The sequence below is a fragment of the Vitis vinifera genome, chromosome 12 (assembly GCF_030704535.1).
Source record: "Vitis vinifera cultivar Pinot Noir 40024 chromosome 12, ASM3070453v1".
NCBI lineage: Eukaryota > Viridiplantae > Streptophyta > Magnoliopsida > Vitales > Vitaceae > Vitis > Vitis vinifera.
This window is the reverse complement of record NC_081816.1, coordinates 15,130,932-15,203,020: the sequence shown is the minus strand read 5'-3', so window position 1 is coordinate 15,203,020 and position 72,089 is coordinate 15,130,932. Positions and strand designations below refer to the sequence as shown.

Below are 72,089 nucleotides of genomic sequence, written 5' to 3'. Positions count from 1 at the left end.
AATAGCTCACCATTGTTGAGAGCTTGTTGATGCGTCTTTGGAGTGTTTCATTGTCGGAATAGCTCATCATTGTTGAAAGCTTGCTAGCTTGCCAATGGAGTTCATCATTGCCAGAATGGTTGACCACTATTGAGAGCTTGCTAGTACGTTTATTGAGTTCACTTCGGTAATTTTCATCACGGCCATTGCAGTTCACCGATATTGAGAAAGGACCATCGAGCATTCATTTATGGAGTTTCAAGATCTTCATATTCAAATATGGAACCACCATTTTCTCTTGAATATTCTTTTTTCTGAGGGAACAAGATATTGCACCTACATCACCATTCTTTTCAATGTCACAAGAGATTTGTTTTTATCATTCTAAATCTTTGCTCACCATTTCATCATCTTCATCTTGTTTGCAACTGGAAAGATCGACGATCATAGATCTCCATTGGCAAACTTGGATCAGACTAGCAGAGTGTCATTGGTCATTTTGAGACTTTTCCAAAATTTTTCATTACCATTGTCTTCATCTCCGCATCGATTTCATATGCATCAGTTTTTCTACATCTCCATAATTCGCATACAGGTTAGTTATCCTTAATTCTTTTAGTTTGAAATCAATATGTGAATGTCTTATAGCATGCAACCAGACTTGCTATAAGATTCTTTAAAGATTTAAGTTCCAAATGAAAGAATTGAAAATCAGTGTAGTGGATCATGCATATACTCATCTAGTTTTGGAGAATCATTAGTAATGGTCTTTGGTTGAAAATTTTCTTCAATGAGACATATATGGATTAAATCAATATAACTAGTTGTGATCATGATAACAACTTGTGTTTTTTTTGTTTATTTATTTAAAGTAGATAGAGATTTAATGTGGCTATGCATGAATGTTGAAATTCAATGAAAACTAAAATGTAGTGGCTATTTATTTCAAGATAGAGATTTAATGTGGCTATGTATGGACATTGAAATTCAATGTAAACTAAAATGCAGTGGATGTTCATTTTATTTTTTTTATATGAAAATGCATGTTAGAGTGTGATGGAAATTGAGATATAGAGATTGATTTTTTTTTATTTTTTATTTTTTTTATGGAACTAAGTGATGGAAATCCAATAGAAAATGAGATATCGTGATTTTTTTTATGTATAAATATTGGAATTCAATAGAAAATAGAATAAAGAGATTGAATTTCTTTAATAAAAAAGCATGCTAAAGGTAATGAAGTGTGATCCGTTGAATGAAAATAAAAATAAAAATCAGTGATCTTACTATTAGCTCTTACATGAAATTTGAATTCATAATATGAAGATTATTGAGAGAATTAGTGTTTTGTTCATGTAATGGTAGAATGGATATTTTTTGTTTGGTTTGTACTTTAATTTGATGCAAGTAAATTATTTTATATCATAAACTTATACTTTATGTTTTCTTCTTTATTTAGATCCTTTCTCATATTATAATTTTTTTTAATACATTTGAAATTTGAATTCATAATATGAAGATTATTGAGAGAATTAGTGTTTTGTTCATGTAATGGTAGAATGGATATTTTTTGTTTGGTTTGTACTTTAATTTGATGCAAGTAAATTATTTTATATCATAAACTTATACTTTATGTTTTCTTCTTTATTTAGATCCTTTCTCATATTATAATTTTTTTTAATACATGATAGGTTAGGTTGGGTGTGGACAATTTGGGTCACACATAAGTGTTGTTAGAATTTGATACTTGGGAAATTAAGCGAATGAATGTGAAGTGCTTGATGAATTATGATTGAGAATGTGTTAATTTTTTAAATTTTCTTTTCATCCAAGTAAGCCATTAGATAATTACATGACAATTGGCTTTAAATAAACTCTTTTGATTTTGATTGATGAAAATTTTATTTATCTTTTTTTTTTTCAAATAATTCACACATATATACTCACATTTTTGGCAATCCAAGTTTAAAAATACAGATGAGTTGTTTTTCTTTCTAAAATCTATTTTTATACCTCATTCTCAACAAAAACAATCCTTGAAATTATATTTAAAATCCATCTTAGTCTCTTTTAAATATGAAATTTTGACTTCTTAAAAGAAAATAATAATGTTACCCATTTAATTCGGTATGCAACTTTGAAAAGTTTAAAAATGAATTTTGGTTTTAAATACACATGAGTTAAAATTCATGATTCCAACCAGTGGATTCTCTATGAATGGATTCATGTAAATTAAAATGGGATTTAATAAATCCCTACCTACATTTTTTTTTTAAATAAGGTTTTCTATTGACACTATTGACAACTCATTGCATATTTGAACTTGTAAATTATAATTTGACCATTTAGAAATTCTTTAAAAAATTTATAATTATTCAATGATATTCTAGATTCTTTAAACTTAATTTTAGAATTTTATTTTATTCAAAAGTAATTTCCTAATTAGAAGATGTAAATCAATCTTTTAAAAGGTTCAACTTTCACTTTGTTTTTAACACTCGGTGTTGTTTTGCAAAATTAAATTACTAAATGATTTCTTTAAATTATTTTTCTCTTAATCTAGATTTGCTAAATTTGATTTTTGGCACATAAAATATTAAAAAAATGATTTCTAAAATGAGAGATGATTTTTTCTTCTTGAACCTACTGCACTAATGCCCTCTTGGAGATGAAAGATGTTTACTTATTTTTAAATATGTTATGAATGTAATATTAGGTTGTGATTATTTTTCATTCAAAGTGATTCGTGAGCCATTCAAAGTACTTTAGTCTAATTTTTTCAAATTCAGATGAGTCTTTTGTGTTGTCTTCTCAATTTCAGAATGACACATACATCAATGGCAACTTGTGACAATACTTTCTGTTGTCATTTCAAATTAACACTCATGTGCATCGATTTCCATTACAATTGTAACGTTTCAAAATTTTAATGCCATTGGGAAATGGAGAACATCATTATCTTGTCATTAAAATATATATGTGTAGTCACATCTAATAGAGTACTATCAAAACCCATCCTCTTTTGCTATTTTTCTTTTCTTCATTAAACTGAAGATTCAATGAAATGAATGCTTCTTACTACATTTGTTATATATATAGACATATATCCATGACATTTATAATATTGCCTTATAACAAGGGTTTCCTGTGTTATACCAATTTCCTTTGCCATTATTCGATTTATTCATTCATGAGAAGATGGATTCAAGAAGGAATTGGATCCTAGTTGACGACATCTTAAGTGTCCCACACGGCGTTAGCTTCAATGATCAATTGTGAATAATGCGTAGAGAGTGAGCTTATAGGGTGTGGGAACAAACCGATTTAGTCATGGAATTACAACAACTACATGTCAAGGTTCCCCCATTAATTACAATTCAAATGCATCATGAAAGAATGTTTGCATTTAAAGATGCATTAGTTGAGATACACATAGAAAATAATCAAATGATACATTGTAGAGCTTGTGAATCATTATTACGCATTTGCATCCAATTTGCACAAGACAATAGTTGGGATTTGTCAATGGTGGAGTATGAAAACATTTTGCGCATACACGAATACATGTCCAATTAGATTTGAGCTATATTATTTATGTCCTTCCATGTAACCGGTTATATGTTATGTGGAACTACAATTGGATGGTAATTCTTGCCCTACCAAATTAAGTATTTTAATCGTATTAATTGGAACGAATATGATCCAATATCTATATGTAATGCATCTTGAATTTTGAATTATTATGTTAGATGATTACAACTTGAGAACTATAATCCTCGATTATTTTCTTCATTATAACTTGGAAACTACATTTTTACAACTTGGATTGTAATTTCCATTCAATAACGTGTTACCTTTTTTCACTTTTCATTTGGAATGTATATCATAATTAAGCGGTTGATGCATTCAAAGCAATGGAAATATTTACTCTACAAATGTAGATGGGTTGGAGCAAAGCATAAGTCTTAACTAACATGTAATTCCATTTTTTAATCTTTATCCAACTTTATGCACTCACACATCTCATTAAGAGATTAATATTTTTTTTTTTGGATAGGTAAAGAAAAGTGTATAAATTAATAATAGGAAAAAGTACACCAGTGATTCGACTCATGGTAGCTTAGCTTTAAAGGCGTATCAACAAAATTTATACCTTAAATACTATTACTAAAGTAGTCAAGCTACTATAGCATAGTGGTTCTAGGATCGTTCACTGGGAAGGGTTTTCGCAAACACTAGTGATATTCAAATTAGGAAAATAGGTGATTTTCTTATGGATGTTAGCTTTAAAAGAAGATGTAAATGTTTTAGAAAGATTTAAACTAATCTAAGCTAACATTAAAGACTAAAATGAAAGGGTGTAAAAACAAGTTTCTCAAAGATAGGATAGCTATGCTCTGGCTCTTATGCAAATTGGAAATCTCAGGATAGGCTCCTCGCGTTGGGGTTGCAACTATGGTGATGCTTGCTTCCCGAACCGGTATGGATTTAGCAAATCAAGTTTTAATCCTTTAAAATGGCAAAACAGATGGTAGTGAATTTCATCAATGGTTATTCACCTTAGACTTCCTTTGAATGGCTCGTAAGAGATAACTAACGGTCTAAAGCCAAAAGCTTACCAAATATTGGCAACTCAAAGTCATTCCAGGTGATAAACTCACCTTTCAATGGCCATTGAAATTGGTTCTAACGGATTAATCCAAAACTTGGAATTGAAAACCTCACCTTCCAATAGCTCGTAGGAGATAACTAATGGATAGAAATCCAAAAGCTTATCAAGTATTGGCCGTTGGAAGTTGTCCAAAGGAAATAAAAACCAAACTTTGCATTAATGAACCTTTAATGAAAAATGACTACCTTACCTTCCAGGTGCAAGAAATTTCCATGGGATTGCATCCAAGTCATCACATAAAATCCATACTTTGAGAAACTAAAAGTTTTAGCCAATCATCCTCTGAGGAAAAGCCCTCAGAGGCTGTTTGGCTTCCAAGAAAATAAAATAGTAAAGAGAAAAGAGAGACGAGAGAGCTTTGTATATCACTAAGTGTAAAACGTAACACGCATGTTCTATATCTTCCAAGAGGTGATTTCCACCCCTTATATAGTCTTTACAAAAGCAAAAGCTTGTGATTGGTTAGTTACAAGGATAAGAAAGGAAATTATATCAAAAAATACATAGGAAAATATCTAAAGTGGAGTCGGCAAAAACAGAGCAAAATTCGCACCACGCATGGGCTGTGCGAATTTTGAAGGTGTTGTGCGAAAATTTCGCACAAGCCTGGAGCAGTTGTCTTCCGAAGGCCATATCTTCCTCATTTCAACTCCAAATCGTACACGGTTTGAAGCGTTGGATTCTTGACTTCCTGAGATTTAAAATGGTATATAGCATGTAGAAAATGGACTTCGAGAAGTACTCCAAAAGTGCGAAAGAAGACTGCAGCTGCTGTCCTCTGATTTTTTCACTTTGCTTCTCTTTGCCATTGTTCTTTCCTTGCATGCTTTGAACGACTTTGGAAAAGGGCTATGGAGCTCCAAAGCTTGGTTCTTCATGAATTTGAGCTTCCAAAAGCTTTGCCATAACTTGTCCAAGCAGCTCCTCCATCATTTGGCATGCTTGAATTGATTCATAAGCTGATAAAAACATGTAAACTTGCCACAAAATGGTTAAAACCAATTACTAAGGACCTTAATGAATTAATTGGGTTAAATGAATATGATTACTACTCAAAGGTGCTTAAAACCATTATAATTAGGTCTACAAAATAGCACTTTTTGGTAGTAATCAACCAGCGTACACATGATGTATACAAGGAGCACCTAAAGAAAGGCCTTAAAAGAGAGTACACAAAAAACCACCTTGCATTCAATATGACCCTACTCAATCTACAAACTCTCATTACAAAGGAATGAGAGTTTATTATTTGATCAGTCTGTTTCTTATTTTCAAATGTTTTTTTATGATGCTCCCGCCAAATTGTCCAAAAAGTGCAAAGGGGAAGGCTTTCCACCCTATTTTTCTTTCCTCCCCAATAAAGGAACCATGCCAACTTAGCATTGTATCTTCGCCAAAGAAGGGATCACCTAAACTACACTGAATAAGGAAAACAATAGGAAGATTAATATATTTTAAACTTTAGAGTAATTGCATTGCAACTATTGCTCTTGTGCTCTATGAGCAAATCAAACAATTCTATCAAAATGGCAAAGAAATTAACTTCCACACTAATGATGGTATCAAGTGAGAATATCCAAAAATATACTTGTATGATTCTTCTCACATCCATCACTGCATGAAATTTATAAAAAATGTGCATGATCTTGCTTGTTTATCATTTTATAAAGTTGCATCTATATACAGTTAAGATTGGGAAAAAATAAAAGCTGAAATGCAAAATTTAATGGGTGGGAATAAGAAATTTTAATGGTAAATAGTGGCAATGTTAAGTGACTTAGAATATTCTCATTTGCTATTTGATCCAATTTACTTTCTCATGGTAGACCATTCAAATTTGTTAGAAATAGAAATGGAACAACTTCCAATGTTCTACAGTCAATTTCACATATCATTTCTAGGCTTACTCAAATCTTCATCCTAATGATGATTTAATCATGGGTAGATATTGTTGTAAATGCACTACATTTAGGAAAAATGTTGGAGGCCCTGTTCAATTGAACAATACATGTGTGGGTAGCCCGTTAGCACCTAATTAGTCCCACTTGGTTAGGGCTTAATGCTAGGAATATGTACAGTTACTTAGGAAGGTGAAGCTTAACTACACTACTCTATATTGTTAGGATTTTGAATCTTTTACATCTTAAAGTTAAATTGGAGGAAGTTGGTAGGATGTATAAGCATAGCTTAAAGAATTCTAGTGTCTTGAGTGGTAGAAAGGTTTTGAGGTGTAGTGGGCTCAGTATCTCATTCTCTGGAATGGATTGAGCAACATATTGAACCCTTGGGTTGGTCTTTATACCAATGAAACTTGTATAAGGTTGCAGTCCAAGTTATTTTCTTGTTTTGTTTAACACTGCTAGAGATTCCTATATACTAGGTAGTTTTGCATTGTTTTTAGAACCTTTAAGATCTGATTATGGATCAAGGCAACCCAAAATTTTCAACCATCAGGTTGGTTATGCGATGACGTGGATGGTTTGTGTGGCTTATAGGTTTTCTTCAAGTATTTTACTATTTTTCTTAGTCAATTTTAGAGGTCCACATGGTGATATTACTTTATTTAATTTTGCAATTTGGATGAGAAACTTCATATCATTATTAATTAGACATTTTCTTTCATAAAAAATGTATTTGGTATCTTTTGGGAAACAACTTGCAAGAAATTTAAACCCTTATTGGACCATATTTATTTTTTCAGTTGTTTAAAGAAAATATGTATATTTTAATGTTGACGTCTATCTTATGAAAAAAGGGTATTTTCTATAGATGTTAGCAATACTCATCTTCTTTAATATTTTCATTGGAAAATATACAAAATGGTATCAAACATCAATATAGAACATACACTATAAATTATAGGTAATGCCAAAAGGTGTATTTTGATGTATATCACAAAATCAAAAGCTTTTTTCTTTTTTTGCTTTATTTATTTATTTTTTTTATATTATTTATTTATTTATTTATGGGACAGATGAAGGAAAAATAAGAGTAAGTGTACAAATACACACCTAAAAAATAACATGCCACAACCCGGGCATATAAGAGATACACAAAATCAAATGCAAAAACAAAAAAATATGCCATAAAAATTGTAAGGATTCATTATCATAATTTCCTAACCATCTATGCCTACAAAATGGTAGATTATAGAATCAGTGGTATAGACTTCCAGTTTCTATTTTGAGCACTTTGGAGATTTAAAACAATAAGATAATTAAAGAAACAAAGCAAATTTTACAGGATTCAGAATGTTGTAAAGACTGAGAAATAGAGAGGTAATAGGTATCTAGTTTCCAATATTTGTGTTTCACATCATCCCAAACTTCTTATTCCAAACAATCCTTAACATGCAACGGAATTAACTATGTTGAGTAGGCTAAATTCTCAAGTTCCAGAGAGAATGGATGACAATAAACAACATGAAAGAATGCATTACCTCCACAAAGGCCATTAAAGAATGAATATATCCATGTAGGCTTCAACAATGTAGGAAGATGCTAGTGAAACTCTCTAAGGTGTTCAAAGCACTCTTCGTAGGTGTTACAAAAATACCTAAACAGATTCAACCAACATATCAAAGATATATATATTACTTAATATTAATCATTGTAATCCTAAAGAATATATTTTCTACGAGATTGCTTTTATTTTATTATTATTATTAAAAATGATTTGAAGATTAATTGAACTATTCATAATAAGAATAAAACTATATTTCCTAATATGAAGAATAATTCTAATTAGAAGTTAAAATAATATGAATTAAAAATAAATAAATAGATAAATAAATTATTAAGATCAATCTTCATGTCATTAGTATGGAAATTACAAATCACTCTTACTTTCATAAACATATGCTAAGACCTAAATTAATTATTTAAGATCCCAAGAGAACTTAGATCCTCAGTTGGGTCACTTATGTCGGTTTAGGAATTGAAGGTAGTCATTTATCTTCTCTTGTAACTTTTAAGTGCATTGTTTTCCATGTGAATGTTATAAAGGAAAAGACCCTTATACAATATCCTCTATAAAAGGATTCTCATGAAATTAGTAATTAAATTAAATTAGAAATTTGACACTTTCTAATATGTATTAGTTCAATATAATGAACCATAGGGATAAGAAGAGCATAACAATATCACATTAAAATAAAGAGAAGTTTATACATTGTTAACAAATTGATTCTTTAGTGACATGCCAATCAATTACATGGTTCACTATACAATATTATACAATGGTACACTTATTTTCTAGCTTGAGTGGTGGTTTCACACAGCAAGACAATTGTTGCAATTACTTTTGTAGTTCAATAGTAAGAAAACTATGTACATATAGAGCACAATTAATTAAATTAGAAAGAGATGGTATTTGCACTTTCCTTAAAACCAATATTTCTAGGATCATGTCCAACTAAAAGTCGTTGGACTATCAGTGATGTGTTTTCCATCTGACCATTCAAAATGTGCAAAATTGGTCATACCGGATTGCACAGAACTACCTATAAATGTGACAATGTAGATCTTCTATTCATTTGGTTCACTAAAAGTTAGTGATTTTGGTCAAACAGAGATCTTCATTGATGAAATCTGTGAGGACACTTAGACCTTGTAATTCATTAAAATTGAGATCCACAACCTCATGAACCCTACTCTCTCTTAATATTCAACATAATTTTGATATCTCAAAACAGTAAATACACCATAATTAGACACCTTTATGAAATTATACAACAAGTGAAAAAATACCACATTCAAATTGCACTTTTAATTTAATTCATTAATGAAAGCAACTCTAAATCGTGAAAATGAAAATGTAGTTCATCATGCTTATAATAAGGTCAATACATAAGTACCAAAAGCAACTATCCCGCCACCATATACCATAGAATGGAATAATGAGGGATGATACAAAAGATGAAAACCTTACAAGCACAAAAAAAATACATGTCATGACAACAGATTATTAAACTTAGACTGGTTGTTTCCTATACCATTGCATTGAGAGCAATGAATAACTCTCTTATGGCAAAATTGTGACTGAATGCGCCTTTGTCAAGGTCTTTCTAGAGGACGTCTCACATGTGGGGATTGGAGAGCAGGAAATAAGTTGTTTGCTCCATCTTGCAAACTCCCATCCTTACAAACTTTGGGCATGTTGTGAATTGGTAATGATTGAAACTGACTCAAGTAAATCAGCTATTGAATGGAGACATGAAAACATGGGTCGATATACTGATACACATCGTGTCTCATTGTGCGGATGATAGCATATACATGTGCACATGGCAATCCGGACATTTGCCATGTGATACAAGTACATGTACATTGTTGCATATCCACAACCAAATAAAACTCCCCAGTAAACACCTTAAACGTCATCTCCCCACTCCCTTCCCATAATAGGGCATCACACTAATTGAATCAACCTCATGAAATTTGACATTAGTTTATCTTCTATTTTCAGTCCAACCAGGCTCTTCCACTTTTCTATACCATGCATATGGGTGTACAACATGGTTACAAGCTTATCCATGTGCATCAACAACAACGTATAAATTGTTTGGTGGCTCTCCTCTTTTAATCACACATTGAAGAATACTGCAATATTAGTTGTTATTTTATCCCAATATTTTTTAAGAAAGAAACTTTGACGTTGCCTAATGCTCTCAGGATTTTTTTCCACAATCCACCTTGCTAGGGTGTCATTCAAGCACACAAGTTTTTCAAATGTCCCGTTGTAGTGACCTAGCATACGCAATGTTGTCTAAAAGCAACAAAGCATCTTCTTTCTCTTTCCTTCCTCTAATGTTTTGGTTCACAATATGAATGATTTTCTGTCCTAAACAACTTGTAAACACTACGCAATATCCCCTAATGCCTATCTAATATAATAACAACTTCTTTACCATCTAAAACCCCCTTTAGTTTCTCCAAGAACCAATACTAGTCCTCATAATTTTTAAAATTGACCACTCTAAGGGCTAGAGGGAACATTCTATTGTTTGCATCATATGCAATGGCGAACAAAAGAGCTCACTTATATGGATTGCTTAGGTGGCAAGAATCAATAGCCAATATAGGTCGACACTTCATGATGAACCCTTGAATTGAAAAGGCATGGGAAATGAACAATTGCATGAAGTGACCTTCATGAGAAGTGTACTTTGCAATAGTTTCAAGGTTTATTTCCCTTAGCCTATGGCATAACCAAGGTAAAAATGCGTAGGAGTCATGTGAAGCTCCATATATGCACTCTTTTGCCTTCTCTTTAAGGTGTCATGCTTGCTTATATGTCAATTCAACTCCATGATCACGTTCAAAATCCTTGCATATTTGATGGGGAAGATATTTTGGAGTTGTTCTAAACACACCTTCAACAACAACAAGGCCTCTCTTTGAAGAAACCCTCACCTTAGATGAACACTCATCTTGAGCTATATGATTATGATTAACTTGGTAAGTGTGAACTCGCAAGATCTCATTCCCCTTTACAGTACGGGCTGTTATCTTCCAATGACAACCCTCAACTGAACACTTAACTGATATATGATTAGGTGATTTTTTCTTGTACTTTTATTAAAACCTCTCACCTAATGATAGTTGGTATATTGCATTCTGAAACTCCTCTACATTTTGAAAAGTATGTCTCAACCTTAATATTGCCTCATGAAATTCGATTCCGAAGAGGTGTACTCACTTTTGGCACAACGCGGTGCAAAACCTCTTGATAGTATCATAGTATTAGGAATTTCAATGCATGATGTATTAAAGAAAGGAAACATGGGAGGTGGACCTGCATATTACATACATAAACAAAATTAAACTACATCATGCATAAAATTGATATTCACAATATTTTAATCAGACATTCATGTCAAAGCGCATTACCCAAATGCCAACTGTGTAATCGATATATTTGCCTCAATGGATTCCACACGGGGTGACTCTACTATGTACACATTTGCAAAGTCATCATTGTGGGAAACCACGTTATCCAAGTCATCCTCATTTTTAAATCTTGGATTACTTTGGGCTTAAACTTGAGGGTGTAGTGCATCCTCATCACATCAAGGGAGATGTCAAATTTGTCTAAGAATTTTTAAGTGAATTCTTCAAATGACATTCCTTTATATATGTAAATACCTTTGCTTCTTCCACCCACGTATTCCTATTGCCCTATTAATGTTACCATATACAAATTAGGAATCAAATTGGCTGTACATATAGAAAAAGATTAACAGATTGGCTTACCATGTATTTGTTAATGTTACCATATACAATTTAGGAATTTAGACTCCGTGTATAAGATATATATCTGTATATAGATGGATGCAGAGAATAATAAACTGGTTAGAGTTCTCAGATTTCTCGATTTCTATGGAATTTTTTTGAGTATTTTGACATGGTATCAGAGCAAGGTTTCGACACTTTCTGAGTGGAGTTCGTGATCTTCTACCAATCAAATGCTTGGCATCGAAAATAGTGTTGATCGGGTTCATCGCGACCTGGTTCTTGGTTGTTTCTGTTCCAATTTTCTGGTGGGCTATTTCCTTTGTTTCTCGGTTGCATCATGTCATCAGATAAGTTGGAATCGTTTCCTATTAGATTTACTGGCAAAAATTATTGTGCTTGGGAGTTTCAATTTAAATTATTTGTCAAAGGAAAAGAATTATGGGGTCATATTGATGGGAGTAATCCTGCACCTCGTGATGCCGAGGCTTTGTCCAAGTGGAAAATTAAGGATGCTCGGGTTATGACCTGGATCCTTAGCTTGGTTGAACCTCACTTTGTTCTCAATCTGAGGCCTTATAAAACTGTTGCTGCTATGTGGAATTATCTCCACACGATTTACAATCAAGACAACTCTGCTAGGCGTTTTCAATTGGAGTATGAGATGACTAATTTCACACAAAGAAGTCTTTCAATTGAGGAATATTTTTCTGGTTTTCAAACTCTTTGGACTGATTATTCCGACATTGTTTATGTTAATGTTCCTGCTGCACCTCTCTCTATTGTCCAAGCAGTGCATGCAACCAGCAAGCGAGATCAATTCTTGATGAAGCTATGACCCGACTTTGAAATTGCATGGTCTAATATGATGAATCGTCATACTGTACCATCTATGGATGCTTGCTTGAGTGAATTTTTGCGTGAAGAGCAGCGTATCGTAACTCAAGCTACCATGGAACATTGGGTTAATGTTAATGCACCTGTTTCTGTAGCTTATGCAGTATAGGGGCGGAATAAGGGTCGAGATATGCGTGTTGTCCAGTGCTTTAGTTGTAAAGATTTTGGTCACATTGCTCAGGATTGTCCCAAGAAGTTCTGTAACTACTACAAGAAACAAGGTCATATCATCTCTGTTTGTCTCATTCGGCCTAGAAAGAAGCAGGGTACTGCTTATCATGCCTCCACTGGTGCCTCTAGTTCTACTGCATTGCCTATTGCTTCTTCAGTTATTCCTATTCCTGCTCCTACAACCTTAGCAAACCTGAACACATTCACTCTTGAAATGGTACAACAAATGATCATTTCTACTTTTTCTGCTTTTGGGCTCTCAAGTAATCATACTATTTCTTCTAAGCCATGGTATTTTGACTCTAGAGCTTCTAACCATACGACGAGTATTGTTCTTTCTCTTTCCAATGTCAAAAATTATGATGGAAATCTGAAAATTAACACTACTAATGGCAGTTCTCTGCCTATCAGTGCTATTGGTGATCTTTGATCTTCCTTAACTAATGTTTTTGTGTCTCCTGACCTTTCCACAAATCTTCTTTTTATTGGTCAATTGGTTGATAATAATTGTAATGTCGATTTCTCCCATTCTGGTTCTGTTGTGCAGGATCAAGTGTCCAAGAAGATGATCGCAAAGGGGCCTAAAGTGGGACGACTCTTTCCTTTTCATGTTTCTCGTTCCACTATTATTCCTCTTTTTCCTTTACTTTCCTTTGCATTTAATGTTGTTGGTTCTGGACATAAGATGTGGCATAGACGTCTTGGCCACCCAAACTGATGTCCTTTGTACTTTATTTAATTCTGGATTATTTGAAAATAAAGCATGTTCTTCTCTTGATCTTTCTTTCGATTGTACATCATGCAAACTTGGCAAAAGTAAAGTTCTACCTTTTCTTCATTCCGCATCTTGTGCCTCACAATGTTTTGATATTATATATAGTGATGTTTGGGGAATTGCACCTATTGTTTCTCATGCACATTACAAGTACTTTTTACTTTCATTAATGACTTTAGTCGCTTTACTTGGGTTTACTTCCTCTGGGCTAAGGCTGAAGTATTTTCAATCTTTAAGCGATTTCTAGCACTTATTGAAACTCAATTCTCTGCCAACATCAAGGTCTTGCGCTCTGATTCTGAAGGAGAATACATGTCTAATGAGTTTCAGGACCTTCTTCAAAGTAAAGGGATCATCTCTTAGCGTTCTGTCCTTAAACACCACAACAAAACGGTGTTGCTGAGAAGAAAAATCGCCACTTTCTTGATGTGGTAAGAACTCTTTTACTTTACTCATCGGTTCCTCCTCATTTTTGGTGTGAAGCACTTTCTACTGCAGTTCATTTGATCAATCGCTTACCCTCTCCTATGTTAAATAATGTTTCTCCTTTCTCTAAGTTGGTTGGTCATTCTCTTTTATATTCTGATCTTCGTACATTTGGTTGTGTTTGTTTTGTACATCTACCTACTCATGAATGTGTGGACCCGCATTTTTCACATGCGTCCCCACTCGATCGGCGAGACTCGCTTTTTATTCGTGAAAAATTGATTTTTTGAAAAAGTTGGAGTCGCCACCTATTTTATTTTTATTTTAAAGGGAAAATAAAACAAGAAAGAAAAACCCTAAAAAGTGACTCCATAGTTTTGGAAAAAGCATGTCTTTGAGAAACCCGAGTCTAAGTCCGGGGATCAGGTTACTTATTGGGAAGGTACCTCTAGGAGGTAGCACCCCTCTAAGCCCTAAAGAGGTCTCTACTAACTAAATTGGGGGCAATGTGGCAATTAATTGATTAATTGGGGATACCTAGATAGACTAAGGTGATTTCAAAAAATAACATGCCAAATAGGATCAAATTGCCATAAAAGAAAGTTGGGGTGCATACCTGGACGGCTTCTCAAAGCGCTATCATAAAACATGAAAGTTTAGTTTAGATGATATATCATACAAGGTGTTTTATCCAAGCAAATCAAGCATATATCAAAACATCCAAGAATCACATCATGTATGGGTATAGTCATCAGTAACATATGTGTCAATAGAATTCTCAAAAATAGGTGTGAAGGAGCGTACCTGGATAGCAAGCTAAAATGCCTCTATGGGAAACAAGATTGCTTAATGATAGGTGCATAATAATCTCACGTATCTCAAAGAGAAAGAATAATTAATCAAATATCAAACAAAAAATATTTGAGGAAATATCATGAATGTCGGGCCCCCCTCCAAAGCCCTAATTGATTTTGCATGAGTTGATTCCATAAATTCCATGACTTGGAATCATGAAGTTTATTCATGCTTGTTGAAAATCAAGAAAAATCAAGAAAATAGTTAAAAATCAAAGAAAACAGTGAAAGTGCATACCCGAAATAAAGTGGCAGCAAATTGCATGTTAAAATCTGGATTTTGTACCTAAATGCTTCTAAGGAACCTTAGAGAAAACCAAATTCATTTTTGATAGAAAAAGGTTTTGAAATCCGGCTTTAAGACGTATAAGATCATAAAAAAGAAGAAGAACCAATAGGAGGAGTATGGTATGTGGCAAGGCGGCCAAGCTGGATTAGTGTCTAGGCTGCTTTTGAGACTGAATTACTTGGGTCGCCTGGGGATGCTTCTGTAGATTGCTGAAATGGAGTTCTTCACAACATAAGCCAAATACTGAATAGAAAGTTTAGAATTTCCAATTTTCTGCATTGAGAGGTTCCCTATATTTTGTCAGCTTTCAATTGGTTAAGCTTTTCAACTTTTACCTCAATCTGCCATAATAGAGTTCGATTCATGCGGCTTATGGTCGAATAAACCATTTTCTGCATACTTAAGCTTCTGATGAGTAGACTGGTTGCAAATGATCAACTTGAGGCAATCGCCTTTTCTTATTATATGCTGAAAAATCCATCGGTCCAATTTTCTAAACAAGACTTCTAACAAAAGCGGGGTTCTGAATTGCCTTTTCATTCTTTCTGGGTCTCCCTGAACTTGCCTTTCCATGAATCATACTATTCTATGCATGGGTATCATTTCCAGTTGTGTATGGTGTCATCACCAGAACAGTGCTCATCAGAAATGGTACTAGCAAGGTCATCAAGGTCTTTAAGCAACTTGTCGATTCTAATCATATTCCAAGGATTTCTGTTTCACATTTCCAATGGCTGATTTCGCAAGCACAGTCCCTTTATCATTTGAAATCAGCGTCTCATTTGAGGTAGTGTATGTGCTGGTAAACTAGTGGAGATTATAGGTGTTTGGAGCAAGCTCTTAGGCCATACTCATTCGCTCCATTCCCTTATTCAGTTGTCATTTGGAAACCCCCCACACAAGTGGAAACAGGGGCGTGAAGGTATAGTTGAGACAAGTCACCAGTAGTCCAGACTCATCATACTCCTCCACGTGAGCATGCTGCCTGCCTCGGGCCTAAATCAGCTTCATAACAAGAACTGAGGAACTTGAGTGGTCCTAACACATCCAGTCCTTCCACAAATAATAACAGCTGTGTGCATACTGGTTTGTGAATGGCTTCAGCAAAGTGCCAGAAATTCTATCCTCTTGCAACCTTAATCGGATTTGTGTTCTGTAAGTACAGACCATGAGTTATGTAGCCAGGTGAGCTAACATTCCGAGGTAGACAGGAGGTGAGAACATGTGGTCGAATCCGAGGGTGAGAACCCATCTCCAAGTGAAGAACCCCAAGGCTAGATCATCTTCAGGAATTTTTGAGAATGGAAATTTGAAGTCTCTTCTAGATCTATGGCAGTACCCAAAGCCATTAAACCTGCAACACTGAACACCTCCCCAACTTTCGATATCTTTATCAGGATCTGCCACAGTAGATCATGGAGAAGCCCCCTGATCTGATACATCGATAGGATGAGCAATATTTCTGATCTGATCCAAATTTTTAAATCATGAGACAATCCTCCACTGTTTCATTTTTTAATATCTTCTTTCCCCATATTTCTGAATTTAAATTCTGGAATCCCATGCAAAGTTTCATTGGATACGGATATTTTCTGACAGGTAGCCTAACTCCGACATGTAATAACTTTGATGAATTCTGGGTTCGCATCTGGTGTGGAAATGTATAGAAGAAAGAATCTCCTATATTAACATCTAGATTCTATTTCTATTGTCAACTTGCTCGTAGTTAAATTTCTTCAACTGAATACTCGCATCCTGATTGATATTCTGATGTTCAATTTCCTGAATAACTTTTCATTCTTCAAGCATATCAATTAGCCTATGATCAGAAATTAACCTTCAGCCAATAGGTTTCAATAACTCATTCGCATGGATGAAAGTAAATGAGCAGTAAGTTAGAGACTTTCTGATGTATCCTGTATTTCTGGACTTTCAAGAGTGGCTGTCAAGAAGATACCAAGCTCCACCATCCTCTTGCTTCTCTTGTGGTTTCTTCTTTGCCATTTAGATTTGCTCAGACATTTTCTGTTCTCCCTGATTCTGCGAATTTAACTTTTTGAGCATTTGGAGCATGAATCGTGACCTTCAAAACCCTTATCATGACAAAGATCACCATCCCCTCTGTTACCTCTTTCATTGCATATCTCGTTTAATAACTGATGTCGACATCCTCCCTAAACTGGATATAGATTCGGTTTGAAACCTGGAAGCAGCTTCCTCTTTAGACGAGCTGTATGAAGGACGATTGCCAGCTTGAGAAGAAAACTTCCAATTGGGTTGGTTTAGGCTCCTCTGTGTCATCTGGAGCTTTGGGTCAAGTAGAGCCATTAACTCCTCTGTCTTTCATTGCTCTACTATATCAACTTCGAGAAGCTTTTCAAAATTTTATAGCCTGCCTTAGTGTTGGAGAGGACGCCAATGCTTTCCAGAATTGGCTTGGTTATTAATATTCTGGTTTGACAATTCTGCATTTATTGGTTTAAGGCTGCAGGGGATTTTGGGATATCTCTAAAAGAGATAAGTGTACTGACTCCAGCTGCCACTGATTTGGGGGTTAAGTTTGGTATCGTCTGCTCAGGCCAAAGGCTTTGTCTCATAAATGAAAGCCCCATGTAGGCAATTTGTTGGAGAGGGGATGCCATCCGCATAAACAGCCTCGCCAGAAGTTTGGATGGCAGCCCGAGACTCTGCAACTGGCTCATCAACTGGACGATACTGTCCGTTCAACTCGGCTTCAATAAAGCCAATTGAAGTTGTGCAGGGAGAAACCTTAGCCATTAAAGCAACATTTGAAATGCATTTCCTAACGGCCTTGATGCAGCTCGATGAGACCATCTGATTATAGATCAGTAAGTGAGTTAAAAGATAAATTTAGAATCCTGAGCTTCTTGCAGTTACTCGCTTCCCCTAGAATGCAGTTTCCAGCATCTTCAATTTGCTCAGCTAAGTTATCTTCAATCTCTGGGACTGACCAGTTCATTTCTGTTTTAATATCAGGTACACATTTTTAATCATCTTGTTATGGAGGTCAATGGCAAAATTCACAGTCTATAAAAGATCATCCATCTTCGAATGCAATCTATCTATCATAAGGAGAACAAATTGTCTTGCCCACAACCCAATCAAATAATTTAGAATATGCAATTCTGGCCAGAACATCTCTATCGACAGCTGCAAAGTCTGGACCTAGCCGTTTCGAAAACCAAGTATCTCTTAGTCACTGATTGAACCATGCATCTTTCTACCTTGAATCAAGACCTTCCTCTTATACGGAGCAGGGAGTTCTCATTATAAGACCACATTAGCTATCTTCAGCAGGGCCATTACCGAAATTGAGGAATCACATTCTGATTTACTGTTTGAAGAAGTGCCTGAGCCTGAATCGCTTGATGAAGAGCTTGAATCACTATTGGAGGTACCGGAAATACTACATCCGTTCACTCTTGAAACTGAGACTGAAATAACCGCCTTGCATGGTGCAAAGATGTGCAGATTTAAAAAACATGGCAGTAGGGTAATTGAAGAATCTGAATGACTCTCTTGGATTTCGATACGCAGGGCATAGTATTCCCACCATCAGTTTCCTTAGGTGAAGTGGGATTCTTACTCTTGTAATGCAATTTTCTGGTAGCTATAAAGGAGGTCAAAATTGATTGAACCATCCTATGTCCCTTATTAGCAGATTTTCCATAACAAAGTTATGGGAATCCTTTGTACTGCCAGTGACTTCAAAACCTCCACGCTCTTCTTGACAAATGACTTAGAAAGAGACACGAGAGGTAGACCAGCATCAGATAATACTTCTACAAGCTCATGTGCCTTACTAAAAGTAAAATCAGGAAAAACAGCTTGTTTGGCGGAAATCCGCTGGCCCCCTCTAGCTTTTGTATACAATACAGAAAGACCAGAATCAGCAATAAAATTATAGAGTTTCTGCACCATTGATGCCCAAGGTTCTATTCCAATGCTAGTTGGCCAAAATGAAAAGAACAAATCACATGGACCAAGTTCCAATGCAATTTTCTCGAGCAAATGACCATAAGCAGGGGCAGCAACATCTTCAAGCAGGTAAATGTTCCATTCCGAGCGTTTCTTTTTTTTTTACCCCCTGCCATGTCATTGCCAAACCAGATATCCCTTCGATTTGATGACAATTCAAAATATGCATTAACATGTGCTGGAAGACCAGTACTGATCGGCAGTGGTAAAAAAAACAGAATGCACGGCCCTCAAAATTCTTTCTATCTTGAATAGAAGAAGCAGGAACTTCAAAGACATCAGAAATAGTTTCACAAGTTCTCTCAGTATGCGGAATATCACTCGATTCCCTATCAACCTTGACAGAGTGTAAATATGCAGCAACACAAGCCCAAGGAATTAAATTATGAGACTTCGAGGGTGCAGAGTTCTTAACTTGCCCAACACCTAAACATTCACTGGTTATCCAAAAGTGTGACATATTTTTTTGACGAACTTTGCTCTGTCATCACAATCTTCTGACATTTCCATGGCAAATTCTTATCAACTGATTTACTCAATTTTTTTAGAAACTGATCCTTATCCATTCCACTGTGCTGATTTCCATTAAAAATGCCGAACATATGTAGAGAATTGGGTTCAATGTCAGGTTCACTGATGCAATGTTTATGAACACGATGTATGAGTTGCATTTCACAACCAGTTTCTTCCTTAACAAAAATGGAGATGGTTTTCACATTACGGACGAAAAGTAAAGCCTCTGAAACAACCTCAGAAAAAGAAGCAGAGAGAGACATGACATCTTCAGGTGCATAGCCTTCTTTCTTTATTTGGCTTTGAGAAGCAACACTTGCACTCCTGAGGAGAAAACGAAAGAGTGTGCCAGGAAAGGGATTCTGCAAGTCATAGCCAAAGTGTAGGAATGGAGAGAATTGATTTTAGAAATTGTTCCAGAATCCTTCTCCCAACATATCTAATTCTTAAACCAGGGTGGGATGGAGAGATTCCAGGCAAATTACAGGCATGAGGATCAAACATAACAATATTTTCCCCAGAAACAAAAGTTGGTATGTCTGTAAAATGATAAACACAATTAAATCCCAGCCCAAATCTTCCAATAGCAAATGGCTTCTCTAGCTTGCTTTCTTGACCAATCCGTGAGATTGCATAAAGATCTTGTGGACTGAAAACAGAGTCATTGAAACAGTACAAAGCAGGGCCTTGCCAATCTGCCATTTCAGGAGAGAAGATGGAAGAAGTCCCATACTGGGTTTTCCGCGATCATCCCATCTTTAAATCTTTGAAGCTCTGCTTTCTCTCCCCAAAAATTCTGGAATTTAAGAGCCTCATCTTTATGCTCAGCATTTGGACCAGCATCGACCACTCTAAAAGCTTTCTCTAAAGAGCTGACTAAAATCCCAATGAGCAATGGCTCTCGATCAAAGATCGATAAACCATTTTCCACATTGCATTCTGAAGTGGCATTTTTCCAGCTAACACGGATGAACTTTGCTCTAAGAGAACCAACATTTCATCACAAAACCCAATTGATCCAAAACAGGAAACTAAGGAATTAATCAAATCTTCTCTCTGGACATTTCTTCGAACACACCGTAAGCACCTCAAATAGATTCAAATACCGTACAGGAAGAGGGATAGAGAACAAATAAAAAAAAAAAAAAAGATATAAAACCCGGAGACAAAGAAAGCGAAAGACATTGATCAATAAACATAAATAGCTCCACTTCAAATGTTAATCCGTGGGCTGGGGACAGAGGGGGCAATGCAGTATGGGATTTTTAAAAAAAAAACATAATCAAATTCAAGCATGGAGTCGTGAATTTCAGAAGACAACAATGACACATAAGAGAATCAGAATCTAAAACAGGGCAAAGAAGTGAGTAACCAATCTCAAGAAATCAATTTGTGGCCCTTTCCGTCCACACCAATCAACAGTATATTCAATGTTTAGAAATAAACACACGGAGAAATCAAGTATGGGTAAGAATTCCAAGAGTGGCGAGAATCATACCTGGGCAGCCTTGGTTGCAATTGCTCTCTTCTCCAATTCCTTTGTGCTTCTCCTAAAAAATCCTCAGAATTTCTCCCAATCCCAATGCGTGCTGCCCCAATGCCTGTCCTCCTTCAATTCTTTTCCTTTTTCTCACCTATATATCTCACCCCTCAAGACCTAAATTTCTTTCCAAAAAAAGGAAAAATCTCCTATTTCCTTTCTTCTTCTCTTCTTTTTTTAAATCTTCCAATCAAAAGCAATCTTCCCAATTTCAAATTCCCCTCCAAAACCTTCCAAGGAGAGTCCCACCTTCCTTAAACTCCAATGGTAAGTTTCCTTGCAAAAACATGAAATTTTTGAAGTTAAACAATTGCATGAATAGATAAATAAATAAATAAATTAGAAAATGGTAAAAATAATAAATAAATAAATAAGTTAAGGAAAATAATATAAAGAGGAAGATAACCAATAAAAAGTGAATGATAATCATAAAATTAAAACTAAAAACAAAATAAATAAATAGATAAATAAAATAAAATAAAAAGTCTTCATAGGCCTAGTGTGCCTAAACGGGCCTAAGGTGAGACTGAGTAGGCCTAGGGTGGTGCCTAATGGGCCAAGTGTATCTAAAAGCTATCTTAAAAAAAACAAGAAAAGCCTAAGTCTAAGTTAGGGCTGCCAAGGGTCACAATAAGGGATCAAATAATCTCTCAACCAAAGTCTCCGAGGTGACTCAGAAAAAGGTAAGTGGTATGAGTAGTCATGGGCCACCAAGGGATTATTGTGGAGCATTGAAAACGAATTTTAAAGACATGTGCTAAAGGGACAAAATTGAGGGTCTACAGAATGACATAAACTTATTGCTCAGTCTATTAAGTGTGTTTTTCTTGGTTATGCTATTCCTTACAAGGGTTATGTTTGTTATGATCCTCATGCTTGTCGCATACGAGTTTCCCAGAATGTAATTTTCTTTGAAAATCAATATTTCTTTCCATCTCATTTTGAGTTGCCATTTGCATCTGTATCTCTTCTACCTAGTTTTTCTGAATCCCCAACAATTGTGGAAAGGTTCAAACCTGGTTTTGTGTGTGAAAGACGTAGTCGACATGAGTCCAATTCCACTTCCTCTGTGCCCCCTTCCGATCTTGACTCGACGCCTGATTCTTTTCTTGTTTCCACTACTTTTCGTCGGTCTACTCGTCTTTCTCGACCCCCTGATTGGTATGGATTCTCCTCTCCTGTCTCTCTTGTTGCTACTTTATCCACTATTTCTATTCCCTCTTGCTACAAACAGGCTATGGAACATGAGTGTTGGCAAAATGCAATGCAAGCAGAACTTCAAGCACTTGAGGAGAATCATACTTGGGATATTGTTCCTTGTCCTCCTATAGTCAAACCTATTGAGAGTAAATGGGTTTTCTTTGTAAAACTTCGTTTTGATGGTTCTTTGGACTAGTACAAAGCTCGCCTCGTAGCTTTGGGTAACAAGCAGGAATATGGGGTTGATTATGAGGAAACATTTGCTCCTGTTGCCAAAATGATCACAGTTCGAACCATCTTAGCTATTGCCACTTCATAGTCATGGCAACTACATCAAATGGATGTGAAGAATGTTTTTCTTCATGGTGATCTCCAGGAAGAGATTTACATGAAGCTTCCCTCTAGTATGACTAATTCTTCTCCTCATGATGTTTGTAAGCTAAAACGTTCTTTGTATGGGCTCAAGCAGGCGCCTCGGGCTTGGTTCGAGAAGTTTCACAGTACAATTCTTTCCTTCAGTTTTACCCAAAGTCAGTATGACTCTTCCCTCTTCTTCCACACGTTTGCGCTGGGTATAGTCCTTCTCTTGGTTTATGTGGATGATATTATCATTACTAGCATTGACTGTGGTTTGATTACTAAGCTTCAGCAGCTATTACATACAACTTTCCATTTGAAAGATCTTGGACAACTCACATACTTCTTAGGATTGGAAGTTCATCATTGGGTTAGTGGTATTTTCTTAAACCAGCATAAGTATATTCAAGATATTATCACTTTGGCTGGTTTGGAGGACACTTCTTCTATTGATACTCCTTCTGTTGATACTCCTATGGAGATAAATGTCAATTACAAGAAAGATGAAGGGGACCTTCTGGATGATCCTACTCTCTATCGGTGCCTAGTTGAGAGTCTTATCTACTTGACCACTACTCGACCTGATATCTCATATGTTGTTCATCAGGTCAATCAGTTTATGACTTCTCCTCGACATTTCCATCTTGCTGTAGTTCGGCGCATCATCCGCTATCTTCGAGGTTTACCTACTCGTGGGTTGTTCTTTCCTACCGGCTCCTCTCTTCAACTTGTTGCCTATAGTGATGCTGATTGGGTTGGGTGTCCAGATACACGTCGATCTACTACAGGTTGGTGTATGTTTTTAGGTGATGCCTTAATTTCTTGGAGATGTAAGAAATAAGATCGTGTTTCTAAATCCTCTACCGAGGTCGAGTATCGTGTCATGTCTACTGCTTGTTCTGAAATAGTATGGCTACGCGGTCTTCTTAAGGAGCTTGGGTTTCCTCAAACTACTTCTACACCTCTTCATGCTGATAACACTAGTGCTATTCAAATTGCCACCAATCCTATTTTTCATGAACGTACCAAGCACATTGAGGTTGATTGTCATTCTATTCGAGACACCTTGGAAAGTCGGGTGATATCTCTTCCTCACATCTCTTCTGATCTCTAAGTGGTTGATATCTTCACCAAAGCTTTGACTCGACAGCGACATCAATTTCTTGTTGGCAAATTGTTGCTGGTTGATTTACCAGCATCAATTTGAGGGGGGATGTTAATGTTATCATATACAAATTAGGAATCAAATTGGTTGTACATATAAGAAAAGATTGACAAATTGACTTACCATGTATTTGTTAATGTTACCATATACAATTTAGGAACGTGTATAGGATATATATCTGTATATAGATGGATGCAGAGAATGATAAATTGATTAGAGTTCTCGGTTTCTATGGAGTTTTTTTTTGAGTATTTTGACATGCCCATCATTTTTTGAACAAGTTTGCCTCCCACAAAAATGTAACAGTATATCCTATTTGTAACGTCCATCAACCTATTCAAACAAAACACAACTTTCATATTTTTGAACAAACAATTATGCATATTTAATGTAATCTAAAAAGTTTTTTCGTCTCACAATATGTAATGTTTCCATATGAATTAGTACCACCAGCATTTTATCACCAAGATCTATTATTCAGACAAAATCAAACAACACCTCTAATAAACGACCATTTGCAGTGCATTAAATACTTCAATGACTACTTAATCAGTTGAATCAGAGTTTGATAAAATCGAGGCTTACTTTTGTAGAATGAGGTGTTTGATATTGTTTTTTTTTTTTTTGTAAATTGAGAGCTCTTATGTATTTATTGATTAAAGAACATCTACATTAATTTGCTTGCATACCATTTTCTCTCATTTAAAGCTCTCAACTCAAGTACATTTACTTTTCACTTGTAGATCCATTTAGTGCACCCTCTTATATTTATCCTACCATTTCTTTGTATTGAGCCTAACTTGTGTTAGGATTTAGTGTCGCAAAATCTCATTTATTGAGGAAAGGTTAATTGATTAAAGCTTCAAGTTAGTTTTGAACTTGAAGGAAAGTGTAATGCTCATTGGAGTTGTGAATCCAAGTATATGATTAAAGATTTAGTTTGAAATCTTTACTAATGGAACCCTACCTAGAAAAGGAATTTGAGGAGAGTGGACGTAGGCGGATTAACCGAACAACTATAAGAAGAGTTTTCATTTCTCTTATCTTGTCTATTTAATTATTTACTTCAATCGTTCCTTGATTTAAATAATTTTTAAAAAAGTTTTAACCATTCAATTAACTCTCTTCTTGAGTGTTTTTCCTTAATTAAATTAACCTTGATTTACAATATCTAAATATTTATTAAACTTATAGTTTCAAACTAGAGTCTTTAAATTTATACTAACTCCACAATTTAAAACCGGAGGTTTGCAAACTCATTATGTTAGTACATATGCTATGATCTAATTAGATCTCTGACTTTTTTTAACTAGTTTATAATATTCACCATATTAATTTCTTACGTGAAAAGTGAATATCTTATATGTACTTTTCTTTTTCCCCACCTTATATTTATATTATTCCTCTACAATCTCCAACTTACACACCCATAGTCATTGAAAACATTTTATCATAAACAAACAACATCAATATTTCATCAAATATAAAAAGGGTATCTCAGTATAAGTGTCAAAACTCCTTGAATAGATTATTAATAAATAATAATAAGTAGTATATATATATATACAAACATGCAAACAATTTTTTTTTTTTAAAAAAAACACACTTAACAACATGATAGGTAAATGAAGCAAAGCAAGCAAAATGGTAGAGGAAAAAAAGTATAGATATGAAATGTGAGGCCTATTTTTTCATACCTTGAATTGAAGGCAACGACAAGTAATTAAGAAGAAACATGTGAAATGGAAGGCAGAAAGGCAAAGGAGGCAAGTTAAGTGGGGATGTTGTTGATGGTCATGATAAAATCAAGATGCCATTTGTTTGGACCTGCATCTACACCTTTTCTTAATTTGAGTTTCTAGGGTTTTTTGGGACGACAATGAAACAAGCAGTGACACTAAAAAGGAAAGCGGGTAAGGTGTTTGTGCAAATGCAAATAAATGAGGAACTTGAATCTTGACTGCCACCACCTTTCGCCACAGATCATCACTTTTTTATACAGAAAATAGTGTAGAGAGTAGAGTCACTCTCACATAGCAAGCAGGCAGGCAAGCTTATCTAGTTGAGAGCTTGGAAAAGAAAGTAGTTAGGCACGATGGGGATTAACGCATGGGCGGTTATGTGTTCAGCTTAAGTGCAATCGGGCTTAAATTTTAATAGTGGAGGTAATCAAATTGTACATCATTTGGAAACATAAAACATATATGATGATGGTGGTATTTATTCGATATTTGGGGAAGGGGAGTGGGTTTTAGAATACAGTGCATGAGGATGGAGTTTTGTTTATTCACATGGGGGTATCATTACAACCACCGCATGCACCCTACCCTGAGGAGTTAGCCTCTACCGTCACCAATTTTAGTTGGTAGATAGACCATTGCAGAGATTGGGTTGGACATTCCCAATTACTCTACAATTCTGCAAACACTTAACCCCCATCTTTACCAAGCCACCAACTCACATTATTAACATTTATTTCTTTTATTGTTGCTATTGTGAGCCCTTTTTGACATCTCAAATCAAAATCACAACCAACCTTACTCCTAAACACCCATGCCCACAATTATGTTTTACGTGGAAAAAACTATCTTGGTTTATTCTTGAGTTGCAGTTTCAACAGTTCAATTTGAGTTCAAGTATGGGGATAGAGAAAAAGAAAGGTGGGTCGTCTCTCAAGTATTCCAAGAACATTGTAAAACTTCTCCCATCTTAGCACGATTCATAAGAAAACAGAGGCATAAGATGATGGGGATTGGGGATCAACACTAAGAATGTGGAGATGTTTAATCCTAATGAGAAATGAGACAGGATAAAGATGATGATGGTGACCGTGCGAAACCACTTGACTAGGATAATCCATTATCTTCACAAGATGAGTAAAGGAATAGTGTGTTTATTTAAAACACTAGTTGACCATTGGATCTTTCACTTACCTTTTCTTCTCTACCAGCACATTAGGGTCAAGATATGAGCCAAAAGAAAAACACATGATTAAAAGTTGGATGTTGTCATTAGAGTGTGTATGACATAAAAGCATTATGCAATACAAGGGATGGTTTCAAATGTTGAATTGATTCCATGATTCTATATGTAGTAGGACTACCCTCTATCAGCCAATACAAATAAACATCATGTCCTAGTTTATACTACAATGGGACGAAAAATCGTCGAAATATAGGATTAAGCAATTACAAGACCGATCATGGATATGGGAGATTCTAATGCATGGTAGAGTAAATATTGTTCAAAATAGTTTGAGACATTGTGATGTTGAAAGAAAATCAAATCTAAGGTAAGATTTAGAGAACCCATTTACCTCAAATATCCAATTGTGGTTGACACGGAGGGCAACGCTGGTTGGGATCGATGATGGAACGATAGATGGGGAACTGAAATTGCGAGAGAGATTAGGACAATGTATTTGGACTGAAATCAAATGGTCGAGAGAGATGAAATTAGGAGAAAAGGAAATCAACACAAAGATTAGGGCAATGTCTAGGCCTCAAATGAAATGGTAGCGAGGGAGGAAATCGGGTGATAGGAAAATGACCAATGTCTAAGGTTGAAATGAAATGCTTCAGAAAGAGTAAAATAAGGGCAGGATACATGGAATTCTAACCTGGATTTTTGTGATTTTGTTTTTTCATAGTTAGCAAAGGCCATTTCCAGAAAGATTAAAAATCCATATCATTCTTTTCAATTTTAACTCTTTCTTTGGGTCTTGGGCTTAAATGGTGAACTTATATGGACTAAAAGTTAATTTTTGGGCCCAATTGAGTCTAAAACACAATTTTTTTTTTCATTCATTAAAAACTCAGCCATAGGCGGTGTTTTTTAGGTTTTATTTGTTTTAAAAAATGCAGCTCATAGTTGGGTTTTCATTTATTTATTTTTTTAAAAATGTAGCTCACAATCACTGTTCTTATTTTTCAATAAAAGAATAAAGAAAATAAACATAACTCATAAATGGGTTTCTTATTTTTAAAATAAAAAAATTCCATGTGAACTAAATTTGTTTTTTATTTTATTTTATTTTATTTTATTTTTGAAATTAGTCAAAACGGTCAAGAAATAGAAGAGATTTATCCTCTTCATAGTATCTTACATTAACAAACCCATGCAAAAAATAAGAAACATTTTATTTGCTCTTTATTACCCTCTTTGTATAATAGATTCCTCTAACACTAGACTAACAATTGTAACCCCCTTATCCTCAAAGTAGGACTTGCCATAAAATCCTAATAATAAAAGGGAGAATTTTGTTTTCACCCCAGTTGGGATGGATAATTAAGGTAAAGTCCTTCTATCACTTATAATTAATTACAAGGATATGAGATGATAATGGACACAAATACCCCTTTACTCATTTTTGTTTTTATTCTACCACTCTTTACATGCCACTATTAACGCATTCTCTCTTCTTTAACCATTTTTTTATTTTTCATTGGTTTTTTTAAACTTTTTTTATAAATAATTGAAAAATCAACATTATTTTATATTTTTTAAATTATAAATAAACAAAAATTATATTGATGATTTAAAAACTATTTTGAAAAATATTTTCTAAAAAATGTTAATTTAAATAAATAAAAATTATCTTTTATATTTTAGAAGTAAATAATTTAATGATTAAAACACTATTTAAAATAAATATATTCACTATTTTATTTTCTTTTATACTAAAAAGTATTTTAAAAATTTCTTTTTCCTATTATAAAATAAAAGGTTCAATTTTTTATTTTTTTATTTTTAATAAAATTCTTTCTTTCTTGTTTTAATAACTTTTTGAACATGACTTTTAGTAATAAGTTATATGAAATGTTGTCAATTTGTTTAATAAAGATTTTTTTTAATGATTTGAATTAATTGGAAATTTATCAAAAAATAAATAAATTAAAAGAGAGAAATAGGATGGATGATGAGTTTTTATTTTAAATATACAATTAAAATGTTTTCGTATGACTTAATTTTAGAAGTGAATTATAACTTTATATAGTAGATATTGAATTTTTCTTAAATAAAAGGATTAAAAGGTATATTTACTCATTTCAGATAAAAAAAATTAAAAATTATATAGATTGTGATTGAGTTTGGTTTAAAAATATTTTTCTAGTTTTTATTTTTTATTTATTATTATTTTTTAAAATAATTTTTATTTTCTATATGGTCTCTTTTAGAAAATATGTTTAATTAAAAAATGAAAACTATTTTTAAAAATGAAAATTCAAAACCTTGTTTAATACTATTTTTTCATATGAAAATAATAAAAAGACTTAAAAGAGTTTAATTCTAAGTCATATGGCTTTATTTAACTTCTACATGGAAATTTTAATACTTTCTATGGTAATGATGTTTGGATAAAAAAAATTAGACCCTAAGTCATCCACCATTTTCTCAACCAAACCATTGAAAATATGATTAACACACCTACGTGAACATATAACTTAGAGAGATATGAAATTTGTGTCATTGTACAAGGATATTACATTGACTGTACAATTAAAATGTACCAAGTGTACAAGGGTGTATAAGGTTACCTTTTGTGAAAGATTTCAATCGATTATGAACCACTCCATTTTACTTTCCTTGTTGCCAACATATTATACACTCATGTCATACACTTTATTTAACTCTCACATAAAAATTTCAATACTTTCCCTAATAATGATGTTTAGGGAAAAAATTTTGACCCAGAGTCATCCAATATTTTCTCAACCAAACAATTAGAAACATGGTTAACACACCTACGTGGATACATAATTTAGGAGGAATATGAAATTTGTACCACTGTACAAGGGTGTTACATTAACTGTATAAGGGTATTACACTAATTGTACAAGAGAAATATACTAAGGTGGTGTTTGTTTTTTTGGCTTTTTGCTTAAAACCATTTAGTTTTACAATTTAGGTTGTTTGTTTTTTTATTTTTTCATGACTTATTATAAACTTTTTACTAAATAGAAAAAACTAAAATATGTGGCTTTTTCTAAATAGAAAAAATAACACAATGGTTTTTTTTTACTTTTTAATACTTAATAGAAATAAAATACTACAAAAACAAACAACCTAATATTTAATACTATTAAGTATTAAGGTTCTATTTAGAATTAAGTAAAAAAACAAACACCACCCAAGTGTACAAGGATGTACAAGACTAACATTTGTGAAAATTTTCAATCAATTATGAATTACTCCTTTATTTTCTTTGTCACCTAAGAATTGTATACTCATTATAGTAATTGTACAAAGGAAATATACTAAGTGTACAAGGATGTACAAGACTAATGTTTGTGAAAAATTTCAATCGATTATGAATTACTCCTTTATTTTCCTTGTCGCCCAAGAATTGTATATTCATGTCATACACTTTATTTAATTTTCATATGGAAATTCTAATGTTTTCCCCAATAATGATGTCGGGAGAAAAAAATTTAACCATAAGTCATCCACAATTTTCTCAACCAAATGATTAAAAACATGCTTAATACACCTACATGGACACATAACTTAGGAGGAAAATGAAATTTGCACCACTGTATAATATTACACTAATTGTACAGGGGAAATGTGTCAAGTGTATAAGGGTGTACAGGACTCCTAATAGGTTTTGTATGATTTTTAATCAACTTGAGTTTGACATTAGAATGATTATCGATAGTTTTTTTTCTTCTTCTCTTTTTTGTTTTTTTTACCAAACTATGCCATTAAGACCAATGAGAAATAATATACAACATATTTATTATTTTTTAAGTAAGAAATAAAAAAAAATATTTGCTAAGGTATTTAAAAAAAATTTATTATATATTTTATAAGTTTGAAAAAAAATTATAATGATGTCTAATTTGCAAGTTAGAACAAATAAAAAATACTAATATTTTATGAGATGTTTAAAAATTGTTTAATATATATAGGAAATAATATAAGTTTGAAATAAATAATAATATTTATTATATATTATGTAAGTTTGAAAAAAAGAATAATATTTGATAAGGTATTTAAAAATTATTTACTTCAAAACTGCATTTGACAATAATAATTTTTAACTATTTATCTTTCATGTTCAATTTGTTGGAGAAAAATAATTGGTAAATCATTTAACTTGATCCCACTAATAAATAAGTGAGAGAAGGGTGAAAAAGTCAAAAAAAGAAAAGGAAAAGGTAGAAGTGGCCGGTAGTTTTTTCATTTGATAGTTAAGGGTATTTTAGGAATTTTTTAAAAGGAATATCCTTCCTCTCAATTTTTATTCTTTCATTGGGTTTTGAATTTAATTATGGGTGATAGGAGGACCTTACCTCAATTATCTAACCCAGCTGGGGTGGAAACACAATTCTCCCTTAATAAAACCCCTTTAGTATGGTTGATTGTTTGGAGGCTTTTGTAGGATAAAACCATCTTTGTATTGTGGTAAGATAGAGGGGATCCTAATAATAAAATTTAGATTCTCAACTTCTGCTAAGAAGTGTTTATCTTATGATTTACCTTAATATTGACCATGGTTTTTTCATAGGTAATCACATAATAATTTTGAAAAAAGAAAAATTTACCTCATACCTTCCTATAATCATTTTGAAAAAAAAAAAAAACCTTATTTGCCATTAACAATACCATCCTACATGGGGTTAAAGGAGCATCGGAGGCCAAGGAAATGAAAAGTGAGTTGGCATGTGAGTAGACAATTTGAGACAAGGCTGATCTCTGCTAATCAACAGTCTCCTCATATACAATGCCTTATCCAAGCCCTACGTCACTTTTGAGTGGCCCACTTTTCAATAGTGTCTGCCTCTCTCTAGAAGTTGGAACAGCAACATAACCAAGTCTCCTCTCCTTCCTCCTCCATCGCTCGACTCTCAGTCCCTGACAAACTTTCCTTTCCCTAAAACCCTAAACGAAAATGGGCATATGAACAAAGCTCTTCACCACTCCTCCAATGGCGGAGTTGTCACTCTATGCCTTTTCTTGGCGCTTGTCCTCTTTCCACACCCTCCTCATTCCACGCCACGCTTCCCTCAAACCCTCCCATGTGCTTCGAAATCAAAGACCACCATCTCATTTCAGTTCCTTCCTCTCTTACTGTTCTTCGACACCAACCCCTTCGCATTCAGATGATGATGAGTTCGGACTCCTTTCCTCGACTGGTACATTTCCAAGCATCCAAGTCTCGTTCTTGATTTGTTTTTTCTCTTTAAGTTTTTCAGTTTCGAATGTGGTTATTTTTTGCCTTTTTTTCGTTTGTGGTCTTTTGGCAGATTGTTCGGATGGAAGCATCTTGTTCCGGTTTGGGTATGCTAGTGAAATTGCAGGAAGAGTTGAATTAGAAGGAGCTGAAGGCTTAGCTGAGGTAGAGAAAGCTAGCAAATGCGTGGAGAGTGAGGTTGTGGAAGAATCGAAGCTTTTCGGCGGGGATGATGGAGTGGTGGATGAGGAGTTCTATGATACTAGGAAAAACGAAAAAACTTCACTTTGGGATAGTGAACACAGGATAGTTTCTGGCGAGGTGATTAATGATGTTGGTGATGAGATAGTTTTGTGCAGCGAAGAGAGTGATAGTAATGTGGTTGAAGCTGTGAAAAATAGTAGAATTGAACTAGAGGACAAAATAGTTTTGTGCAGAGAGAGTGACAATAATGTGGTTGAAGATGGGAAGGATCGTAGAATTGGACCAGAGGATGAGATAGCTTTGAGCAAAGAACACAGTGATGTTCCTGAGAGTGACAGTAATGTGGTTCAAGCTGTGTATGATAGTGAAATTGGACAGGAGGATGAGGTAGCTTTGCACAGAGAACATATTGATGACATTGAAAATGACACTACTGTGGTTGCTGCTATAATTGATAGTAGAATTGGAATGGAGGAAAGATTGCTGGCAGAAAGTGGTCTGGACATCCAATCTAGTGATTCTTTTGACCGTGTTGTCAGGTTGGAAACCGAAATCACTGTAAATTCTGAGAAAAATGCTGTTGAGGAGGATAAGGGTCAATTTTTAAAGCCAGTTGGTGTATCCGAGCTTGATAACGGATTTAATATAGAAAATAGTAGCCCTGAGGAAGATTTTGAAGGACATGTTGAGAATGGAGTCAGTACCCTGGCTGTTGTTTTGGAGTCAGAAGTAGGTCCTGATTCAGAATTGGATTGTGCTTCTGAGGAGATTTTTGAGGAAAAAAGTGAGGGTGAACTGATGATATCAGTGGCTTGTTCAGAGCCTCATTCAGTTGTTGAGGTAGTAAATAGTTTTGGATCATCAGAAAGTCAGGAGGAGAATTTGAAGATCAAAGATATGCATCTGTCTACGTATGCAGATGCAGAGCTGAGCCATGTGACTGATGAAGTTGGACATGAAGGTGATATGATCAAAGTGAGGCCTGTGTGTGCTGTGGTAGGGCCTGAACCAGTTCTCAATGAGGAAACAAGTCATGGGTCAGTTGAAGAATCTGCTGACGCACATGGAACTGAAAACTCAATACCGGTTTGCACTATTTCACTACTTCACTTCCACTTTGAATGCTAAGATTTGTACTTTGTTTGCACATGGTTTAATGTTTAGCATATAAGCGCATCATTTTCTTAGTTATTTTATTTAATGATGTTATTGGAGTCAACCGATATTGGAACTAGTGATGCACAAGTAGCTTCAGCAACATAAATGAATGGAAGTAGAAGATATGAGCGAAGGAAATTTAAGGCTGCAGTGTATGAAATTCTTGACTAGCATGCTGCTGCTTTCTGGATTTGGTGGTATTTTTTGGCTGGTTGGATTGGAAGCTTAGGTTGGAGTATGAAGCCCATCATTTCAGATAGCATAAAAACTGATTTTTGGGTAGAACTGAAACAGCTGCTTTTGGACTTCTGTTGTAGTTTTCAAACAACTTTATTTTGCAATTCCATCATTGAAATAGTGGGAAAAATTGTATTTTAAGCCCCTAAAAGTTTGTTTTTATAGTGATAAATAAGCAATTTTGCTAGGAAAACAAAATAAGCAATTTTGTTTTTGGAAAAAGAAAAAAAGTTCATAAATATGTAAATTGCTTCGAGTTCTCGAGAAGACAACATATTTAATGATGTGAAAAAGAAAAATTGCTAATAAGGTTATAAACTAAATGGGATATCCAACATATACTCATTTCTGTTTCTTTCTAATAAATGTTTCCTGCTCCTAATTTAAAGGGTGGGGCTAAAGGATCTCTCCTTTTGCAATTCCTTTGGAACCATTAAAGAACTCTATTAGAGACTTAGTAATCCTTGACATTATGAATGTTTTAGTTCGATCCCACTCATTTTTCTCTAAAACTCATTCAAGAGAGAAGACCACATAGAAGAGAAAACCTAGCTGACACGGTTATATCTGTTTCTGATATCCAACCCACAAATCACCCCTTTCCCTCATTCCTCAACACCACATTCATTCAAGACATCAAGAATTTATCTGTCTTTAACAAAAGCATTTTAGAAATCAGTTTTGCTATCACCCTGCTCTATTGCTGAGTTAAAATGATCAAAATTAGTTTGTATGTATCCCCTAACAAACTAACAGGCCTATACTTTCTATGCTCTCTATACAACTTTTCTTAGGAACAAGCAAAATGAAAACATTGCACTTGGACTTTTCTCAAATTCCTGTGTTATTTGAAAAATATTTAAAATCTTCATAACTTCTTCTTTGATTTTTTTTCTTTGATAGGTAAGATTTTCTTATAGGTCTCTGTCAGGACTCAACTTGGAATCTTCCATATCTCCACTCCAATCCTTTGTCACATGTATCAGAGCTCAAGGGCTTCTAACCTCCTCTATGAATGCACTTTGTTGCCAATTAAAAATAAAATAAAATTATAGAGCCTTCAAGCACTTGTGCCATATCATTTCCTAGTTTTTTGAAAGTTGTCACCACCTCCTTATTGTAGTCTCTCAGGACTAGCTTTCTCATTTGCATCAATACTATCAAACACCATGCATCTCCACTCTAAAGTTTCAAACAAACCATGGACATGCTATAAATTCATTATTTATGCCTTCTTTTGTTCTCAATTCTCCATCAATTTTTAGTCTTCCAGTGTGGTTGTTCTTTTGATAAGCAATAGTTGTCTGTGGAAAAACTTTGTATTTGGATCCCTTTCCTTAAGCCCAAGCACTTTAGATTTTTGCTACCAACTAATTTCTCTTGTTTCGGCCAATTTGTGGCATTCTTATTCATTTCTCTCTCCTACCCATTCTATAATCAAACCCCTAACCATCTCTCCATGTGCTGCTTCTTTATTTTTTCTAGAGCTCTAGCCTTTTTCACTATAGTATTACCAATCACTTCTATATTCTATTTTGAAGTTTGCTTTCAAAGCTTTTAATTTCTTTGTAAATATTGGAAGAAGAGTTATGGAAAAATTCTTTTTGTACTCTTCTTACTTATATTTTTATGAATTAAATAAAAACTTAACTAAACAAGTTATCAAAAATGAGAAAAGCAAATCTAAATAATAAAACATGTCTATGTGATTTCTTGCCCTTTAATTACCTTATGGCTTGTTGCTTTTGGTAGTCCTTACATTTAGTTTTTGTTTGTGGGAGGATTCCTCATCCTTCTATTGTACTTCTTAGTTCCTAATTCAATATATCACATTGTTGTTTCTCATAAAAAAAAAAAAAGTTACTTTTATGGATCTCCCTTGAAGCTCTTTTTTTATTTTATTTTATCCTTTTCCTTGCTCTTGTTTGATACTTGAACAGTGGTTTGAAATGGTTATTAAAGGCTTTTGGAGTTTTAGGGGACAAAACTCCAGAAAATTAAAGCTCTTGGTTTTAAGGTAAAATCTTGGGTGATTTCAAAGTAAGTCTCTATTTTTATGATAGAGATTTTTCTTTAAATTCCCTTTCTCCTTTTTTGGGTTGAAAGATATGTATTTGTCGGAAAAGTTCAAGGCCCATTTGGTAGAGGGAATGAAAATAAATTTCTGAAATTTATTTTTTTCCATTTTCGAAAATGAAAGCCATGAACATTTTAAAGAACTTGTAGTTTTTGGACCATCTTTTATTGTTGAAGCACTAGTTTCTTTGAAAATGCAGAAAACAAAATTTTGATGCTTCATGAAAACAACCATGAAATCAATGATATAACCCATTTTCAAGAATTTAGTTGTATGATCGTTTTTGGAAACATGCTACCAAACAGTCGCCCACTTCTCATCTTGAATGGTCTTTGCCTTCCTTCCACCATTTGGGTTCAATCTAGTTACCCTAGCTATAACCTTTGTAAATGACTTTGTCTTAGTGTCTGTCTCATGTTGGTAGTTCAAATTTCGAAGGTGTGGAGGTCCCTTTAAATTTTCCTAGCCAAGAGTTAAAGGGTGTCTCTTTCCATAGGTCACCACCTACCTACCCTAGTGAGTCTCATTCCACAATTAGAGATCAACCTCTAGAATCCATCCCCTTTACATTGGAATGTTTTCTCATAGAGGGTCTCACACCTAGTAAAGTGGCCAATGTGCAGTTAGTTTTGCCAACCATGAGAATGTTAAATATTATGAGAATGTCATCCAAAAGGGCAATAGCAGGGTGCATTCTATGTAGAAGCTCTATTTTAGAAGGTAGGTTAGATCTTTATTTGGAATTTTGCGTGATTCTTAGGAGCTAATTTTGAGGTTGTCCTGACCTTAATTGTAAATATGATCATGGATTGGAATATTAGAGGCCTAGGTTCTAGAATAAAAATAAGAGTCATTAGGGATTTTCTTTGTTGTGAAACCAAGACATTGTGATGCTTCAGGAAACAAAGAGGGAGACATGTGATAGTAGGCTCATGGGTAGAGTTTGGAGTGTGTGTCAAGTTGAAGGATGGAAATGTCATAGATTCATGAAAAAATTACAAGTTGTCAAATCAAAATTCAAAGAATGGAATAAGCATCTTTCGGAAATTCAAAGGAGAAAAAGAAAATTTACAACCATTGTTAGCATTGATGCCAATAAGCAGAAAGGGATTTTACTCCTAAGCTTTTGCCAATGAGGGCCTCAAGGAAAGGGGAGTTAGGATTTATTGTTAAAGGAAGTGCGGTGCATTAAAGCAAAAAGGTAGGGTTAGATGGATAAAAGAATGGGATTTCAACTGTTAAATATTTTCATAGGGTGGCCAATTTTAAGCTTAATAGAAAATTCATAAAGTCCTTGGCGTCTGATGAGGAGGGGGTTATCCTTGGTAACATTGAAAACATTTCAGAGGAGATAATGCATTCTTTTAGAAAGCTATATTCAAAGTCCTTGGTGATTCTTGGAGGTTAGAAGGATTGAATTGGTCATCTATTTTAGTAGAGAGTGTTATATGGCTAGACTGCCTCTTTTTAGAGGAGGAGCTTTGCAATGTTGTTTTTTAGTTAGACAAGGAAAAGGCTCTAGGGCCTGATGGATTCATCATTGCAGTCTTTCAAGAGTGTTACAATATGCTTAAGAAGGATCTACTAAGGGTGTTCTTAGGGTTTCACAATAACGGGGTAATAGACTAAAACACACTAATGCTTCCTTCATTGTTCTTGTGTCAAAAAAGAATTCAACCAACAAAATCTCCAATTTCAAACCTATAATCCTATTCACTAGTCTATATATGATCATAGCTAACATCCATTTAAGGTGCATTTGAAAACTCCTCCATCAAACCATCAACATCTACCAAGGAGCAATTGTTAAGGGGAGGTGGATTTTAGATTTTGTTTTGATTGCTCATGAAGTGGTGGATGAGAAAAGGTGTTTAGAAGAGGAAGGGGTAGTCTTCAAAATTGATTTTAAAAAAGCCTATGACAGTGTGGATTTGGGTTTTTTGGACCATGTACAAGAGATAAATGGGTTTAGTGCACGATGTAGGTCTTGGATGAGGGGTTGCTTGTCCTTGACAAGTTTTACTATTTTGGTAAATGAAAATGCCAAAGGATGGGTCAAGGTATCTAGAGGTTTAAGACAAGAAAATCCTCTTTCTCCATTCCTTTTTACCATTGCAGTTGGTGTCTTAAATAGGATAATGTTGAGAGCGGAGGAGAGTGATTTGTCAGAAGGTTTGCTAGTGGGAAGGAATAGGACTAGAGTGTTTCATCTACAATTCATAGATGAAACCATTTTTTTCTGTAGAGCTTCTATGGAAGGTTTGCAAAACCTCAAGTTAACATTATTGGTTTTTAGGCAAATATTAAGGCTTAAGATCAATTTAGATAAGAGCATTCTTTCTGGTATCAATACAAATCAGGATTTGATTTCCAGGTTGGCTTTGATACTTAAATGTGAAGTTTTAAACTAACCTTTAACTTACCTGGGTTTGCCATTAGGGGGGAATTTGAAGGCAAACATATTTTGGGATCCAATAATTGATAGAATCTCGAGGAGATTGGATGGGTGGAAAAAAGCCACTTGTCATTAGGGTGTAGAATAACTCTAATTAAGTCATGCTTAGCTCACATTCCTAGCTATTCTTATCTCTTTTCAAGATTCCAACATTAGTAGCTTTAAGGATTGAAAAATTGTAAAGAGATTTCTTTGATCAGAAGTTGGGAAGGATAAAAAGGATCATCTTCTCGGTTGGGACCTAGTGCATAGGCTTAAGGAGTTTAGAGGTTTGGGGCTTGGGAATATTTCTTTGAGGAATCGTGCTCTCTTAGGGAAGTGGCTTTGGAGGTTCCTAGGGAAACTTTTTCCCTTTAGCATCAGGTTATTTCGAGCATTCATGGGACACATATTACTGGATGAGATGCCAACATTTTAGTCAGATCGTCTCATTGGTGCCCTTTGGAAGGCCATCACACATGTTTTCCATGATTTTTATACATATGCTCGCTTTATGGTAGGTGATGGGGCGAACATGTGTTCTTTAGAAGATTATAGTGGGTTGGGGTGGTGGGGGGGGTCAACTATTGTGTTTGCAATTTTCAAGTCTTTACAAAATTATCATAATTTAAAATCTCACTATATAAGCTATCCTTGGTAACTCTTTTTTTTTTTCTTTTTCTTGGTGCTGTATCTTTTGTCGTAACCTTATTGATATGGAGATTGAGGGCCTAGAAAGACTCATGTCTTCACTCACTTGTGTGCACTTATCTCCATCCGTCCCCGATTAGATAGCTTGGTCTTTATCCTCTTCAGGCTTTTCTTAGTAAAATCTTTCTTTATGACTTTGTCCAATATACAAGATCTAGTTGCTTGACTTGTGGTGCACAAGAAGGTAAATGTCAATGAAATGTTATAATTGACAAGGCCTCCCAAATTCCTTAATTTTGACTACTGCATCTTGTGTATGGGGAGTGGAGAGATTATTGACCATTTCCTTCTACATTGTCCAATAACTCTAAGGCTATGGCATCAACTATTGTAATAAGTCAAGATGGATTGGGTTCTGCCTAGGAGTATATGTGACATGATGATCATTTCATATAAGGGTTTGGGGAACTCTATTAAAGGCAATATCCTTTGACAAATCACTTGTCTCACTTTGCTTTGGATTGTGTGATGGGAGATAAATGTTAACATCTTTGAGGATAAGTGGAGGATAATAGAAATGTTATGGGATCTACTTTATTTCTATTCCTTTTTTTGGGTCTTTTGTACTGACACTTTTAGAGGCATTCCTCTCAATGTTATTCAACTCAACTAGCATTTGAAGTGTAGATCAAAAAGATTTGCACAATGATGAGAGGAGCCTAGTTTGTGTTTGAGGAGATGATATCTATGTATATTCTTATGTGGTTTAAACCTATTTGTATAAGTCTTCTTGTACAGTGGTGAAGTTTAGTCATATTTTGGTAAGGTTTTTGTGTTTGTTGGGAGTACTCCTCATCGTTTTAATGTACTTTTTATCTATAGTTAGTTCATCTTTTGTTTTTGATGGAAAAAAGAAACAATTTTCAATTCCATCATCATATAGCCACTTGGAACTTTTGTGGTCACAGATGTTTTTAGAAGTTAAAATAGTCAAGAAAGCTGATATTAGACCTTTTTTTTTTGTCACGTTTTGGGCATTAACAACCCGCATACCAGTCCAAGGATTGTACAGAAGGGTCTAAGGATATTGTGAAGCACTGTGACCACCAGACAGTCTTTTAGATTACTCTACAGTCCTTGGATTCGTTCAACCTTTATTCAGTATGGGTAGTATAGATCAGGTGCTTCAGTTTTCTGTGAAATCCACCCCTGCTTTTGTTGCTCATAACTTGCTTAAATTCTTCTCCATAGTTGGTTAAATTTTTACCTATTTTGAAAATTGGAAATTCTCTAACAATGGAAGAGATGGCTTGTTAAAATTTGTTTCTTGATTTTCTGATAAGCTCAATTGAAATTCAGTTGCTCCAGTGGTGCCTTTGGCTTATTTTAATCCGGTCTTCTCCCATCTCATTAAAATTGACAATCTGCACTTTAGCTTGAATTCTTAATATGCTCCTAAATGTGATTTGGACATTTAGTCATTTCAAATTCAAGGAACTGATCTAGATTTTGACTGAGCAATTCAGTTGCTCCAGTGGTCTGTTTGGCTTATTTTAATCTGCTCTTCTCCCATCTCATTAAAATTGACAATCTGCACTTTGCCTTGAATTCTTTTATGCTCCAAAATGTGATCTGGGAATTCTGTCATTTCAAATTCAAGGAACTGATCTAGATTTTCACTTGATGTTCTTCATTTTGTAGTTAAAAGACATTGCCCCTTCCTCAAATTTGGAAGCAGAAACAACTGAAGAAGATGTACAAAGTTGTGATGCTATAGAAGAATCAGGCACCAAAGCAGTGGAGTTGAAATTGGTTGAAACTACTTTGAATGGGTATGCTGCTCAATTCCTCCTTTATACCCCCTACAAATATTTTTAATTTTCAATTCTCCAAATATTTTTGTCACAAGCACCTCAATCAGTTGACTGCCTTCAAAATTTTATAGTTCGAGTTTGATACATTTCTCTATGGTTGTCCTCTATGTTATGGTATTTTGGAGCAACATCAAGTAAAAATGGTTATCATATTTGAGGTTTTGCTGGTGATATAGGGATTAGTTTTTAATGGTGGTTGATTATTTGGGTTTTATTAATGATTCAAGGATTTTTTGGATTCTTTATAGTGATTTTGAGTTAGCTCTCTCTCTCTCTCTCTCTCTCACACACACACACACACACACACTACTCACTCTTGAGGGAGATTTTCTCTGTGGTTGGTGTTTTTCTGACAATGGTTGCAGATTCAGGTATTTTTAGTTTTGTTTTATGGATCTTTGTGTGTTGGCTGAAAATTGGCTACAAAAAACATTTTCTGTTTGTTAAAAAATTTCATGGCTTTAGAGTTTGATGTGCAATTCGATCCCTTTTTTTTCTTAGATTTTGGGAGGTTTTTTTTTTTTTCTGTGAAAACAGTTGGGGATTCAGGCATGTTCAACAATGAGTTGAAGTTACATTTTTTTTTTCTTTCTGTCATTTTTTTAAGGGAGCATTGCTATTTTGATAGAAAACTGGCTACAAAAAATATTTTGCTTCCCTTTGTTCTAAAGTTTGATATGCAATTTGATCTTTAGTTTTACCAAGTGAATTTTCTGTGGCTTGTGATTTTATGTGTTTTATTCTATTTGAATATAATGGGTATCAAGTTCACTGTTTCTTTTCTTGCATGCAAATGCTCTGAGTCAGTAAAATTTTGATATGTCATAAATTTTATAAATTCTTGCTTCTAAATAAGACTTTTCTCCAGGTGCATATAGGACATGAAAAGGTATCTTTTGCCATCTCTTGTTGGGCCAAAGGCAAACAAATATTTTAGGGCTTTCTATGAGTGTGTTTCCCATATAACTATCTAGAATGGGCACAGATGGGGACATGGCATGATATAAAAATGCTAACAAAATGAATCTTAAAAGAAGAAGACATGATTCTTTAGTAAAAGAAATATAATGGAGGAAGATAATGCCATTATATTTTACCTATTTTATTGAGAAAGTAAGCACCTACATTCTCTTTTGGTAGTCTGTCACTCGATTTTAATACTTAACTTTACCCTAATGTAAGTTATTAGTTATTACCATACAATTAAGTAAACATTCTGTTTTTCTCTTTTCTCATTTCTCATTTCTCACCCATCCTTTTAGTACCTTATGAAACCATTTTACTAATTTCATATGTGATTAGAAATTAGGGATAACATAATAAAGTATCAAAAGAGATAAATCACTATCTTGATATCTATTGGTACAATCACTTCTGATCAAATTTCTCAGCTTCTCAAGTGCTAACATATTCTCAAGTGTGAGTTTAATATTTTAGCAGGGTCCTTTTGCCTTTATATAGCTAATTCTTTAAACAAACAGTTTTGTGTTTATGTAAAAGATGGGTCACATCCCCTATGTTGTGACTAGAAGCTAATGACTGGTAATGGCGGGGCTGGTCAATAATTCATTTTCAACATGCCTGGGATGGGGAGTGGCTTGGGGCAGTAACAGTAGCGGTTTGGTCTTATGCAATAGCGTACCTCTCAAGGAAGGTTGGATATCTAGGGAGAAAATCAGAGAGATCACATATCTAGATAAATTATTTAGAGAAGATTATCAGTCTAGCTGTTCTGATATTTGTTTATTTTTGGACAGGGAGGAAATCTTGATGACAGGATTGGCTCTATCTTCTGGTGCTGCTTTATTGCCACATCCGTCCAAGGTACCTATAATACTGGTCACAACCTTTTTTATGATAATTTTATATCTACAACTATCAGAAAAATTACTTGGAGACTGACAAAGAAATGAGTGGTAGGATTCAGATTGTTGAGTTACTCAAGCTATGGATTTGTTTGATACTGGTTCCATTCCAGAGATTGCACATGTAGCGAATCAAGTTCTTGTCCTGCTAGATGTGCTAGATGTGTTTTTAGCAGCAAAAAAATTCTACAAGAATCTCTTAGGGATGACTAAATTGAACTAATATATTTTTTGAATGTTTGTAGTTGGATATCAAAATAGAACTCTAATTAATTAGTATCACAAGTGAGCGCCAAATCTGCAATGAATCTTTGAATTGATTTGGAAAGTGGTATTCATGATTTCAATTGTAAAAGTCCATCCATTTCAGAAAATAACTAGAAACACTTAGTTGTTTTAGACATTTTTGGCAATCTTTTGCTTTACAATTACATATTCAGTGTAAATAATTTGAAAAATAATAATTTCCAGGCATTGACAGGTGGAGAGGATGCTTATTTTGTTGCTTTCCAGAACTGGTTTGGCGTGGCTGATGGAGTTGGCCAGTGGTCATTAGAAGGTAATCCTTTCATGATATCATTGTTGCAGGCCATTTCCATGTAAGTGTTTTGTCCCTTTTGAATCACTAATGGAAAAGAAACCAAAGTCCTGATTTCTTTGAAATGCAACCCTGTATTAGACTTCATTTTTTGAAGATATGGAAACCCCTCTGGGCAGCTGTTCTAAATTTCAGAATCTGGAACATTGTTGAATACACCTTAGATGTTTTATCATGCTGATGCAAATTCATTTTATATTCTTTCTTGAACTTAACTTACAATTCAATATCTCATACAAATGTGGGCTTGAGTCTTGGCTCAATTGGTAGGGATTGGGGTGGTTACGAAGGAGGTTTCAGGTTCGAGTCAGAGTCAAAAAAGGAAAAAAAAAATCATACAAATGTCTGTTGATTAAAATGGAAAAGTGCTATTTTTTAATTTGTATATTATTGATTTCTAATCTTTGAGTAGGATGAAATGCAAGAGATCACATCTAATATTATTTCTAACCTTAGCACTGATATACTTGACATTAGATTGTGATTTTAGTTGATGACATTTTTTATTTTGTCCAGACAAACACCAAAAAAAGATGTTGCAATCTGAAACAGAAAAGTGAAAAAGAAAATTAACCTTTTTCTATATCTGTGATCACTGGAATCAACCTATTGAGATGTGGCTGATATAATAATGCAAGTTGAGTGCAAACAATAATTGCAGTTTGGTTCTCAGTGATTGTAAGATATCATTCTCTACCAACTTGATGGTGTTGCTGCATAAACAGAATAAAAAGAAAAAAATCTTAAAAATTCAGTATGTTTATGCAAATGTGCCTGGGTTAAATTCAGTAAGTTCTTCCTTTTTTCAGGGATTAATGGAGGACTGTATGCTCGAGAAGTCATGGACAACTGTGAAGAGATAGTGTTCAAATGCAAAGGGATTCCAATAACCAACCCAAGAGAAATTCTTAATCGAAGTGTTGCTGAAGCACAATCTCCTGGATTGTCTACAGTTTTGGTTGCTTACTTTAATGGTCAGGTATGGTTATGCCCCAACTTAAGCTTTGTTATGAATTAGGCATGGAAACAACTGGGAGAGAGGCAGAAAGAAAGGTGGTAATTGCAAGACGGGATTTTGGAAAACCATGTCAAGTTGGAGTACTTTTTTACTGTTCAACAGTGTCAAACATAATTTATTTTATTTTATTTTATTTTTTATCAGAAACAACAATTCATTGGTAAGGAATTGAAAGTGCTTGCAAAGGATTAGGAATCCTTCCCAAAGACGCAAAACTCTGGTCAAACCGAGCAAGTAGATAAATTCCCCAAAATACAAAACAAGATCTCTATCTTAATATTTTCCTTTTTGCCAGAAGAAATATACACATGTAGGCTACTCTACTCTCTATAGGCTGAAGCTTTACTCCAAGCTTAACGATTTTGACCATTATGATTCACATATAGAATTCCAATTGGGCTAAATTACATTGAGGAGTTTCCTTAAAAGTTGTAGTTTTTAAGGCCTAAAAAGAAGAACAAAAATAAATTAAGTCCCATATGGATTTTGTACTTCCCCACTTATCCTAACTTCCGTACTATCCGTTGAAGATTATTACACCTGTAATATACAACTATGAAAGATATACAGTTGTGTATACAATTGTAATATATAGCTCTGTGTGTACAATTATGTGAATATCCAAATATGTAGATTTATGTATATAATCCATGATTTGTAGGAATCTTTAATTGGGTAGTTTCCGATTCTTTCCTTATTCTTTCTTTTTTGCTGCTGTATATATTTCTAGGGTTATATACTTTTAAAATATGAGTGATAAATACAATTTTTTTCCACATGGTATTAGAGCCGAATTAGCCTTCATTGCTGAGTTTTAGTGCCCTTTTTCCTCTGTCTTTTAAACCCTAGTTTAACGGCCTTGATTGCCATTTCAAAGGCACTCTACTATATTTTTCTCTAAAATTATTTTTGAGCTCTACCCGCCATGTTTGAGATTGTTAACGACACCAACACTGCCTAAACTCAAGTGACTGACAACGTGAATCCTCCATCAACGACTGATTTGTCTAGAACAACGAACAAGGGTACTATTTGGTGTACCTACTGTAGGAAGCTAAGACACAAGAGGGACCGGTGCTAAAAACTCTATGGAAAGCCTCAAACTTTGCGTAAAGATTGGGTTTTCAATGGTGGACAACAGAGAACTCCGGCACACTTCACCGACTCTTAAATCAATGAAAACCCTTTATAAGAGAGAGTGAATTTTGGTGGTAAGTTTAATAAGGAAGAGATTGAGAAATTGAAGAATCTCCTAGGAACCTTGAGAGTCCTAGTGGTGCTTGCTCTCTTGTTCAATAAGGTAAATATTCCCCTTCTCTTGCTTTTAGTATCTCCGATATGTCTTTCCTAAGCTCTTGGGTCATTGACTTGGGAGCTACAAATCATATGACTCATTCCTCACAAATGTTTAGTACCTATAGCCTATGTCCTCGTAATAAGAAAATAGCCACTGCTAATGGCTCTCTAGCCATCGTGGTTGGTCAAGGGAAAATTCATTCGAATATATTCATAGTTTTGAAAAATGTGCTACATGTACCAGGCTTTCCACCAATCTTTTCTCCATTCATTGACTTACTAAAGAACTAAATTGCCATGTGATTTTTTATCTCTCTATGTGTTTTAGGAATAGAGTATAAGGAAGATGATTGGACATGGTAGGGAAAAGAATGGACTTTTTTATCTGGAGTTGCCGTTTGTTCTAAATAGGACTAAGTATCGAGTACCCTTATCATTCCTTTCCGAAATCCCATCCACAATAAAAGATAAGATTTGGCTTCATCATTGTTGTCTTGAACATATGCTGTTTAGCATTCTTAAAATCATTTTTCCTTTATTGTTCAAAGCAATTGATGTATAAAAATTACATTGTGATGTTTGTGAACTTACAAAGCACCATCGTGCTTCTTTTCCAATAACTAATAAAAGAGTTTAAATTCCTTTTGCGTTAGTTCATAGTGATATTTGGGGTCCTTCCACAGTTCCTAATATTTTAGGCTTTAGATGGTTTGTCTCATTTATAGATGATTGCACTCAAGTATCTTGGATCTTTCTTCTCAAACAAAAATCGGATGTAAGTACTGTATTTCCCAATTTTCACAAAATGGTCAAGTCCTTTGCCTGGTTAGTGGCACACAAGAAGGTAAACACTAATAACATGCTAAGAAAACCATACAAAGCCCTTAGTCCTAATATTTGTTAAGCTGTGTATGAAGCATGGAGAATCAATAAATCATCTTTTCCTTCATTGTCCTTTGACGATGGGGTTGTGGCACAGATTATTTAGATTGACCAAGATGGATTGGGTTCCTTGAAGGGTATTTTTGACATGATGACCATTACATATAAGGGATTGGGAAGCTCCAAGAGAGGCCTAGTGTTGTGGTAAAATTGCTTGTATTGCTTTAATTTTATTTATATGGCGGGAAAGAAATGCTAGGATTTTTGAGGACAAGGCAAGGACCTTAGAGGTTCTTTGGGATACCATTCATTTCCTTGCTTCTTTTTGGGCCTCTTGCACCATATCTTTTAAGGGCATCCCCTTTAATATGGTTCAACTTGATCGGTTAGTGGTGTGTAGTTCCAAGGGTGTGGGTTAGTAAGGAGAGGTTGCTTTTGAAATTACCTTATGGTTTATTGTTTTTGGTATTCCTTATGTTTAGTTTTTATTTGTAGGAGGATTCCTCATCCTTCTATTGTACTTCTTTATTTCTAATTCAATATATCACATTGTTGTTTCTCATTAAATAATTTTTTTTTCATAAAATGGTCAAAACTCATTTTGGAGTGGGAATCAAGAAGTTTAGGTTTGATAATGCAATGGATTACTTCAATCATGTCCTATCTCCTTATTTTCAAAAAGAAGGTATCATCCATGAATCCTTTTGCGTTAGTGCTCCTTAACAAAATGGGATTGCTAAAAGAAAAATGGTCATCTTCTTGTTGTTAGTTGTTACACGAGCTTTTTTATTCCAAAAAAATGTCCCTAAATCATATCTACAATACTTACTGCCACTCATCTTATAAACCGTTTGCCATCTAGAGTTTTGGGGTTCAAAAGTCCAATGGAAATTTTTCAAAATACTTCTCAAACTTTACAATGTCTACTAGTCTTGTTCCAAAAGTTTTTCAGGGGAAACAATATTTATTGCTGCTCATCTTATAAACCAATTTGCATATAGAGTTTTGGGGTTCAAAAGTCCAATAGAAAATTTTCCAAAATACTTCCCAAACTTTACAATGTCTACCAATCTTATTCTAAAAGTTTTTTATTGTGTTTCTTTTGCCCACATCCACACTCATAACAAAGGGAAACTAGTTCCAAGAGCAATTAAGTGCAATTTTGTGGGTTATTCATTTACTCAAAAAGGTTATAAATGTTATCATCCACCCATTCGACAATTTTATTTCTCTTTCGATGTATCCTTTATTGAACATGAAGGTTACTTCAATCATCCTTATCTTTAGGGGGAAACAACATTGATGGATGATAGGGATATAGGAGACTAGTTCTTACTTGACTTATCCCCATCTGTGTGTAAGCCTTCACAATCACAATCATCTGTGTCTAAGCCTGTGTTTGAGCACTCACATATTCTTGAACCTTGGAAGTCCACCTTCACGGAAACAAGTTCCTAGTTCTACAAGGCCAATTTTGGTTTACTCAAGGAAGAAAGGTACCATCACTGAACTTGTGTAGGTCCAAGAGTTAGAATCGACCACTTCTTATGATGTAAATGATCTATCTTCTCCTAAGATTTCTTATGATTCTGTTGATATTAGTGATCTAAATTTGCCCGTTATAGTTAGCAAAGGCATAAGAACGTGTACTCAACACCCTTTATATCCACTTTCCCATTTTGTGTCCTATGACACATTGTCATCATCTCATAAAGATTTTCTTGCCAGCCTAAACACCATATCCATATGTAAGACCTTATCCAAGGCGCTAAATAGTAAGGAGTGGAAACAAGCCATGAGGGCCGAGATGGAAGCACTTGAAAAGAATGAGACTTGGGATGCAATTGAGTTACCAAGAGAGAAGTGTCTAGTGGGGTGCAAGTGGGTGTTTATAGTAAAATACAAGGCGAATGGTTGTTTTAAGAGATACAAAGCTAGACTCGTTGCCAAATGTTATACTCAAACATATGGAGTAACCAAGATGAATACTGTGAGAGTTTTACTCTCTTTGGCTGCCCAAGTTGACTAAGACTTACAATAGTTTGATGTGAAAAATGCGTTCCTACATGGAGAACTTGAAGAGGAAATTTATATGAGCCTTCCACTTGGTTTTAATATGCACTTGAAAGGAAAAAAAGGTATGTAAATTGAAGAAAACTTTGTATGGGCTAAAACAATCTCCATGGGCTTGGTTTGAAAGATTTTCCTAAGTCATGATAATTGTTGGTTACAAACAAAGCCACGGTGACCACACCTTATTTGTTAAACACTCGGCTTCAGGGAGAGTAATTGCCTTACTAGTTTATGTGGATGATATAATAGTGACTGGAAATGATTCTGAAGAAAGAGAAGCATTGAAGTGGTGCTTAGCAAAAGAGTTTGAAAAAAATGAGCCTGGAAGATTAAAATTGTTTTTGGGTATTGAAGTGGCTCACCCAAAAAAGGGAATTTCTGTCTCCTAACATACGTATGTTATTGACTTATTGTAAGAAACTGGAAAAATAGGATGTAAACCGGCTGACACACTTATTGATCCGAATCACAAGCTTAGAGAAGCAAGTGAGGATGCAGTTGTGGACAAGGGTATGCACCAGAGATTGGTTGATAGGCTAATCTACTTCTCACATACGTAACCAAACATAGCCTATGTAGTCAGCCTAGTGAGTTAATTTATGTATAACCCAAAGGAAGTTCATCTATAGACTGTATACAGAATCCTACACTGCTTGGAAGCAACTATGGGGAAAGGAATTTTGTTTTAAAAAAGCATTGAGCCCTATATTGATGTAGACTATGCAAGATCGGTTGTTGATTAGAGGTTTACTACAGGATATTGTGCTATTCTTGGAGGGAACTTCGTAACTTGGAGGAGTAAGCAACAAAATATTGTTATAGGATCTAGTGTAGAAGTAGAGTTTTGTATAATTGCCCAAGGAATTTGTGAGTTGCTTTGGCTCAATATTATCTTAGAGGACTTGAAAGTTAAGTGGGAGACACCGATGAGACTTTATTGCGACAATAAGTCTACCATCAACATTTGCACATAACCTTGTTCGACATGACAAAACCAAACATGTTTAAATAGATAAACATTTTATTAAGGAGAAGTTGGATAGTGGCTTAATCTGCATACCATATGTGTCCACTGGAGGTCAATTAGTCGATGTCTTAATGAAAGGATTAGCTAGTGGTTGGTTTCAAGAAATCATTATCAAGTTGGGAATGGATGATATCTATTCACCAACTTGAGGGGGAGTGTTGAAGATTATTATAGTTGTAATGTACAACTGTGAAAGATATACAATTGTGTATAGAACTATAATATATAGCTCTATGTGTGTGTGTATAGCTGTGTGAATATCCAGCTGTGTAGATTTGTGTATCTAATCCTTGATTTGTAGGGATCTTTAATATGGCAGTTTTCAATTCTTTCCTTCATTTTTTTTTGTTGCTATATATGTTTTTAGGGTTGTATACTTTTAAAATATGAATGAGAAATACAATTTTTCTCCACACTATCCAAATCATAGTGAGGCAAGAAATTTGCGTCAAAATTTTGCCTCTAGTTGTGCTCCCCAAACCCTTAAAGGATATAGTCATCATGTTGCCTATGCTCCTAGGAGAACCTAATTGAGTCTAACTAGTTTGAATAGCCTGTGCCACAACCCTAAAGTCATAGGGCAATGTAAGAAAAGATGGTCAATCAATGGGCAAGACTAAGGGCTTTGTACGGTTTCTCACTTGTAGCAAGTCATTGGTATTAACCATCTTGTTAGCCACTGACCATACAAAGGTCTTGATCTTATATGGGGCTTTAGATTTCCAAATGAATTTTGATGGAGGGAAATGAGCAAGATTTAAAAGATTGGATAGGGCTAAAAAGAAATGAGCAAAATTTGTGCCAAACAGAATTTTGAAGTCTTTTTTATTTCCTACCCTTGTGTACAATTGTATGCGCTTCATGCCTAATGCCTACCTGAACAAGTTAAAATACGTCACTATAGAAGTTTGGCTGATGGCAAGCTAGGTATCATGGCCATAGGTTTGGGACAAGGACATAACAAGATATAGGCATATGGTCATTGAACATGAAAAGTCCTCGAAGGTTGGTATACATACAGAATGGGAGAAATTAGTGAAAGACTTAGAGAACAGAAAAACATCATCCTTGTGGAGTTCTTTTATTGAGGAAGAGAATGTGATAATCACTCTCTAAGGAGATAGTGTGGTTTGATTAGATAAAGGAGTAAAGTAACTAGCTTGAGAGTAATTAGAGAACCAAATGATTTTCTGTCTAAAACAAGCTTATATAAGAAGTCAATATCGAGCACTTATTTTTTGTGTTGGACATATCCAGAGGATGTTCCATGGTGGATGTTACTTACCAGTTTTACAGTTTCAATTTGCAAAGACACAGTAAAAGTCTGTCTAAGTTAGAATTATGAAAAAATACTCTTAAAATATGGTGATAGGCTAAGGAGGCCTGCACCAGAATATGAGTTGTGATTTTACTAAAACTAGGAATATGAATGAATAGTGAGAATTGATGGCCAAAAAGTATTTATAAGTAGCCTTTTCCTGTCTTTGATATGAATGCGAGATTGTGTATGACATTGTACATTCGTTGCAGGATAGATGAAGTGAAGAAGTGCATTAGGAATGGTTGTGGTCAAAGAATATACTCGTTTCAGATATGGAATTGTGACACTCATTAAAATAGACTTCCAAATACTGAACTCATTATACATGGAATGATTCGAAAAGGCACCTTTTCCTCTTGCATCTCCACCAGAATCTGGGCAAATAATATCTTCTGTTAAGGAAAGGAAAGTACAGACAGGCATCATATTATTATAGTACCAAAGAGAGAGAAACAGAGTAAACAAAATGGAGATTAAGATTCAGACAAAGGGAAAGGATATCTTATAAAATATCTATTTTGCCTTCTGGTTTACACCTTCTCCCTTCTTATTTTGTTATGTGTTTACTCTTTTAAAATCTGAGGTGTTCAACCATTTCAACTAAAAGATTATGTGGAGGTTCAGTAGATGGACAGAGGGTGGTGTGGTACTGAAGTTTTAGAAGGCTTTTTTGGGTTTCCATTATTTTATTTTATTTTATTTTTCTATGAGAAACCCAATAGATGTTTTCTAGTAATTAAAAAGATCAAGAAGGACGAGACATCCTTCCACCATGTATAAATTTGGATCAAGACAAGGGAATGGATTCCTTTACAGGGACCCGTATAGTTGAACAAACAGGAGTTTCCATTATTTTATTCTAAACAAATTTGGATGTTATTTAAAAACAGCACTTCAGTTAGAACCGGACTGGATGATACTAGTAAGTTTAACAATGGATTTTCTAATATTGTTGGTTGGTCTATGGGTTTAAGTCATTTGATTGCTAGGAAACTCAGTCAATGGATTTTTTTAGGTAGGGTTAGGGAGGGGCAGTTTGGGAGGTTTTAGTTTCGATGTGAACTTGACTGTTGTCAGGAAGAAACAAGGAAATGGTGTTCACTACTTGAGAATATTAATTCATTATCTCACTGAAAAAAAGGATGTTATGTTATTAAATTATAAAACCATGGTTTCATTCCTGAAAAAAACTTGAAAAATTTTTCATTGTGTTTTCTAAATTTTTCTAGGTTGTGGAACTATCTCTGAAGATAGTGAAGTATGTATGATGGTTAGATTTTCAAATGCTTAGAAGTCTGAGATAGCACAAATATTCTATGGGCATGATGTGAGTTTTGAGGCAATAGTCAAAGGTGCTTTAGAATATAGACCAGAATGAGTTTTTGCATGTGTTTGGAAAGAAATGATCTTTGCTCAAGAAGGAATTTGAGGAACTCCTTTCTGGAAAAACTGTATCCTGGAAAAACTGGTCTTTTGAGTCTCTTCAGTAGAGTTGCATGCTTGCACCTGGTAGATGGAAGATTATTAAAATGCTTGAATTTGAACCAGAGTAAGAAATCAGTGAATCAAGGCGCTATTTCAGGTGACATATTAGGATATTTCAAGTCTATTCTCCACTGACACCTTTTATCGGACTAGAGCGGACAGTGCTGACTAGTGCTCAATTGCATTAGTGAGTTCTATATGGTTATAGAAGCCCCTTGAAGAGGAAATTTGAATAGCCATCTTTGATATGGATGGGGATAAAGCTTCTATCTCATATGGATTCACTGTGACTATTTATCATAGATTATTTGAATATTTGAAAGGGGATACTTTTTGAGTTTTTGAGAAGTTTATGAGGGAGGGATTGTAAAACAATTTGTTAATTTCTTCACAGCCCTGCTTCCTGAAAACAGTGGATCCATACCAGTTTGGGTACTTTAGGATCTTAGGCCCTTCAGTTTAGTTTCTAGTTGCAAGGTTATTGCTAGAGTGTTGGTGAGAGGAAGCTTTTAAGTGTCATCACTGACATTAGTGCTTTTTACCATAGGGAGGCATATCTTCAATGCAGTCTGGCTGCTGAAATTATGGAGAAATAATGAAATTGACAAAAAGGAGTACTAGTCTTCAAAAAAAATTTTAAAAGTCATATGATCATGCTGGCTGGTTTTCTCTTAATTGTTATAAAAAGGAAAGGCTTTAAATTTTGCTTCAGAAAGAGGATTTTGGATTGCTTGAAGACTGCCTCTGATGCCGTTTTATTAACGGGAGGTTGGATGTTGGTTTATCGAATTGAAACATCGAGGCAACAAGACCCACTATCTCTCTTTCATTTTCTTGTGGTGAGCATAAGATAATTTTGCATCTGAAAGAGTGTATGAGTTTCCCATCCTGTCTCTATAAATTCATATTTGCTTTCTTCTAGCGAGGAAGAGAAGTTTGCTAATTTATCCAGTATTCTTAGGTTCCTTGAGGGGGGTTTTGATTCAACCTAACAAGAAACTATTGTGGCTTAATATTCCATTGGAGAGTGTGTCTTACTGGGTAGTGTTCTGTGGTTTGAGCTGGAATCCTAGGGGCCTGGTGATTTTTATACATGGTTGTAGAGGGAGTGCTTAGAACTGATGGTTGGTAAATGCTTGCTTTCTTTATGACGGTGGTTACCTTATACAGTCTTGTAGGCCTCTATATTGATGTATTATATATCTATTTACAAAGTCTGGCATTTTTGGTAAATCAACAGGGTCTGGAGATACAATTCTTATGGACATGCCTTAGTAAATCAAAGCATGGTCATTTGCTTGATTGAGGGGTGGTGACTTTCCCTAACATAAATGAGCGGAGGGATTCCATCCAACTTATCCTTAGAAGTAAGGCCTTAATTGGTGCTGGCTAAGAGGTTTCCTTGAGTACTGAGAGCTCTTTGGCACTTTACTATTTGCTACCAAAATGATGCCAATCCTGCCCTGCAAGAAATCATCAATGCGGTTTGAAAGCTATGACTGAGGTTTGCACCAGCTTATTCACCTTACTAGATTCATTGTTAAAAATAGATCTAGAGTCTTCTTCCTTGAAGATATGTGATCAGGCAAAAGCCCTTCTCAAATCCTGTCTTATTCAGGCTTAACACCCTCAAAGGATTACCTTCTATGATTTTCTTTCTCAGCTTACCTCTACCCTTAACTGGAATTTGAATTTCTGGAGAAACCTAAATAACAGGGGGGACTGATGATTTTCATGGACTTCTATTCCTGTGTCATATATCGACTGATGAAAGCATTTGGCTTTTGAACAGTTATTGATTACCTTTTTGTAAGTTCCTTTAGCCTTTGCTAGGAGTCCAAGTTCATTCAGCCTTTGGTAGGAGAGGATGGTTCTTCTTCCTTTCCTCTTTCAGAACCTTAAAGATTTTTTCTTTGTTAAATTCCATGAAATGGTGAATACTAATGAAAACTTCTAGATAAGGAAGTGTTTTTAAGGCCCTCTCTTTAGCCTGGTGTGTTCTTCGAGGAAGGGAAGTCCTTTTGTCATTTGTTTTTGCATTTCCCATAATCTCTGGAAGTGATTGTTCTCTCTTGTCAGCATGGAGCCCCCCCCCCCCACAAAGGGAAGGCTCCTTTGATTCTGGTTATCAAATTCTCCAGCTTAGAAGGAGTGAGAGAGGTAGGTTCTATCTGCTGATTGCCATCTATGGCTCTATTCTATTTTCTTGGTTGTGGTGGGGTGGGTCAAGAAATTGCCTAATCTTTTGAGGGAAAGGAGTATTTGATGGAGGAGCTATGAGAGTGTGATCTATGTTGCTTAGCTTTGGGTGTAGTTGACTGGAGAGTTCATGGGCATGCCATTAAGTACTATTATGTTATGTATGATTAGATTGTAGATTGCGCTCATGAGGATGTCACTTTTCAGGAACAGTTTTTACAGAACCCTCCCTGTGGAGAAGTGCCAATCATGTTTGATGGTCGTTTTATAGGAAAACCAGGACAGTTGGGATTTGGAGGCATTTGAAGGGATCATATACATATATTTTGGTCACTTTTTTCTGTACTTTCTGGAGTTAGTCTTGCCATTACAGCTGAAATTGGGTTATGCTGGAGGATTTGTGTGAAGGTGTGTCTATTTTTTCATTAGAGTGTGATTTCTTCAGTCATTGTTATAGGTGAGACAACGGTCTCTGTGATCCTGGAGATAGAAGTACCTCAGGAAGTGATTAAGGACAATGGGTTATAGTTGATGCTTTAGGCTTTCTGGATTGCTTGGAAGGGGAATGAGGAAGCCTATGCCCTTGCTAAGGGAGGAACTCTTGCATTAGATAAATTGGGCTCCATGTTATTCCATCTGATTCTGATGCTAATTTTCTTTGCTTTAATGGTTTGAGCCTTCCTTGTCTTTTTCTTGCATGAAAGAGCAGATCCTTCCTGTTTTTTTTGTTGTCATTCTTTTCTGAAATTTCCTTCTTATTTATTTATTTATTTTCATTTTAAAGTTCTATTTCTTTTCTTGGTACAATTGCTCTTGTACTAGTGGTAATGTAGCCAACAATATTTCAGGATTAATTAAAGTATTTTAAAGAAATCTGTTATGTTTTTACTTATGGAGTGGCTCTATATATTTAGAAATAGGAAATAAAGGTGATCTTTTAATTACATTTATCTTTTGAAAAATTAAAAATGATGTCCGGTTTAGATCATTGGATAAAGATATAGAGATTCTAAAAACCATTGGATTATCTTAAATGCATATTCATTGATATGCTTGCTAGTAAGCATTTTTTAACTCTTTCACCTTGTCTTGTTTTCATGATCTTTCTTTATCAATTTTGGCTTATAATACATTAATGCTGTTTCAAATATCCGCGGAAGTTTCATAATGATTTTCATGATTCAATATAAGAGGATCTTACTCTATTCTTCGAACTTGGTCTAGAATGAACATTATCCTTGTGATATTTTGTATAAGCTTTCAATACATCATACAAGAGCTTATAGTGCTACCAAGAATTTGTTAATAATGTATGCTGATGTGGCATTTAATCAGTGTAATGTAGTTTGTTAAAGGTTTGTTAGTACCAACTGATTATGATTATATATATATATATATATATATATATATATATATATATATATATATATTAAAAGATCCATAGCACTCCTTTGAAACAGAGTTGCTCATTTTACTTAAAATCTCTTGTTTTTTTTTTTTCTCTCAAACATGTTTTCTGCATTTCTGAGTGTCTGAATTGACCATGTTTGAACATAAGCCGAAGGAAATATAGTTATTTATATTTGTATTTGCTTTTATAGTTGTAATCTTGCGTGAGTTAAGATTTAAATATCTTATAATCTAAATGTGATATTAAACTTATGCAAGTCAGCAAGCACTGTTTAATTGTTAGAGATAGGGATGTTAATGGGGCAGGATGAGGAATTTCACACACCCTCCTTGCCCCTTTAAAATACTTTCATTCTCTGTTTTTAAAATTTTAATTATATTTAAATAAATATAATTTATAAATAAATAACTTTTCATGCATTTTTATATTTAATTTTTACAAGAAGTAAACTTTTATTTTTGTTTGTGTTGAAAATGGTAAAAAAATTAAAATTTAAATATTTTCATTTAATTTTATATATAATCCAGGTGGGGTAGGGTAACACCCAAGCTTGACTCATTTTTTTTTTTTTTAATTTTTAATTTTTATTATTTATTTATTCATATATCAAACTCACTTTGAACCTATTTATACATCTTTCAAACCCATCCTATGGACTTTTATTTTATTTTTGGCTCAATTACATTTTTTTTTTAAATTCTAAAAAAGCGGTGTTTTATGAATCTATTTTCGAAAATACAACACTTGGTATTCATGTTAAAATCATCTTTTGAAAAGATGATTTCAATACAAATTTATAAATTGTATTTATTCTATCATCTTTTGAAAAGATGATTTTACTCTATAAGTATTCACATTAAAATCATCTTTCGAAACGATGACTTCGATATAAATTTATAAACTGTATTCATACTAAAATCACATTTTGAAAATACAATTTATGCATGTAAAATCCTTTTTTTTTTTTTTTTGAAAAAATAATAGTGTTGTATTTTTATAAATATTTTATAAAATCCTCTGTTCTGAAAATATTTAAAAAAAATAATATTATTTAAATAAAAAATCCCATCCTATTAGGGGTGGGTTGACATAAGTCATTGAAAATACCTAGCTCGTTGTCATCCCTAGTTAGGACAACCATGCTAGTTGATGAGAAAAGTAATCTTATTTTATAAAATTGGTCATAGCTTTTGTCTCTTTCCTTATGCTTGAAATTCAAAAGCTATAGATGCATTGTGGAGCAAAAATTCATCTTTTCTGTACTTTGACAATTTGACTTAACAGGTTCTCCGCGTGGCCAATATAGGAGACACAGGATTTCTCATAATAAGACATGGCGCTGTCTTTCAAAGGTCTTCTCCAATGGTTTATGAGTTCAATTTTCCATTGAGGATTGAAAAAGGCGATGACCCCTCTGAACTCATAGAGGTACATTATTTTAAGTCATTAAATGTCGAGCTGGACCTTTCAGAATTACCTAATAGCTATTACTAAATTTATGAACATTTTATCAAAGGCTGTAGAAAATGTGTTGCTACTATTCCCTGACAAAGGCAATAAGAGAAACATAATTTCATTATGTTTTTACCAACTCTTCTTATAACCTTATTAGGTTTAATTTTATTTGAATAGTTATAAACTTTGTACGTTTATGTTTCAGGAATACAAAATTGATTTGGATGAGGGTGATGTGATAATCACTGCAACAGATGGCCTTTTTGACAATATATATGAGCCAGAAATCATTTCAATTGTCTCCAAGTCCTTGCAAGCCAATTTAAAACCTAAGGTACCTAGTATCTTGTTCAAATTTTCTTAAGTTTCTCCAAGATGGTAACTGAAAAAAAATCTGATAAACATAAGCTTCTGTAATCCGTATTGGATAATGCAATGTGGCATCACAGAAGGCATGTGACATATACCACAAAAATTAAAAAGAAAAAAAATGCCAATAGTTTCTATGCTGGCAGTATCTTGCAACGCACATACGTGATCTCTTCGCTGAGATTGTTTCTGTGTCTATGCAAAGTTGCATAAGTAGCCCACCATACTTATTCCTTTGAATTGTGAGCACAGGCTCACAGCCTAGGGCGCTCTTCTCAACTCCACCTTGAGCTATTGATAGCCCAAGCTTGTTAGAAAATTTAGGTGGTTTTGTTTAGGACAGCGTTGCTATGTTTGCTTGTGATGCATAGCAAACATAGAAAATTTGGGATGTTCATGAGTTTGCTTGTGTTTTTTTCCAGGAAATAGCAGAGCTGTTGGCCATGAGAGCACAAGAGGTGGGGCGGTCATCATCCACCAGGAGTCCATTTGCAGATGCTGCCAAGGCAGCTGGGTATGGAGGATATACCGGTGGCAAGCTTGATGATGTGACAGTTATTGTTTCATCAGTACAAAAGAGAACATGATCGTGTTTACAGTATTCTCTCTTTTTCTCTGTGTATTCTTTATCTCTTTGTAAAGGCCAATAACTTTTCAAGTCTTTCATGACTACGGAACTTTCTGGTGGTTGTCTAGATATAAATAAAAAATTATGTATGTATGTATGTTGTTGTCTAAATATACTTACTTTATGAAGAAATTCATATGTTCCTTTTTGTGGGCACAGTTGTCTAATTTCACATTAGCAGAGTTATCTCAAATAAGGTACCCCTCTCAAATTCATCTCAAAAAGTTTGTTTCTCCAAACTATGGATTAGCTATGCATTCGCTTTCTGTGAAGTAAATTGTAGATGCCTCTGTCTGAGTATTGCAGGATGATATTTATCTGAACCAACCTTAGTGTAAGGATTTGAGTCTTTCATGTTGGAAGTCTGGGTTCCTATGGGAAGAAAGTGAACCCAGTAAGCTCTGGGTGGAATGGGAAGTGTTATTTAACACAAATTCTTGAGAGAATGTGGCATTAGATATCTGATTTTTGTAAATATTATGGGGGACTATTGGAAATCATGGTAGTAAAACCACATTAAATGGAATCAAGTTGCTGACTGACTTATCTATATATACGAGTGTCTGCATGGCCATGGAATGGTGGTGGGTCTAACCCTTTTTGCTATCTAGTAACCTGAAATGATATGAGGGCTCTAGCATGGCCGTTAAAGGAGCTGAAAATGGAGTGCCATGCTGGGTGGTTGAATGATATTTAGAGAGAAGGGATCCCACCAGTGTTTGCCACCCACTCAACATAATTGGTGGTAATTATTTGATAGGGCAACTATTGAAGACTTTCTATATATATATATATATATATATATATATTGTATTAAAAGGAAAAAAAGAAAAAGAAAAATAAAAAATGGTGTTCTTAACACTCATAATCCCTCTTAACCTCCTATGTAGTAGGGATGGATGGAGATGACCCTTCTTACAGTGAATCCTTTGTTCACCGCTTTTGGTCCTGCATCTCATTCCATCTTTTTAAACTTCTTTGTCCCTCTATCATTTGAGCAAATTTTTACCATTAATCTATTTGATGAGTAAATAAATTCCTGGGTTAGATTTATCCAGCCCATGAAGAGTTTCTTTAAGCCTATATATTAGGTTTTTTTCTTTTTCTTTTTGGATATTTCTAAGCCCAAATATAGGCAGGATCTAGGATACAAGGTTATTTTTGATGGATTTTGAAAAAACTGAAAAGTAAGACTGTAGAAGAAAAAAAGGTAGAAGAAAATAAGGGTTATTTTTTTTAGCACTGTCTTAGTATTCAAGGTTGAATGTGGGTTCCTCAATTAACTTTTTGGGAAAACTCCTATGGTATAAACTCTTTACTTTCTTCCCATTTTTTGTTTTTGTTATATATATATATTTATTCATTAGTTTTCAACATGAAGAAACTAGTGAGGAATTGTAATCCCATTTTTATTGAAATGAAAGAAATCTTCTAAGTGGTTTTTTTTGCCTCCTTTAGGAGATTTTTTCATATTATATTTGATGTTATTTTACTATATATTATTTAATTTATCATTTCTTGTTGGGTTGTTATTTCTATGGAGAAATTGGTAACTCTATTAGGTGAAATATTCATTATTCTTGTGTGTTAGCTATTCCCACTTCATTGAGTTATTGTTGAACTGTTATTTACCTCAAACAAGGTATCAAAACTAGGTCATGAGTTCGGGCACATGGGTTGCATGTTAGGGAAGGGATTGTTAGGTATGTAATAATGTAGTTCCTTGGGAAAAATGGTTGTTGAAAAATGACCTTGGAATGAGTGTATAAGGGCGAAGATGAACACCATTATAAGCCTAGGAAAGCGTAAAGGCCCTGAGATGGGTGTGTTGTATCTAATGAGTCAAGCTTTATTATATACTTTTGGATGGTTAAGCTTTAGAATGAGTGTGAAAGAGCAAGACATCAAACTACATAAAAGGGAATAACTTGACCTCACTAATGGCCAATTGGTTTTTAGATGAGACAACTAAGTTTTTGACACTAAAAAGTGGTATCAAAGCTTCGTTATGGGAATACTTGGTTTTGAAAGGGATGCAAATAGAAGGGAAGTCAATCTTCATGGTAAAATTTAACGACTCAAATTAAGGTGTGCGAATGTCTATGATGGAAGATTTTCTCACCATAAAGATTCATAAAATACTCCTAAGGGTGAAGAAGCTAAGCTTATGGATGTTTCTAACTTAGAAATTAGAATGGAAGAAGATGAATGAAAAATCAATTGTTGACATTAGGCAAAATATTGATACAACCTCACATCCTCATGTGTCAAATAAAACAAATGCCTATATCTTTGAAAAAAGTTTGAGTGGCAAAAAACTATTAGGAACAAAAATTTTTAGCTAAAGAAGTTAGTGAACATGAAGAAAGGAACTCCAATGATAGATCACTTAAATGCTTTTTTAAGCATGGTAAATCAATTGGCTGCTATGAAAATGATGAATGATGAGATGCTAGCAATGATGAGATGCTAGCAATGATGAAGGGACAAGAAGGAAGGCTTCCAACACAAAAAACGCATAGACCCTTATCATCGAAAGTAGAGGAAAAAACAAGAACAAAGGACAAAAAGTTCTTGATAAGTCCGAGAGAATGTCTTAGTCCAAAGATAAAATTAACTGCTTCCATTGTGGCTAAGAGGGACATGAAAAAAAATTGTTGTGTTTGGATTAGGGAACAAAGTAACCAAATAATAATAAAAAAAGATACAAATACCACAACTTCTACATCCAAGAGTGATGAAGTTTTGGTACTCTCATATAAGTGTTTGCATGTAGGTGACCTAGGAGTTGAGTGGATTGTAAACATAATAGCCTCTTGCCATTCTACTTCTCACTTGGAGTTGTTTTCTGACTAAAGAGTAGAATACTTTGGCATAGTTAAGAAGAAAAATTTTAGTCAATCAAAGATTTTAGGAATGAACTATGTTTGCTTTGAAACCAATGTAGATGAAAGACATATTCTTATGCCTCAATCTAAAGTATGGTTTTGCTTTGGATAAGTGGGGTTATGAAAGCTACTTTAGTAAAAGCAAATGGAACTTCATTAAGGGCTCATTGGTTATTGCAAGAGGAAAAGTATGTTATACTTTGTGCAAAACTCAAGAAAAGTGTGTAAAGATGAATTTATGTCTTAGAGGGTGCTTCCTTGGAGTTGTGGCATAAAAGATCGGGGCATATTAGTGAGAAAAGATTGCAAGTATTAACAAGAAAGTTCTTAGTTTCCTTGGCAAATAAGAATAATAATAACTATGAATCATTGTCTTCACATGATCATTGTTTGTCTCGATAACAACACAAAGTTTCCTTCAACAGTAACTCTAAGAAGAAGCTAGAGAAGTTAGAGTTAGTGTACTTTAATGTTTGTGGCCCCATAAATGTGAAAACTCTTAGATGAAATAGATGCTTTGTCACCTTCATTAATGTTGTAACCAAGAAGGTATTACTTTATTTGTTCAAGCAAAAGATCAAGTCTTTCAATATTTTTTTATAGTTTTATGCCATGGTTGAGAGGGAGGTTAAGAAGAAATTGAAATTCGTCAGGTTTGATAATGGAGCAACTCTAGGGAGTTTGAAACTTACTACTCCAATAAGGCATAAGAAAACAATTTGTAATACTCCACAACATAATGGTGTGCCCAAGAGGATGAATTGCATCATCATTAAGAAGGTCAAGTGCATGTTGAAGATTGTAAAGTTGCCTAATGCGTTTTCGAGTGAAGTTGCTTAGGTTGCATGCTACTTGATAAATAGATCCTCATTAGTTCTATTGAACTTTGAGGTTCTAGAGAAGTTGTGGATAGGAAAAGATGTTTCTTATTCCTACTCAAGGGACTTAAGGGGTAAAACTTTTATGCATGCTCTCAAAGAGCAAAGATCCAAATTTGATGACAAGGCAATCTCACATGTCTTTGTTTGGAACAATGATGAAGAATTTGGATTCAAGTTATGGGATCCAATAGAGGATAAACCTGTGAGAAGTAGAAACCTGGTCTTCCAAGAGGATCAAATTTTGAAAAATCCAATCTAAAGGTACAAGTGATGACTTCATGATAACCCAAAAATACGAAAGAGGAAGTTAATGAGTCAACAAGAAATGATGGTGCAAGTGACATACCTGCATAAGAGCTAGTAGAGCATGGAAAGCAATCGCCTTATCAAGAGGATTTGGTACCCCAAGTTGGGAAGTCTACCAAAGACCATTGTCCTTCTACAAAATATCTCTTCTCCAAGTACATGTTACTAAACTAATGAGGGGGAGCCATAGAGTTTTTAGGAAGCCAAGTCTCATGAGGATAGTAGTGGTTAGTTAAGAGCTATATAAGATGATATGGATTTCTTGCACAAAATAATAATAATAATAATAAATAAAAATTTATGATTTTGCATAATTTTCTAAAGGAAGAAAAGCATTGAAAAACAAATAGGTGTTCAAATTGAAAAGGAACACTAGTGGAAAATTATTGAAATACAAGGCTTAGTGGGTTTTTAAGGGCTTTGGGCAGGAGAAAGGTGTGGATTTTGATGAAAGTTATTTTGAGTTTTTATTTATATGTGCATATAAGGGTGTTTTGATTAAACTATAAGATTGCATAGGAACTTATAAATGATCTTTATGGATTGAGTTAATTAATTAATTGAAACTCAATAGGGTTAATTAATTAATTAGAATTCAATAGGCTAGATAACATGACTCAAATTCAAGATGGACTCAAGTCATTTAAGCCCATAAGGATATCTATTTATATAAACCCCCTTCTACTATGTTTGGTTGGCGGGATAGGTTATCTTCCATTGGATGGTAAATGCATATCCCATAAAATCCTAAAGTAAATATTATTTGACAATATGTTTTATAAATATCTTTTTAGTTCTTTTTTAACCACAAATTTAATTTTATAATAATTTTTTTATTTTACAAAATAAGTAATATAAAAAAATAAAAAATTGATAAAAAAAAAATTATGATATATGAGATATGTGTATCCTACCTCTTGGTTTAAGATTAACATATCTAATATGAAAAGGTAATAAAAATGAAGATGGATAATATATTCCATCACTTATTTTATCTCCTATTTGGTTTAACATAGGATAAGATAAGTGATAATATAACTTGTCATATCCCATCATCAATCAAACATGGAATAAGATATGTTATCCCTTCTCTTATCCTATCACTTTCTATATTTGGTCAATTAAACATAGTGTTAAGGGCTTAGGATTAGACATTCTAAGCTTTTTGTCTTTAAAAAAGAGAGCCTTAGTCTCCAACCTTGGGGAGAGAGAAGTCCACCTTTCTCCCATGCCAAGGTTCAAGAAAGAGCCAATAGAAGGAAGATCACAATTAGTCGATAAAAAATGATGTCCATGAAGTAATAAGGAGCAAAAGGGAGTTGAAAAGAGAAAACTCAACAAGAATTGTAGGCAAGGAATGGAAGAATATACTTTACTAGAGAAAGATCGGATTTGGTAGAACGTAGAAAACCAAAGATTTTCGTCTAGAGAAATCCTTTTAATGTAATTGAAAGGGATAATGTTGATAAGAAAGTTGCTAGAATGTTTTGCTAGTGCTTTACCTTTTAACTTGGCAAGATCTCCTCAGCAAGTTATCAAACTACACTCCTACATATGGAAAAAGATAATGGTATCTATATATGTACATATAGTTTTCATATGGTGGTCAAATAGTCAAAGAAAGTCTCTTATAATTATAAAGCGTACATATGTGGGGGGGGGGGGGGGGGGGGCATTTTTTATTTTTTATTTTTTTAAAAAGGCAATTGATTTAAGTGCCTATATAATGGATAAGATTATGTAGGGAATTTTTTATACTAAGTGATTTAAGAAGCTGATGAAGCTAATGTTTTGCAAACTATTATAGATAATGCAACTAATTACAAAGGAGCATGACAAAGTAGCTAAATACCCTCAAACTTTTATGACTCTTTCTATGTTGCATACTTAAATTTGGCCTTGAAAAGCATATGTCAACCATCTAAAAAGTTATGTCAACACACTTAATGTAATTAGATTTATGATTTGATTAATGATGTTCAAAATGCTTAGTTTTTGGTTTTTTTTTTTTTTTTTTTTTTGTGATTGTAAATCATAGCTGAAATTGTAAATTTTCAACACTTAATCCAAGCTAAGATTATTGAGGATAGCAAAAACTAGGTTTCAGTCAAGAATTACGTGACATCCAAGACCCAAAGGCTAAGGGGCAATGCAATCATTTCATATGTTAAACCCGAGAACCCAACACATGAATGACCTTAACTACCAAAATCCATAATCTATTTAGCTATTAGCTATCTCAAATTGATCGAAAACAATAATAAAACTACAAGAAGTATTTCAACAATAAATTCAATAATTATCCTAGACATTTTAAATAAAAAGTACTAGAAATCATAATTAGTATCCTTCTAATCTGGATCCCTCCTCATCAATGTGACTAGTATCTAAAATGTGGTATAATAGATAAGGGTGAGCTTGATAGCTCGGTAAGGAAAAAATAGTATAATAAAGATAGTAAAGTATAGTTCAAAATTAAACTTTGGGAGATAGCACATTTTTATAGAAATCAATTGACAATTAAGCTCACTTAATTTAATTATTAAGTTCACATTCTTTGAAAAATTAGACGTATTCAATTTAAAGATTAAACAACGTAATATACTTTACATAATCCATTCATATTGAAAATAATTTTATAAGCAAACATTTTACTTTGATAAATTAATAATAATATCATTCCCAAATAGTGAGACGTACATAACATGGATCACGCATATTGAAAATTGATTCTTCATTTCTTTTGTTAGAAGAAAAATTTTCACATATGATCTTATAACATGAAGCCAAAGGAAATAATGTTTTTTTTTTTTTGGAATGCGAAAGTAGTTTTTGAAATTATATCATATTTGCTATTCTCTTCTCGATCATCTTACTCACAATACATGAAAATGTTAAAGATAATTTTGTTTGTGGATCTTGCTAATGATCTAATATAAAGGTCTTTCTAGAATGAATTGATGATCTTTCATAAATGAAATATATTAAATCGTTTATAAGATGTATTCATGTTTTGTGATGAAATAATACTTTAGAATAAGAATGGAACTGATTTTGTTAGTTAATTTGAGGTTTAATTTAGATAAACTTGAAAGAGTAGCAAGTTTTGAGCACATATGAGGAAAAATGTCATCACTCTTGGTAATAGGTCCAATATGTATCAACAAGTCCATGGACAAATCTTTTGTGCATGGAAAATAAAAGGCTAATTTGCCTATATTGATGCTTTATTAACATCATTAATAAACTTTCGATTTGTTTTTTTTTTTAATTTTAAAAATCAATCTATTTTATATTGACACTTTATCAATTGATAAAAATTTATACTCTTTTTGCAAAGAAGCCTTAATGTTTTAAAGATGTCAATGAAGAAATACAACGATGCTTAATGAATGTCAAAGCTCACTTATAACTTAAGTTCTTAGTGACATAGTTTCTAGAGTATTAATCAACTAAATTTAAAGATGATGATTTTAGAGTGTCATGGTTTCACATCACATATCTTGACGGTGGTAATGAGGACATTAACATGTAAAATGATCAAATGTATGTGCTTGTGTTTTAAGTTAGTTTAGGTTAATTCAATCTTAGGTGGAGTTGAGATTTGGGGTGTTGTCTTCTACGTCTCTCTATTGCTCTCTATTACTTTCAATCGTTAGGATCTTATTTGGAAGGATTTTTATAGGTAAAGAAAATTAAAATTTGAAAACTATGTATTATTTAGGAAAGAGAGAAGAAAGAAGAAAGAAGAATGCTTATTGTTTCCCTGGTCCCTCTAAACCCAGCTGTAGGGTTTCATCAAGTAGACGTGGTTGCTAGAAACCTTTAGCAGAAAGATGGACGGCCCTGTGTCGTTGGCATCTCACCCCTTGTTGTGGCGATTTCACAAGGAATTACAATCTTCACTAGTGCCATCAGTCATCACCAATGTTGGCCCAAAACCTCTCTCTTAATCATTTCCAACACCAAGATTCCCAACAGGCCTACCCACACCACGTTTCATGCTCTTTTTCTTTTTTTCTCAATTAGAAGGGCTAGAAATTCTAATATTAAACTGTATTCCACTGTTTTACTAATAACTTCAATAGTTAATTATTTTGAAAATATGTTTTTGCTTTTAAATTTTTTTAAAATTTATTTAGTTTTGTTTATTTTAAAATACTTTTGTAGTATTCATAATACATTATGAAAAATAGGGTTTTCGGGTTACTTTCTAAGATACCCAAGAATCCTGGTTGATTGTTTTATTGATCAATTTTCTTGCATTTTAATTATGAATAAAATTATGAATATGAGATTTTTTTTTTTTTTTTATATAGTATAAGAGTTTTAACATTCATTTTTATGGAGAAAATTGGAAAAACTTTAAGAGGAAAGACTTTTGTTTTTTCAAAAGAATTATATTATTATTACTTTTTCTTTTTCAAAGAAAGAGAGAAAAGAAAACCTATTCTCTCTCTACTTTTCAAGGAGAGAGAGAGTTCTCACAATGATTTAGTAATTATTTATTTATTTAATAATGGTAGTTTTCTGGTAATTTTAAAATTATCAAAAACTACTCATTTTATTTCTCCCATTTATTGGGTCGGGTTGGGTCAACCCATTTGGCATCCAAACGCAATTCCAACAATGCATAAACTTAAATTGATAAATAACTACTTGCATGGAAATTATATCATTGTCATGTCGTGTTCATATTATTATTTGATTAGAAGAAAAATATTAAAAAGATTTTGAAAAACACGACCATTAATATAATAAATGAATCATAAAGGTCATGGATCCAATACGAAATGAACATGATGTTCAAACCTGCTAACTTCCTGTCATAACCTATTGATGAACCGTGTACGCCCTCCATGGTACGGCGAAGCTACCACACCTCTACATTTTTGGTTCTTTAACATATCGAAAAATTAATGCCAAATGTTTCTTCATTAATCAAGACTGATCTATCCAAAAATAATAAATGGCATGGTGAGTACTGGGTTCACTTTCAGCCACCAAACCAGCCAGGCACACCTTTCCTTGGTCACAGACAATGCACTCATGCATCTACTAGCCATCATTATTGGCATGGAAATGAATAGGACCGTTGTTGAAACCACATTTTGAAGGACGCTTTCGACTTCAAATAAGGGAAAGAAAATTATGGGAAAATAGACATTGTCATGAACAAGAATCCCATGTAGTTTAAACTACTCTAAAAAGGGGGGAAAAGTAATGTCCTTTTAGATTGCTGGGATGCCTTTACGAGCCACGCTGTGCCGCCCCATCAATCACATTGTCTACTTGGTAGACCGCAGAAAGAAAAGGCAGTTACATCTGATTCGTTGAAGATTAATATCGCAAAACAAATGACAGAATTCAAAAGTCGACATGCTTCTTGGATTCAAAGGTCCAAAGGAAGGGACTTTCCGCCACTTTTGCTTTGACATTTTGCCATGATAAAAGCTTAAATATGGGCCCACCCACAAGCAACTATTCATGTGCTTCATGAGCTCAATCAATGCCAATAATAACGATGCAACATGCCTGGTAAAAGGAGAGGAAAGAAGAGGAGAAAAAGCTGTGCGCTGTGGTCACAAAATAAAAGATGTCATTAATGCAGAAAGATGGCTATGATTTCAGAGGCAAACTTAGAATATTTAAGGCCATTTTCAGACTGCCCACTTACCATTATCATGTGAAAAGGCTTAGATCGTTTAAAAGCCTGGTGGGTCTGCTGTCTGCACACAACTTTTGAAATTTGAAGGCCCTAGCCTGCAATCCATGGACCCAGTTAAGAAACTAGTGGTGCAATCAAATGATTCTTCAAATTTTGAATTTTTATGTTTTATAATTAGTTTTAATTATCTAACTTTTGTAATGCAGTCTTTTAACTGGTATCATTTTTCTTAGTGTCAACCAAAGGGACATTGTCCATGTCAATTAAAAGTGTGAACTCCATGCTCTTCAAGGCCAGCCTACAAAGCAACTAAGAGTGCCTGTATACCTAATCATATAAAAAATTTGGTAATTCAATATGATATCAGAGTCTTATTTTATGGGAGGTCATGTATTCAAACCTCACAATCACATAATTTTAAGTAATGCTCCAAACTCACCTATTGATCAAACCATATTTCACTAAATTTGTGTTTAATAAAATTGAAAATTAAAAGTGAAACAAATATTATGAATGTTGATCAATGTATCATTTGAAATTTAAGTAAATTTAGTTGAATTATTTGATTTAAACATTTTAAATTTTAAAAATTACATATTTTATGATTGTGTCATCAAATTTAAGTGTGATAATTATTTGACATGATCGGTTAATACGACTCAAATATAACACATCAATATTAGATAAATCATATTGGATTATAAGTTTCAACCCATTTAATATTTTTAATCACCCTATAATTATTGTGTTGACCTCATTGTGACTCCAATCATAAATATCATTAGTTGTAAGTACGTTTTTAGGTTAAAGAAGAATTATGATAATCTCTATATAGAGGTATAAGACTTGGTTGGTGGCCAAAGGCTTCGCTCAAATGTTTGGGTTTGATTTCAATGACATCTTTAGCCCTGTAGTAAAAGTTACAAACATTAAGATTATTCTTGCTCTTGTATGCACTAGAATTGACCAATTAGGCAAATTGAAATCAATAATGCTTTCTTACATGTTCACTTAACTGGTCTTTATGCAACAACGTCCAAGATTTGAAGACAAAGAAAATCCTACTCATATATGAAAGGCTCAACAAGGCTCATTGATCAAATCACATTTCACTGAATTTATGTTTAATAAAATTGAAAATTAAAAGTGAAATGAATATTATGAATGATGAACAATGAAACAATTTAATTTAATTATTTGATTTAAAATTTTAAAATTATATATTTCATAAATGTATCCATATATTCAAGTGTGATAATTATTTGACATGGTTGGTCAATATGACTTAAATATGACATAGTTATATTAGACAAGTCATATTCGGGTTCAAGTTCCAACCCATTTTATTAATATTTTTAATTACATTATAATTATCATGTTAACATCATTTGTGACTCAAATCATAAATTTCATTGATTGTAAGTGGGTTTTTAGGTTAAAGAATAACTTTAATAGCTCTATATAAAAGTATAAGGCTCAGTTGGTGGCCAAAGGCTTCACTCAAAGGCTTGAGTTTGATTTCATTGATACCTTTAGCCTAGTTATAAAAAATGAAACCATTAAGATTATTCTTGTTCTTGCTAGGCACTACAATTGCCCACTTAGACAATAGACGTTAATAATGCTTTCTTACATGTTCCCTTAATTTAATTGGTCTTTATGTAACAAAGTTGAAGATTTAAAGACAAAGAAAATTCTAATCATGCATGTAGGCTCAACAAGGTTCTTTATGGCCTAAAACCGATGCTAAGGTCTTCATTCAATAAGCTTTCATCAACATAGCTTAACTAAGGTTTCAAAGAATCAAAGTTTAATTCATTTATGTCAATGATGTAGTGGTCACAAGTAGCAATCCACACCTAAAATCAAAGTTGATTGTAGACCATCATAAGTTTGCACTCAATGATATGGGCCAACTTCATTTTTTCCTTGGTTTTAAGATAACTCGCAATAGTAGAGGTATTCAAATTACTCAAACCAAGTATATCCAAGATCTACTAAGTATGGCTCAAATGCCAAGAGCAATGCTCATAGCTACCCCTTACCTTATTGCTTTTTAATTATTGCATGACAATGTTGAGAATGCAACTCTATTAGGGAGACATTTGGTATGCTTCAATTACTCTTACACATCCACAAATTGCCTTTGTTGTTAACGAGGTTAGTTAGTTTATGCCTAAACACATTGATCTCTATTGGAAGGTTGTTAAAAGCTTGCTAAGATACCTTAAAGGCACTATGTATCATGGTCTTACTTTCTCCATTGCATCTCTAATGGATTTACTTGCATACTTGGTTGTTGGCCAAGCCAACAATCTCAATGATCACAAGTCTACTAGTGGTTATTGCATCTATCTTGATTCCTCTTTGATATCTTAGAGTGTTAAGAATTAGTTTGTAGTTTTACACTCCAATACTGAGTCCAAGTATTGAAGTCTTGCTAACACTACTTGCAATACTTGCATAGATACAATCTCTTCTTTCATGAACAGAAAGTTGTTCTTCCTCATGCTTTGATTATATGGTGTGATAATCTAGGCATGTCTAAATTAGCAAAAAAATGAAATTATTCATGCTTATAATAAGAATATTGAATTGGATTTTCATTTTATTCAGGATAAAGTCATTTAGCGGCACCTAGACATTTAGTATATTTCAAGAGAAGATCAAATTGCCAATATTATGACCAAAGGCTTGTCTCAACATTGGTTTTTGGTTATGTATTCTAAGCTCAATGTTGCAATCTTCATGTTGAGTATGAGAGGGGATGTAAGGTCAATTAATTAAGATCATATTTCAAATTGATTAGGATCATATTGTAAACAAGATTGTTAATGATTAAGATTAGGTTTTTTGTACCTTAAACTCATCTTGTAGTCTAGAATTTTACTATTATGCATACAATCTATAAATAAAAACACTTCTCTTCATCTATAGTTATAAAGGTGAAATTAAATTCTTACAAAACCATCATCTTTTCCAATTCATAACTTAGGTGTTGAATATGTTTAGGATTTTATAATAAATATGTTGAAAAAGTTATTGATTTACAATAAGATTATAATTTGAAAATTTTCAAAATAAAATCATTTATTATATTATACTATTGTACTAGTTGTTTAAGTTGTGATTGTTGAAGTTCTTGAATTTAGTTTCTCACTCCATCACCAACTATCCAAGCACTTATTATCTTTATACTTATTATTGTTGGAAACCTAATAACCAACAATATTCACTATAAGAAAACTAAGGTCCAGTGACACAATTTTAGCAGGGGTAAAAAACACATTGCTACTATATAGTATATATATTTGTAGCTCCAAAATGGTCCATTTTATAGTTTTTTTTATGCCAAAATTTAGTGGGAAATAATTTCATGCTAATGTTTATAGACATAGAAAATATATTTCCACATCAACATACACTATAATGTCACGGTTAGACAAGTGATGCAGCCATAGGACTTGCACATAAGAGAACTTATGGTCGCATGGTGATTTTTTTTGCTATTAAAAGCTTGTTTTGGAAGGGGATTTATTTTCTATTTTTTTATTTTTATTACCGCAGAAGTAGATATCTTACAAAAATAAAAGACCCTATAAATACTATCTCTCTTTTCATGATCTAAAACTTTTACCTCCACGCTTACTCATTCTCTACTGTTTCATGATTGAAGTCTTCTCTTCAGAATTTGCTACTTCCTCTACTTCAATGAACCACCATTAAATCCTCTTTACTAGAATGAAACACTATTGAATCTGGATATGAAACCATTGATCAAGCACCCTCTCTTCACATCCTCTCAATTTATCATTTTTGTCATTTTTCAGAGAAATGGC

The 72,089-nt window shown here is 33.9% G+C and overlaps 1 protein-coding gene across 2 annotated transcripts; it reads left to right on the top strand.

Moving 5' to 3' along the window:
• Positions 1-31,804: 31,804 nt before the first annotated feature.
• On the top strand, positions 31,805-58,657 carry LOC100262272 (probable protein phosphatase 2C BIPP2C1). Of its 2 annotated transcripts, XM_010659303.3 has the most exons (9): positions 31,807-32,207; positions 32,319-33,535; positions 40,708-40,838; positions 42,638-42,704; positions 43,217-43,304; positions 44,153-44,322; positions 57,340-57,483; positions 57,716-57,844; positions 58,302-58,657. In XM_010659303.3, exons 1-9 carry the CDS (start codon positions 32,000-32,002, stop codon positions 58,464-58,466), a joined length of 2,319 nt encoding a protein of 772 aa, XP_010657605.1. In that variant the 5' UTR covers positions 31,807-31,999; the 3' UTR covers positions 58,467-58,657. The 2 variants fall into 2 exon arrangements, with proteins under 2 accessions (XP_010657606.1, XP_010657605.1); XM_010659304.3 differs by lacking the exons at positions 57,340-57,483; positions 57,716-57,844; positions 58,302-58,657 and adding an exon at positions 44,506-44,568 and having other exon boundaries at positions 31,805-32,207.
• Positions 58,658-72,089: the final 13,432 nt, after the last annotated feature.

Coding starts and splice junctions, on each gene's coding strand:
- LOC100262272 (XM_010659303.3), top strand. CDS start 32,000: ATGGCGGAGTTGTCACTCTATGCCTTTTCTTGGCGCTTGTCCTCTTTC. Junction 33,536..40,707: donor GAACTGAAAACTCAATACCG/GTTTGCACTATT, acceptor TTCATTTTGTAG/TTAAAAGACATTGCCCCTTC. Junction 44,323..57,339: donor TTGCTTACTTTAATGGTCAG/GTATGGTTATGC, acceptor TTGACTTAACAG/GTTCTCCGCGTGGCCAATAT.